The sequence below is a fragment of the Dipodomys ordii genome, unplaced genomic scaffold (assembly GCF_000151885.1).
Source record: "Dipodomys ordii isolate 6190 unplaced genomic scaffold, Dord_2.0 Scaffold106, whole genome shotgun sequence".
In the NCBI taxonomy this organism is placed as follows: Eukaryota; Metazoa; Chordata; class Mammalia; order Rodentia; family Heteromyidae; genus Dipodomys; species Dipodomys ordii.
In genome coordinates, this window is record NW_012267322.1 from 8,316,496 (window position 1) to 8,376,047 (window position 59,552).

At 52.4% G+C, this 59,552-nt stretch overlaps 1 protein-coding gene across 8 annotated transcripts; it reads left to right on the forward strand.

The window, feature by feature from the left end:
• The first annotated feature begins 15,930 nt into the window (after nucleotides 1-15,930).
• LOC105994449 (G-protein coupled receptor 56-like) lies at nucleotides 15,931-58,301 on the forward strand. 8 transcript variants are annotated; one of them, XM_013027952.1, is made up of 15 exons: nucleotides 15,931-16,242; nucleotides 16,633-16,808; nucleotides 48,225-48,312; nucleotides 48,850-49,269; nucleotides 49,588-49,723; nucleotides 49,922-50,069; nucleotides 50,348-50,479; nucleotides 51,096-51,212; nucleotides 51,484-51,529; nucleotides 51,747-51,850; nucleotides 52,861-52,979; nucleotides 53,383-53,651; nucleotides 54,350-54,458; nucleotides 55,092-55,360; nucleotides 56,447-58,298. In XM_013027952.1, exons 2-15 carry the CDS (start codon nucleotides 16,662-16,664, stop codon nucleotides 56,575-56,577), a joined length of 2,235 nt encoding a protein of 744 aa, XP_012883406.1. In that variant the 5' UTR covers nucleotides 15,931-16,242; nucleotides 16,633-16,661; the 3' UTR covers nucleotides 56,578-58,298. The 8 variants fall into 8 exon arrangements, with proteins under 8 accessions (XP_012883406.1, XP_012883405.1, XP_012883408.1 ...); XM_013027951.1 differs by having other exon boundaries at nucleotides 15,931-16,070; nucleotides 53,380-53,651; nucleotides 56,447-58,297; XM_013027954.1 differs by lacking the exon at nucleotides 16,633-16,808 and adding an exon at nucleotides 22,974-23,023 and having other exon boundaries at nucleotides 53,380-53,651; nucleotides 56,447-58,296.
• The last annotated feature ends 1,251 nt before the right edge of the window (nucleotides 58,302-59,552 follow it).

Genomic DNA, 59,552 nt, shown 5'->3' on the forward strand with positions numbered 1-59,552 from the left:
TGGGACCTGAACTTCTTACTGGTAAAATGAGGTTGTCCAAATTATTATTTTGGTGGTGGCCTGGCCGGCTGCCTAGCATAGGAAGCAATGTGTCTTCCCGCAGCTCTCTTCCAACTGGGCTCGACCAACAGAGGCCCCTCCAGGTCTGAATCGATGTCTGGGCAGTGTGTAGCCTGCTGTATGTGCCAGGTCAGAGTCTGCCTGTGTGACCTTTCCAGCCCCCAGCTGGCTGGGCACCTGGGGGCACCAGTTGTGTTGTCATTCCTATAGTGACCACTAGAGGTCAGGGCTGGCCATTTCTACCTTCCTCCCTGGTGTATGGCTTGCAGGGGGCAGCAGGGGGGGAGAAGGGTAAGGGGCATTGTGCCCTTGCCATCCAACTCATGGACATTTACTCCAAGAGCACTTGGAGGTTCTGGCTTGATCTCCTCATTTCTTTCTTTCTTCCTTTTTTTTTGTTGTTGTTGGTCGTGGGGCCTGAACTCTGGTCCTGGGCTAGCGCTCTACCACTTGAGCCACAGCACCACTTCTGGCTTTTTCTGCATATGCAGTGCTGAGGAATCGAACCCGGGGCCTCATGCATGCAAGGCAAGCGCTCTACCACTGAGCCATCTTCCCAGCCCCAACCTCCTCATTTCTGTAAGAGAAAAAAGCTATATGAGTTCTTCCATTATCTTTCATTTGTTAATCTTTTTGTTCATGTGTCCCTTCATACAGCCATTCAGCTGATTGTCCATCATTCACCCACCCAACCACCTACCTATCACCCCTCATTCATCATCCATGCATGCATCCATCCATCATTCATCATCCATGCATCCATCCACCCATCATCCATTCATCACTCATCATCCATGCACCACCTATCCACGCATCCATCCATCCACTATCTGACCAGGCTACATTTTACTAATCCATTTTCTTCCTGATGAGTGTTTGCAGATTGGTGCTATTACGAGTGCTAGGCTGGTACTGCATCTCAGGTGTGCCAGGCTCTGAGCTGCACCCCAGCCCCTAGGCTGCCTGCTCTCAGGTGAGGAGCAGTTGTATCAGTTTGTATTTTTTCGGGCTATGTATCTGGCAGTGGAAATTTCTGGGTCACAGGTCACATGTCACGTCATCTTTGTTAGCTAGTGTCAGTTTTCTGAAGTGGTTGAAGAAGTCACAGGTCCCCCAGCTGTGCCCCAGACTTCCTACTGCACGGTGTACTGCTAATTTCCACAATTGGGTGGCACATGGCAGAACTTGGTTGCTATGTGCCAGGCTGTGTTCTCACAACGGGTTGGTGATTGTAGCACCTCCTGGGTTTGGAAGGACCTGCTCAGCCCTTCTGCCTGCTTGCTGACAGGTGTTTGGGGCAGCAGAGGTGGCTGATTGCAGCCGCATCATGGGCAAATGTCCCGTGGCCAAAGCCAGTGCCACTCGGTGGGATTTTAGGGGCACAGCCAAGGGCTCTCTCTCCACCACCTACCGTAGCAACTAGGACAGGCTCCTGGTAGGGGCTTTATAACTTTTTCTTCTTGCTTTATTAATTGGTTCTTTTGTGACTGATGTGTGCTAGGATCAGACTCTATCCTTTCCTGTCCCCAACTGTTCTAGCTCTCTTTATTGTGCCAGTTCTGGGGCTTAAACTCAGGGCTTAGGTGCTCTTAGCTTTTTCACTCGAGGCTAGTGTTCTACTTAAGCCACAGATTCACTTGTGACTTTTTGGTGGTTCATTGGAGATGAGAGTTTCATGGGCTTTTCTGCCCGGGCTGGCTTCAAATCCTAATCCTCAGATCTCAGCCTCCTCAGTAGCTGTGATTATAGACATGAGCCACCGGCACCCAGGCAAACAGAAATCCCAGCTCTCTCAAGGACCAGGTGACCATGTTAGTGCTCTGCACATCTCACACTACCTCCCAATTAAATGTGAGGATCTTAGCATTTGGGGTTGGAGTGATTTCTTGGCAGTTGATACATTTTGAAGTATTACCAACCTACAATGGACGATGAGGTCATAAAGACTGAGAAAAACAAATTGTAATAAACTTCCCAACTCAGAGATGATGTCCCTCAACCCTGCAGGCGGTAGCTGGGGCAGGGAATCTTCAGGCCATCTTACTAAGCTATCAGAACTCCCCAGGCTAAGACTGTCCCCACCCTAGTGAAAGTGTATTTGTAACAAGTTCTTAAGCCCTTTTGTTGTTATTGTTATTGTTGTTGTTGTTGTTGTTTTGTGCCTGCCCTGAGGCTTGAACTCAAGGCCTACGCACTGTCCCTGAAATCCTTTTTCTCAAGGCTAGCTCTCTACCACAATGAGCCACAGCCCCACTACTGGCTTTTTTGGAGTAGTTTACAGAGATAAGAGTCTCATAGACTTTCCTGCTCTGGCTGCCTTTGAACCTCAATGCTCAGCATAGCTAGGTTACAGACATAAGCCACCAGCATCTGGTGTTAAGCCAGTTTTTTTTTTTTTCTCTTTTAACAGCCTCAAATTAACTAAAAGCAGGAGAAAAGCCTTCTTCCATTTGGTGTTCTTGTTTGAGCCATTCTTTCTCCAGTCACTCGGCAATCACCCTGTGTTCTAGGAAAGACAGGATTGACCAGAATCATCTTCATGACACAGGAACAGCCATGCAGGACAAAACATCCCCAAATGAGGGCAATTACCTGGCATGACCGGGCTGCACCCTGAAGCTGGAGGCATCCACCCAGGAAACCAAACTGCTCTCCCCAAGTGATGATGGATGCTTACATAACGTCCAGCCAGGCCATACCTGTAGCCAGAACTCATGGCCCAGCCCCTGATTCTTCCTCTACTTAAACCCAATGCTCAGATCAAATCACATAGTCTCTTTCTCTGCCTTATTTTATTCCTAATTAACTTCCCAATCCCTTGGACCATGTTTGGATCTTGCCTGAGTTCTCACCCGGGACGCAGGGGTCAAGGTTGATAAGCACCCTCACTTTCCTGCAATATTATTGTACAGTTTGGGGAGTGAGGGCCAGGTGTGGCTTGCTGCATGCCCTTGGCTCAAGGTCACTTGAAGTTTTGGGGGAAGCTCCTGGCCTGGGTAGGAGGTGTTGTTTGAAGGAAGGCATTGTATCCACACAGCTGGATTCTTCCCAAAGAGAGAGAGAGAGAGAGAGAGAGAGAGAGAGAGAGAGAGAGATTGAGAATACACCAGATGAAAGCTGCAAGCCCACGGCCTAGCCAAGGCCCCAAAGCATACTCCAAGATACCTGTCATACTCTGGTTATTAAAAGTGACTCACTAAATCCAGCCAAGACTCTGGGACAGAGAGTATTGCATGATGAATGACTTGTTTGTTTATTTGTTTGTTTTATCTCTTTTTCAGACAGGGTCTTGCTATGTAGTCCAGACTGGCAGGCTGGCTGGGAACTCTTGATCCTCTTGCCTCAGTCTCCCAAGGGCTGGGGTTACAGGTGTGTAGCATCATACCTGTCTCATCAGGATATTTGAATATTGATTTTGATATTTACTAACTTTGATAAGGTCTCTTACCCATAATAGTTTCTGTGTAGATTCTTTTTAACTAGTTTTCTTTTTGTTGGTCATGGAGCTTGAACTCAGAGCCTGAGCGCTGTCCCTGATCTCTTTTGCTCAAGGCTAGCGCCCTACCACTGAGAACCATAGCTCCACTTCCATTTTTCTGGTGGTTAATTGGGAGATAGAGTCCCACCAGTTTTCTTGCTCATGCTGGCTTTGAACTGTTATTCTCAGATTCTCAGCCTCCTGAGTAGCTAGGATTACAGGTGTGAGCCACTGGCGCCTGGCTCTTTTCATCTTAAGAGACTATTCCAGATACTTTATTCTGCTCTATCACCCAAGCATAGTTCTCAGCTTTGGGAAAAAATGATTTTGGTGACTTCTCCAGTGCCAAGAATGGGTGTGGTCCCTGTAGCCTGAGTTGGGATGCTTCTAGATAGGCATGTTTATTTCAGATGGAGGCCACAGTTTGATGGCCATTGTCCACTCTGGGTATTGATCTGGGGTGGTAGTGTGCTGTGGGGTGAGGGCGGGGGGCGGGGAGGATCTCAGCATGGATGTCTTCCTCATCCTTTGATTCTGCTTTTCTGGGCAGGTTTCAGTGCTGGCTTGCCCTTCCTCCATGTGAAGGCCTGCTTTAAGTTCTCTCCTTTCTGGCCTTGAAGATAGCCTGCCACGGGTGGCCTGGGTGTTTTTCAGTGTTTGCTTTGATCTCTGGGCTCTGGTCTTTCCCTCCTACCTCCTGCTGGCTGTCCATGCTCTTCCAGGCTCTTTACAGCTAAAGGTGGGGCTCTGTTTCTCTGTCCCATGGGAAAAGCAAGTCCCCATCCCTAGGAAGGTTAGCTCGACCCCAGTTTTAGATGCCCTGGGCTCAACATCAAGTGCTCACTTTGGGTGATAACACGGGTCTCGACCCGTGGCCAGCCTACAATGTGACACCACACTTCTAGGTCCCCTGGTCATGACCCAGGTGACACAGGCAGAAATGAGTTGAGATGGTGAGACACAGTGAAGCCTGTCTCCCAGTGACCTCTCACTGGTCTGCTGGTCCTGTGGAGAGCTGCCCTGGGGCCCTCAGAGACACACAGAGAGCTTGAACTCTGAGGTCAGGCTGGCCAGAGGGGAATGGCAGCTGCCTGGTGGTGTCACCTGGGATTGTAGCTCTGCAGCGTGAGGATGATCGTAGGAGGGACAGGCTCCAAGAGCTGACAGGAGAACTCTGTCCTTGGCAAGCGAGCATTGGACCACGGGGCTGCATCCAGCCAATTAAACACAAGCCAGAGGAGTAATGTTTAATTTGTATATCGTGAATAGCTCTTCATTAATTATGACAGGCACCCTGGGTTTTTTATGCAACCGTATGGGTATTTTCTTTTATTTAAATAATTATTATTGTTATTTAAGGTGGGGATCAGGACCTGACACTTATTAGACAGGCACTCTACCACTTGGGCCACGCCCCCAGTACCTTTTGCTTTAGTTTATTTTGCAGATAGAATCTAAACTTTTTTTTTTTTCCAGTCTGGGGTCATCTTCAGATCAAAATTCTGCTAACTATACCTCTCACATAGTTGGAATTATAGGCATGTATCACCATGCCCTGTTTTTTGAGATAGGGTCTTGATAATTTTTTGTTTTCCGGGGCTGGTCTACCTCCCACGTAGCTGGGTTTACAGAGTTATGTTTTCTTTGACAGGCAATTATTTTGAATTAAGTGGAGAAATAATAATTAACTGAGGAGAAAACAAGAGGTAACTATTTGGAAATTTTGATTTCTAGACGTACAAACAGTAAGAATAAGACTTGAGTGCCTAAAGTTGGGGAGATGTGGGCTGGGTTCTGGGGGACTTTTAGGGAGGTGTTTTGTCTTGTTCGTCCCCTCAGGGGAAGTAGGCCTTCCTCTCCCAACGGCTTGGCTCAGGGCAGCTGAGTTGTTTGTTTCCCTGAGAATGTTATCGCTGGTGACATATCTCCTGTTCAAAATAGTCCCCAGGGTGGGGGGTGAGGCTGACCACAAGGGGCTCAGCGGGGCTCTCTGAATTGGGTTGCAAGTTATAGGAAGGTATGCATTGCCAAAGCACCCGTCATTCACTGCTCATACCTGCACAAACTAGGAATTTGTTTGTTCTTTCTTATTTATTTATTTAGTGCTGATACTGGGGCTTGAACTCAAGGCCTAGCCTGGCACTCATCCTTAACTTATTTGCTCAAGGCTAGTGCTGTACCATTTGAGCTATAGCTCAGCTTCTAGCTTTTTGGTGGTTAATTGGAGATAAGAGTCTTACAGACTTTCCTGCCTGGGTTGTATTTGAACCATGAGCCTTAGATCTGAGCTTCCTAAGCAGGTAGAATTGATTACAGGCATGAACCACCAGTGCTTAGTGATTTCATGGTTTTTGGCAATACTGTGGTTTGAACTCAGGACCTCATACTTGCTAGGCAGATGCTTTACTGCTCAGCCATGCCTTCAGTCCTTTTTGCACTGTTTGTTTTGGCAGTACTGGGGTTTGAAACCAGGGCCTTGAGCTTGCTTGCTTGCTCGCAGCTGATACTCTACTACTTGAGCCATGCCTCCAGCCCTGTTTTTGGTTGGTTATTTTGGAGATGGAGTCTTGAGGACTTTTCTGCGTTGGCTGGCATTGAATCTGAGTCCTCTGGGTCTCCTTATCCCACTCAGTAGTGAGGATTATAGGCAAACGCCACTGGCATCTGGTTTTGTACTGGTTATTTTTATTTGTTATTCTTTTGCTGGTCCTGGGGGCTTGAACTCAGGGCCTCGGCGCTGACTTTGGGCCTCTTTGTGCTCAAGGCTAGCACTCTAATTGAGTCATAATGTCACTTCCAGCTTTTTTTGAGTAGGTTTTTTTTTGAGATAAGAGTCTCATGGGTACTTTTCTGCCCAGGCTGGCTTCACGCCACGATCCTCAGATCTCAGCTTCCTGAGTAGCTAGGATTATAGGCGTGAGCCACTGGCATCTGGCTTTGTACTGGTAATTTTTGAGATAGGGTCCCACTTCTTGGCTGGACTGTGATCCTCCCCTTTTTGTTTCCTGTGGGAGCTGGGTAGACAGGCATTCACCACCATGCCAACTTTCTCCCACTAAATCACAGACTTTGCTTTTGCCCAGGCTCGCCTGGAATAGCAGTCCTCCCAATATCACTTCTGTATACCTAGGATTTTACTAGCTCTCTACAAAGTCTACTTGTACAAAATCTGTGACCTAGAATTCTCTTTTAGTACCCTAACCACCAGAAATAGTCATATGTGTATCCAAAATATATGTCAATTATTGCAAAGTATGTTATGCTTAAAATGGAAAATGCCCTAGTTTCCTAAATAATTTCATATCATGTATAGTGGGATTCTTGCACCGATTAAAATGAATGAAATAGAGAAAGAAAAGCAAGATGAAAAAAAACTGATTTGTGTATCTGTTCTGTTTTGTAAACCAATCGTGCACACGAGCTGTAAGGGTATATAACAGTCAGGTGTCATAGTTTGCAAGTCAATCATACACACCAGGAGCATGTGCAGGTGGGGAAATGGAAGCACAGAGTGGCTAAGCAATTTGCCCAAAGCAGCACAGATAATAAATTACAGAGCAAGGCTCTGACCCCTGACAGCCTGACTCCACAACTCTAGCACTTAATCTCATGTTATGCATCCTGGTGACCTTCAAATCAAGCCACTTTTAATCTAAACCAGGCAACAATGGCTCAGGCCTTGAATCTTAGCTAAGATTGCAGGCCAAAGCCAGACAGGGATTCTTGTCTCCAATTAAACAGAAAAAAAAAAAAAAGCCAGAAGTGGAGCTGTGGGTCTCCAGGTAGAGCACCAGCCTCGAGCAAAAAAAAAGTAAGTGAAAGTGAGTTCAAGCCCCAGTACTGGCACAAAAAAGAAGAGAAAAGAAAAAAAAGAAAGGAAGGAAGGAAGGAAGGAAGGGAGGGAGGAAGGAAGGGAGGAAGAAAAGGAGCAACTTCTAATTAAAAAAAAAACCCACAGATTAATAAAATAGGATTTAGGATGAAAAGCCCAGAGTCCTGCAGACCCCTCCCCACGGGCAGCGCCTCTAACAGTTTTAGTTTTCATGGTGGTTCCTGAAAAACAACGAATAGCATGCTTATCCTACTATTTCTTGATTTATTAGCTTTGGGCCTGTCTATGGATGTCTGTAATCACTCAAAAAAAAAGAGAGAGAGAGAGAGAGAGCATATCAGGTTTTCTTGTTCTGTTTTCCTTCCTGTTATGGGGCTTCTCAACCAGAAACCGTTGGCTGCCTGGGGTCACCCGGGCTCACTGGGCTGCTCAGAGAGAACTCACCCAGGTCAAGGGCTTTGGTCCTGAAGGGGTTGGTGTGGAGCGAGGGTCTGTTTGTGAGGCTCCAAGGCCAGGCCACACTGGAGCTCAAAGCAGGTGTGCTGGTTGGAACAGGGGGCGCTCCCTCAGCCTGGCTGGCACAGTGCCCTGGCGGCTGGGCCTCTGGCTGCTTGCAGGCAGGGGTAGCTGTGCTGGCAGTGCAGCAGGTGAAGCCTCAGGTAGTTGGCCAGCCTGGGATTTTATTCCCCCTTGCAGATGGCCTTCTGTCTTGGCCTTCAGCAACTGGGTTTCATGACTACCATGGCCCTCTGTCTCCTCGCAAGGTTGGGGGTCAAACCAGGGGCTCTTCAGGACCCTGGTAGTATGGCGGGGGTGGGTAGGAAGGTCTTGCCATCACACAGTGACTCCTGGGAGACTCTGCCCCTGGCCTGTGTACCCCTAGATAGTGAAGTCCTCACGGCATTGTTGAGTCTACCCTGTTTTGCCGTGTCTGTATTCAGTGAGGCTTTCACCCAAGGAGATGGACAGTTTTACTCTCTAACCAACCTCAATCTTCCCAGCTATAAATTTTATAGCTGGGTGTGTGGGTGAGAGGAACGGGGCTGTGGGGAGTTGAGGATCCTGGTTTTAAACTTGTGGTGGCTCAATGGTGGAGTGCTTGCCTCGCATGCGCAAGGTGCTGAGTTGCATCCCTGGTACCACAGTCAACCAACCAACCAACCAATCAATCATGAACCCTGTAGAAGATTCCTTACCCAGGGTCCTGAGTTCAAGCCTGGATACAAACACACACACACACACACACACACACACACACACACACACACACACACACACCAGGAAAGTAAAACTGCGAGTGGGCTGACCAGCCGGCTAGATGGGGTGAATGAGGCAGGATGGATGTTTCCTGCACAGTGACACCTGTTCAAATCATTTCAGGGACAGCGTGACAGGTAAGGAGGTGGGTCAGTCCACCGTATACCTGTGTGGCGATGTTACAGTGTAATCAACTCATGTTCCCTGCAGTCACCGTTCCCTGGGCCTGGCAGAGCCCCGCAACAGGGGGCTATCTCCCCCACTTCCTACTGCACCCTTCCCCTCCTGGTTCATCTGTAGTCACTGCAGCCTGTAACCTGGGCTCCATTATGGCAGGGAAGGACACTGAGGTCAGGAGAAGGGAGGCTGCAGGAGGTGGCCAGCTGCCTGTCCCCTTGGAGGCCAAGGGACCAGCAGGGTTTAGATTGGAGTCCGGGGTGCAGCGGCGGCGGGGCGGGGGGCAGGGGTAGAGAAGACAGTCTGCCATGTGAAGGATATCCGCTTTCTGAGCCCCTTCTTGTTTTTCAACTTTGGGAGAAGATGGAGAGCAATCGGATCTCCAAGTTCTACATGCGAGGGCCGTGGGCACTGGGCAGCGAGCCCCGGCTGCAGTTCTGTGCTCGGTCCCCCTGCCCAGCTGGCCCCTCAGGACCACAGACTTTGTTCCCACGCAATAGGGAGGGGCTGCGGCTACCCCTTCTGTACAATGAGACAGTTTTTCCTCTGGGGGCTGTGGCACCCCAAGGCGCTGAGGCCGCACTGCACTCTGTGGCTCAGAGGTGCTAGGTTACCCTGCAAGCACAGACACCTTTGCTGAGCTGGGAACTATGCCCAGCAGCCTCCTCTCTCCCTGGGCCTTGGAGCTGCCTGCCAGGGGTTCAGTGCTCCGTGGCTGGGCAGAGCCACCTCGCTGGCCAGCTGTTGGAAGAATGCACCTCCAGAAATGGCATGCGTTGGGGGCCCATGTTTGGAGGCCCTGCCAGATACAACCCTCACCAGACTGCTACCACAACCTCACATATTGGGTTTCAGTCTCTGTTTACAGTGTCTATGTACCGAGAAGCGCATGGTTTTTGTTCTGAGTGTGTGAACATTAAAGGAGCAACAGTAGAAATAATTCTCAAGCTGGGGGAGGGGAGGATCCACAATCTTCACCACTGGCTCAGCCTCCTGAAGGCATTGCTTAGTGCTTGTGACAAGCTGGGGCCTGGCACATCAACCTCACTGAAGCTGGCTTTCCCCATTCTTGGGGTCACCACTGAGTGTCCCATATCCCTGTCATCTTCCGCTTGACCCCGAAACACAGGCTCCACCCTGACCATGGCTGGCTCTGTGTGGTGGCCATGTGCCACCTCTGTCTTGGGAGACAGATCCCCGAGACCAGAGCCTCTTCATGGTCTGCTATTTTCACAGAATTTTCTTTTCTAGTAGTCTTGATTGAACTTGGGGCCTCCCACCTAAGCCCCAGCCCCTGTTCTTTCCCTTGTAGTTTTTCTAAGGAGGTCTTGTGCTTTTGCCCCGGGTGGCTTCCAATCCACGGTGACCCTCCTACCTTAGTCTTCCTTCCGTGTAGCATAGCTAAGATTCCAGGCCTAGTAAACAAAACAAATGAGACTGTGAGGTGGAGGCCCTGATTTTCCTAAGACTGCAGTGGGTTTCCAGGACTTTTAGTGAAGAACTTCCCAGGCTAAAGTTGAGACAATCCAGGTAAAATGAAGCAAAAATGTGCCAGGGTCAGAGCTGGGCTGTGGTTTTTGAGATTTTTCCTAATCTGTCGTTACTCTAAGCCTGCAGCAAGCAGGCTGGGGACCCTGCGCAGAGTTTGGGGTGGGGTGAGGGGCAATAGTGTGTTAGAACCTGCTTGCAGTGGCTTCAAAGAACTCAAGTGTAGCCATTTTGTGAGTGGGTTGTTAAAACACACATTATTACAAATGCAAATTTAAATTGCATTTTACAAGGTAACAGAAAACCCAAAGGTGCCACTTCCCGATCACTTTTGGCTAGAGTCTTGTTACCAGTTGAATTGTGTCTCCCCTTACCCCCAAACCGTAGGCTCCAGTCTGAATGGTCTCGGCTTTGCTCTCCGGGCATCTTTGGAGGGGAGCTCATTGGAGACACTGGTAATCAAGGTAACGGGATGTTCTGAGGTTGGCCTGAGGATGGAGCAGAGATAGAATGATGCTTCTACATGCCAAAGATGCAAAGATGGCGGCTACCTGATGTAGGCACAGAGGATATTCTGCTGATATCCTGATCTTGGACTTCTGGCTTCCAGAATGCTAAGACAGTTCCTTTCTGTTGTTTAAGCCACCCAGTATGTGGTACTTTGTTATAGTCCATGGTACTTTTTGTTACAGCAGCCTTAGCTGACTAATTATACCTACACTCTGGGGGGTGACTGGCATTTATTGCCTTGGTATAAAATGCAATGCAATGCTGAGCCACTGAGCATCTTTCTCTGATTCTGTATTTATTGTTTGGTATTGTGTGTGTGCCCAGGTACTGGGGTTTGAACTTAGGGCCTGAGTACTATCCCTTAGCTGTTTTCAATCAAGGCTGTGCTCTACTGCTTGAGCCACAGCTCTACATCCATTTTTGTTTTGTTGTTGTTGTTGTTGCTGGTTAGAGACAAAGGGCTCACAGACTTTCCTGTTCAGGCTGTCTTTAACTCTTGATCCTCGGATCTCAGCCTTTGAATAGCTAGGATTACAAATGTGAATTACCAGTGCCCAGCAATGTTTGATATTTTGAAATTGACTGTAGTGTGAATATTTGCATCACAGAAATCTGCAAGTGATATCAATCAGACTTCATTTTCTTGATTGTTTGGAAGTGATATGATACTAATTAGCACATGTGTCAATTCTGTAGTCATTGCATCATACATAAGAAGACTGTAGGGCTGGAAAGGTAGCTCAGTGGTAGAGTGCTTGCCTAGCATGCATGAAGCCCTGAGTTGGATTCCTCAGTACCTCATAAACAGAAAAAGCCAGAAGTGGCACTGTGGCTCAAGTGTTAGAGTATGCTCACTTTGAGCTGAAAAGCTCAGGGACAATTCCTAGGCCCAGGGTTCAAGCCCCACAATTGACAAAAAGAAAAAAGAGGATTGTGGAAAATGATGATTCGATTCAGCAAGGGTTCTGGGACTTTGAGCTCTGTTCTCCAGTTGAGCAAACTCCTTGTTGCAGCCCTGGAACACTACAAGCTCCATACATACCCTCTTTGTTTTGTGACCCTCCTATTTATTTACTTATTTATTTATTTTGTCATTCGTGGGGCCTAAACTCTGGGCCTGGGCGCTGTCTCTCAGCTCTTCAGCTCAAGGCTAGCGCTCTACCACTTGAACCACAGCACCACTTCCAGCTTTTTCTGCTTATTTGGTGCTGAGGAATTGAACCCAGGGCCTCATGCATGCAAGGCAAGAACTCTACCACTGAGCCACATTCCTAGCCTGTGTCCCTCTTATTTAAAGTGCGTGAAAACATGAGTATTCACATCAGGACAACACTCAGAGTGACTGTTTAGCATTTGTTAACACGCTGCTGTTGAGGGGCAGGAATGGTGAGCTCCAAGCTGCTCCGGACCTCTGGGATCAAACCTGCAGAAGCCTGTGAACTGATGCTTGCCTTCTTGCTGCTCTGGCTGGACTAAAGTCAATATCTTCCTCTATGCTCTTGCTACATGCACCAGGGGCAGGTTCTCCACACTTGGAGCCCCTCCCTCCATCCCCACCCCCACTTTTAGCCCTGCACAAGCTGTTCCCCTTGCTTCAAGGCTAGGCTCTCCAGCCTCTGTCCTTGGGACTGGCTCTTTCTAACTCATCAGGGCCCAGTAAGAAACCCTCCCAGATTCAAGAAGCCCTCTCAGATTACTCATGGCTCTTACATCATGTGTTTATTGTCTTCCTATTTATGGGATTACTGGATTGTTTCATTGATTTTTTTTTTAAGTTCAGCATCTCACAAGCTATCCGCAGCACGGAGGCAGGGATAGTGTCTGCCTCGTGGTCACGGAGACAATCCTCAGGCCTGCCTGGCACTTGGAAGAGGTTTGTAGAATGACTGAAATGCTTTGGTTGGGAAGCTGCATGGAGACTTGTGACTCAGCAGTGATGCTGATTCAAATTCTGCCACTGGCACTGATTGGTAATTAGCTCTGGGACCTCTTTCTGCCTTTCTGTGGGCCCCTCCCCATCCACTGGCCCCTTTGCAATCTCCTTCATGGGGTTGTTATGAGGATTAACTATGTCATACCATGCCATGTTCGGAACTCCCTGGCAGCCAGAGAGATGTGACACTCCAGGGTGAAGGTGTCATGCACCAGTGTCTCACAGTGCAGCCCGGGCTGTTGGGATTACAGGTGTGCATCCCCATATCTAGTCAGCAGGTGACCACCCTTGTAGGAAAAGTGATGCAGGCTTTTAGGGCTCTGGGGTTCAGAGGCTGACTTCCACAGGGGGGCAAGGGAGCTCCAAGAGGGCTGTGTGGAAGAGGGGGCACTGGGGACCGGATGCCATAAAGTGGGGCAGGCAGCCCTGGGGTTTCTCCCAGCCCGTCAGGCAGCAGGTGGGTGTCCTGAAGCCTTGACATGGGTTGCCACCTGTTTCCTGTGTTTCGTGTACTCAAAGGGCATTGCCTCCAGGCCTGGGGAACACGGCTGAAAATGCCCCAGCAAACGGTGATTCAGTCACCCTGACATTGACCCCCAAAGGAGGATATAAATTTGAGATGGGATGGGGCAGATTGTGAGAATCTTCCCCGCCCCCCCCACCGCCCACGAATACATCATTAAGCTCTGAGGAGGTGGAGGATGTGGCTTTGTGCATCACTTCTGGTGGCCCTGCTCCTTCCCGTCCCAAAATGGGACAGACACAGCTCACTGCTGCTGGAAAAGCCCAGCTCACTTTCTCCAGGGTTCCCTGTTCCAGCCCCTGTGGAGAGTTACTGAAGTCCCTGCAGGACAGGTGGTCCTAGTACCCCCATTTTAGCCATGAAGGAGGCTGAGCTCAGAGAAGGCCCTGATTGCTCAGCGCCATAGTGCTGTGTGGCAGACCCAGGCCAGGCAGCACATCTCCTCGTGCCTGCCCGAGCAGCCATGGGCCACTACATGTTATCAGAACCCAGTGGCTCACACCTGTAATCCTAGCTACTCAGGAGGCTAAGATCTGAGGGTCATGGTTTGAAGCCAGCCCAGGTAGGAAAATCCATGAGACTCCTTTTTTTTTTTTGGTCCATTGTGGGGCTTGAACTCAGGGCCTGGGTTCTGGCCCTGAGCTCTTTCACCTAAGGCTAGTGCGCCACCACTTTGAGCCACCGTGCCACTTCTGGTTTTCTGGTAGTTAGTTGGAGATAAGAGTCTAACAGACTTTCCTGTCTAGGATGGCTGTGAACTGTGATCCTCAGATCTCAGCCTCCTGAGTAGCTAGGACTACAGATGTGAGCCACAGGAGCTCGGCTATGAGCCTCTTATCTCCAATTAACCACCAAGAAGCCAGAAATGGTGTTGTAGGTCAAAATAGTAGAGTACAACAGCTCAGAGACAGGGTCCAGGCCCGGGTTCAAGCCCTAGGACCTGCACAAGGAAAAACAAACCAAAAAAACAAAACAAAACAAAATCCCCAGGAAGGCAGCTGGAACTGGAGGAAGGGGGTAGGTAGAAGTCACCATGAGCAAGTGTCTCAAGGCAGACAGTAAGCAGGCTCTCATCTCCCCAAGTCTCTCCTGCTACACAGTCCCGAGGAACCCCACTTAGCCACAGCAGCCAGAAGGGAGAAAGGCTTCTGTCCTGTGGCGGGGTGGAAAAGGAACACCTAACATGGGAAGGGCTTCCAAAGGCCCCATCCCTGCACACGTCACCCTGTGCCAGCCATGGCTGGGAGCTTTAGCATTCTGCCACCGAATCTTCACTTTGCATAGTCAGTTTGCATATGTGGATCCAGGGCCTTCTGGGAGTCTGCCATTGTCCAAGGCACCCAGTACTTGCGGAGCAAATATTAACTTAGTGGATGAACTCAGGAAGGAGGGAAAGTGTTGCCAAGGCAACGAAGCAGGAATGTGAGCTTCCCTCAGCCACTGGCACTCACACCTGGGCCAGGCCTCAGAGGGGCACAGGAGCAGAGCCCAGGGGCACAGAGCTAGGTAGTCCCGCATCCCCGTGTGTCTAGCCAGGGAGGGGGGGTCTGTTTTCCCTGCACCCCTACAAAGCAGGGTGGGGTAAATGGTGAAGGCTGGCCTGACCCAGGATTCTGGGGTGAATGTTGGAGTTCACAATGGGACCTCATTCTGCTCCCTGGTCCTGCTGGGCCTCAACTGCTTAACCCACAGAGCCAAGGGGCAGCCACCTTGCTCAGCCATCATGGGGCTTGAACTCAGGGCCCCAGCACTGTCCCTGAGCTTTCTTTCTTTCTTTCTTTTTTCTGCTTATGTGGTGCTGAGGAATCGAACCCAGGGCCTCATGCATGAAAGGCAAGCGCTCTACTACTGAGCCATCTTCCCAGCCCCTGTCCCTGAGCTTTCTTGCTCAAGTCTGGAGCTCTGCCACTTGGAGCCACAGTGCTGCTTCTGGTTTTCTGGTGGTGAGTCTAGCAGACTTCCCTGTCCTGCTGGCCTTGAACTGTAGTCCTCAGATCTCAGCCTTCTGAGTAGCTAGGATTACAGGTGTGAGCCACTGGTGTCCGACTCTCCTTGCTTTATTTGTCCCATGTGTCTTATTGTGGTTCTGGATAGATTTCACGTTCATTGCTTATTAATTTGTCTGTCTCCCTACCCCTCTAAGCAGGTTAAGATGTTTGTGTTTGGCTTTCAGCTGTCTCCCCGGTGCTTAGTATGTACCTGGCTCACAGTAGGCCCTCAAGGAGGCCAGTGGCGTCTGCCCGTGCATGCTTCTGTCCATCCTTCATTCCTTCTTTCCCCACTCAGCACTCTTCCAGACCAGGCCCTGCTTGGTGGTTTGGGTTTGGTGATCTGGCGGAGGCATGGGGATGAAGGGGGATGGAATATGGGAAAGGAAATAATCGAGGCACTGAGGAACTGGTCCCAGGGGCGGTGTGGGAGTGAAAATGCCCAGGTGTCCGTCTGTACACACAGCACCTCTGCCAGCTGCGCCGGTGCAGGCCAGCAGCAGCGCTAATGTCCCGCCCCTCGGCGGCAGGGCGGAGCCTGCCTGGACCCCGCCCCTCCAACGCGGTGTGGAGTCTGCTGGGACCCCGCCACTTGGAAGTGGGCGGAGCTTCCAAGCCCCCCCCTCTTCCAAGACACCTGGGGCCCCCGCAGCCACCCCTCCCCCACCCCCACTCAACCTGGCATTAGCTGACTCTCCCGCCTTTGGCCAGCTGCGAGAGTGACTGGTTTTTAATGTGAGCAGGTGGGCCTGACCCCGGCTGCAGCAGGGGCCCCAGCTCAGGGAGGTGGCGGGGAGAAAAGCAGAAGAGCTGGCAGATTGCAGGTGGGTGCAGCACAGCTCCTAACAGCCTCTGACCAAGACTCTTGGGTGATCACAAGCAGGCGGAGCCTCACCTGGGCTGAGGCTCACCTGTCCCAACAAGCTGGCCTGGGAGGAGGAAGGAAGGCAGGCGGGCGGCAGGCAGCAGGCTGCAGGGCTCTTGCCAGCCTTGGAGGTAAGAAACTGCTGTTTACCGTGGGAGGGACAAGGGTGAAGGGCGGTGGGGTGGTCTGCCTGGCCCACTTGACCTTGGCGGTCCGTGTGATCTAGCTCCATGTCTGTGTGTGCCTGGCTCTCCCTCTGTTTGATCAAGGTTCTGGGTGTCACCAAGGGGAGTTAGAGGCCCTCCCTGTTCTGGGCTCACCCCAGGCTGCTGGGGGGGGGGTGGCGGCTTGCTTATCTCATAGTCTATGGTACTGGGCCCCTGGCAGGTTGTGGGGCGTGTTCCCTTGCTTGGAGGAGATTACAGACTATAGACAGTGAAGGCCAGGCTGAACAGGGATGGGGGGGGGGCAGGTAGGCGTGGACCCCACTCACCCCGAGTTCTCACACCTGTTTCTCCCAGTGCCTCAGGCCTATTTCCCCCAGCTTCCTATGAGGAACCGGTTCAGGAGCAGGTTGGCCCTGGGTGTTTGGCTTCTGACAAGGAAAAGGCAGTCTGTCCTGGAGGAGACTGGAGGAAGGACACTTGCCTCTCCCCAGCCCAGTTCCCTGGCAACGTGGCCCCCTGGCTGCAACAAGGTAGGAGCTGAAGGCCAAGTAAGCCCCCACCCTGAGCCCTCCAGACACACCTGGACAGGCAAGAAAAGGCCAGGACTGTCGGGTGCTGGTGGCTCACGCCCGTAATCCTCGCTACTCAGGAGGCTGAGATCTGAGGATCACGGTTCAAAGCCAGACCGGGGAAGGAAAAGCTGTGAGAATCTTATCTCCAATAAGCCACTCAGAAAACCAGAAGTGGTGCTGTGGCTCAAGTGGCAGAGTGCTAGCCTTGAGCCTTGAGCTGAAGGACAGTGCCCAGGCCCAGAGTTCAAAAAAAAAAAAAAAAGCCAGGACTGCTACAGGCTTTCCTTCTCTCTGGGCCCATTTCCCATCATGCCTTGAGAGAAGGGGTGGAGAAGGGGTTCTAAAGCACACTTTGAGGCTGGAGCGTTACCCAGGCCTTCCCACCCCTGAGTCTCTTGGCCCACACCCAGCCAGACGGAGGTGGGTGGTGTCAGTCAGAAGGCCTAGTGCCTGCCTTCTCCTGTCTAGCAACCTGCCCCCCTGGGGCATGTGGGCAGTGGAATGGGGACCCCCCATGCTCTCTGTGTGAATGAGGTGATCCCAGCTAATGAGTGGCTGTCATCACCACTCCATTATGCCTCCTGAGCCATCTGTGCCCCTGCTCTTAAGGGTAGATGGTGGGAGGGGGCTGCTGCGCAGAGGCTCATTAGCAGATTTGGAGGAGGGGTCTCTTGAGCCTGGGGGTGGGGGGGGATTTCCACACAGTAATTACAATTCCTAATCTTCATTTTTGCCAGAATAGAAGTGGGTAGCTGGGTTTCCAGGGGGAGCAATCAAAGGTGCCTCCCGGGACTGCTTCCCAAGTGAGTCTCTCACAGCCAACACCTTCACAACATGCCCAAGCTGGGCACCAGTCCTAGCTGGGTGGGTGGAGGTGGGCCCATGGGGAAATCAGAGCCAAGATTCTAACCTGGCAGTGAGTGAGATGGCACACCGCCCCCCCCCCACACACACACACAATGCATCAAGCCTTCCTATCTTTGCATACTGCTGTGCTGCCTTGCACATAGTCACTACATCTATCTGGGCCTCCTGGACCTCCCTTGGCACAAATGTGATAATCCTTTGTGGCTTGATCAGAGGCAGCTGGCCCTCATCTGTCATCTGAGCAGCTGTCACTCAAACCTCACCAGCCAGTGCCTAGGGAGGGGCACTACTGTGGAGACCTCAGCAGCAGCTGGGATGGCCTTAGTCGGGTGGATGCTGCTGACCCCAGGCCAGGTCAGCCAAAGAGGAGACGCTCTACAGAGAACTCAGAAGTGTCTTGGGTCCCATGCACTGAGGCCAAGTTCTCCCTTGGCCGTCTTGCTCAAGGCTGGCACTCTACCACCGGAGCCACACCTCTATATCTTGCTTTTGGATGGTTTATTGCAGGTAAGAGTCTTGCAGGGTTTTCTGCCCTGGCTGGTTTTGAATCTTGATCTTCTGATCTGAGCCTCCTGAGTAGCTAGGATTATGGTCTGGGACATTCTTATTTAAAAAGAAAACATAGTAGGGAGGAAGATTGCAGACAGGACACTGACTATTGTTGGCCTTTCCAGAGGTCCTGGATGCAGGCAGCTCTCCCCATTTCACTCTTGAGAAATGGAAGCACAGAAAGGTCAAACTAGGGCAGTTTGATGCCAGGTTCTGTGACCAGCTACAGGAGGGCTTTGGGACAACACTAGGAGGTTCTCAGATGGGTGAGGAATGGTTTGGATCCCCCTCCATGTCCAGCCCCCTTCCTGGGGCTTCTGTGGCCCAGGCTGCTTCAGAGCAGGGTGCTGGACAGGGTCACAGCCCCAGGAGTGGATGTACTTACTGTTGGCTCCAGAGACAAAACAGGAAGATCCCCTGTGGGAGGCACTGAGGCCTCTGGACGCCCAGTTCTGCACACCAAAGTGGGGCCCGGGCTGGCAGGCAGGTGGCCTGGGTGAAGACAGCCTGTTGAGGTGGCTTCGTCCTGGGCTTAGAGGCAGGGTGAGGCCAAATGACCTTAAAGGCCCAGTTCTGGCTGGTTCCAGTCCTCTGGCCAAGTGGAGGGTGCTGGACTGGGGGGTCAGACATTCCGTCACGCCATGACTCCCTTCTGTCTTGGGAAGCTGGGCACCCAGGCGTGCCTACCTCCAGGGAAGGTCCGTGGGGTGGCACTCAGAGGCTAGCCAGCCCGCATTCCTCTAAGGAACAACATTTAGGAGCAGCCCCTACTCTGCAAGCAGGAACAAGGTCTCTGCCTGCACCAGCCCAAAGCTACTTCTTGTTGGCATGTGGTCAAGACATGGTTGGCACCAGGAAGAGGAGACTGGAAGAAGCAAAGATTCTGGGAAGTGGAGCTGTGGCTCAAGTGGTAGAATACCGGCCTTGAATGTAAAAGCTAAGGGAGAGCTCACATCCCTGAGTTCAAGCCCCAGGATTGGCATGCATGTGCATGCACATGTACACACATTTGCATACACACAGATCCTGCCTCTAATACTGTGTGACACTTGGCTGGTCTTTCCACCTCTCTAGAGAATGGACAAAGTCTCCTTACTAGAGTTGTGGGACGGAAGTGGTGCTGTAGCTCAAGTGGTAGAGCGCTCGCCTTGAGCTGAAGAGCTGAGGGACAGCGCCCAGGCCCAGAGTTCAAGCCCCACGGCCGACCAAAAAAAAAAAAAAATAGAGTTGTGGGAGAAAACCAAGTCCCTTTCCTGGCATGGGATGGGTGTGCAATAGGGAAGCTCTGGCGGAGCGTGGACACAGGGACTTGGCTAGCACTTTTGAAACCTGATACAGTATATGGGCGGAGCAGCTGTCAGACCCTGCCCCGTGGAGGCTGGCCTTGAAGTTCCAAATAAGGTCTCAGGACCCCAGCTTGGTGGACCTGGACTGTCTGCCTCTCCTGTTTGCCAGGCTTTCCTTTCCACGGCATGAGCTGGCATCAGTTTCTTCAGCCCCCGAGTCCAGGCTTGAATCCCCACAAGACTCAGCCCGTTGTAAGGACTAAGAGCCATTCCTGGTTCTCCCTGGCATGTCAGGTGGCTGAGGGTAGGGGAGGCGGGCCCCAGGGTGCTGGGGCACACAGCTGCCTTTGTGAGCCAGCTGAGTCACATGGCGCCACCATCCTGCTGGGCCCTGGGGGGATGTGACTGGAGATGGTGTTATCATGGGGCTGGGCCACCCCCACACTTCAGCCAGGAGGCTTTCCCACGGGAATAGGCAGAGAGGTGACTGGGGGCACCGAGCACAGGTCTGGGTAGCTGGTGGCTAAGACAGTGGGATCTTGGGCCTCAGTTTCTGGCTCTGTCCAAGGGGGACTATCATCTCTGGCTGGGAAGGGATTCTACAAACTGGGTGTGTGTGGGGGTGCTGGTCTTTTGGGCCCTGTGCAAAAATGGTGATTGGTGACATTGCTGATGCGTACTGTGTGCTGGTCAGTACGTTCGAGGGTTTACAGTCTCTCAGCTTGTAAGAAGAGAAGCCTGGATTTGAAAATTCTTATCCAATAAAAACTCACTCATAGAACTGGGCACTGGTGGCTCACACCTGTAATCCTAGCTACTTAAGAGGCTGAGATCTGAGGATTGTGGTTCAAAGTCAGCCTGGATAAGAGAAAGTCTGTGAGACTCTTATCTGCAATAAACTACTCAGGAAAAGATGGAAGTGGCGTTGTGGCCCCGAGTGGTCGAGAGCTAGCCTTGAATAAAACGAAGCTCAAGGATAGTACCCAGGCCCCGAGTTCAAGCCACAGGATCAGCACACACAAACAGTGAACAACAACCAAAGCAAACAACAACAACAACAACAAACACTTTCACTCATGGCTGGGCGCTGTGGTTTATGCCCACATCCTAGATGCTTGAAAGGCTAATATCTGAGGATCTTCGTTCAAAACCAGCCCAGACAGAAAAGTTCATGAGCCTCTTAACTCCAGTTAACCAGCAAAAAGTTGGCAGTGGAGGTATGGATCAAGTGGTAGAACACTAGCCTTGAGCAAAAAAAAGCTCAGTGAGAACACTCAGGCTCTGAGTTCAAGCCCCAGGACTGGCACCAAAAAGAGAAAAATAAAAAGCCAAATGAGAGCACTGAGGCTCTGAGTTGAAACCCCAGTGTAATTGCACTCACACACACACAAATCAAACTAACAACACACACACAGAACTACCCATGGTTTCTCAAGCCCTAACCCACCATCTAGGCTGGTTCATAAACACTGTAGCTCTGACCAGCAGGTTAGAGAAGGGCAAGGATCTGAGGGCCCCTCAGCCCCACCATGCCCTCTGCGCTCAGGCTTCACCCCAGGCCTCAGTCATTGTGGCAGCAGGAGTTGCCACCCCTGTCCTGAGGTCCAAGTGTTAGAGATGATCTACCCTTCCCTCCCCTCGCCCCCGTGGCAGCCCAGTCCTGTGGCTTTGCGGGTAGCTCTGAATCATCCTGTCACAGACAGGACAACAGGTGCCCCTTCTGTGCCAGGCCTGGGCTGTGAGTGTCACCCGTGCCGTCTCTCATTCATCGGCCTCACTTGGCAGTGAGGATGGATGGGTGGGCAGAGAGACTCAGGCAGGTGGCCTGCTGGCAGAGCTGGGGTGAAAGCCAGTTGGCCTGGGCTCTCAGAGATGTCCCTTAGAATGAAAGGACTTCAGCTCTCTCTGCTTCCCTCCCTGTCTCTGCCTCTATCATTTTTTTCTGGAACCCAGCCTTTCACTGCCAAGCCCTGGCAAGGTCTCTCCTGAATCTTTTGGAAGCAGGGTGGGGTAGGGGACACATGGGTCCCCCATATGCCTCAGGATTGGTCCCCTACCACTGTACACAGAGCTCCCTTATTCCTGCCTGCCAGATCTGCTCCCCTATACTTCAGTGATGTTTCTAGCCCACTACTGTCCTGGGTGAGATTTGTGGGGAGGGGGTCAGGACCAAGGCTCAGCCCTGGAAATGAACTATTGAACCAGAGCCTTCTCAGACTTCTCTGTCTCCATTTTTAAAGCTCCACCTGGACCCCCGATAGCTAGCTGTCTCCCTCCTCTACCCCATGCTGACTCATCCCACCCCGCCCCACCCCACAGGGTTGTTCAGATTTATAGAATTGGGCACGCCCAGGGCTCCCTATGTCTTTCCATGTTACCAGAGCCATCCGGGCATCTGAAGCTCCAGGTTTGATTGGGTAGGCCTAAGCCACACCCAGGATCTGGATTCCCAATCAGTTCTCCATCCGTGCTGTCTTCCCGTACCCAAATACCTGCTGTGACTCCCAGTTCCTTTGATTAACCCCAGACTCCATGCTTTCCAAATCTTCCAGAACCTGGGGCTGGGAAGGTGGCTCAGTGGTAGAGTGCTTGCCTTGCATGCATGAGGCCCTGGGTTCGATTCCTCAGCACCACATACGCAAAAAGAAAAAAGCCGGAAGTGGGGCTGTGGCTCAAGTGGTAGAGCGCTAGCCTTGAGCTGAAGAGCTGAGGGACAGTGCCCAGGCCCAGAGTTCAGGCCCCACAACCGACCAAAAAAAAAAAAAATCTTCCAGAACCTGCCCCCCCACCCCACAACACAGATCTCACTTCCTTCCCCAAACAACTCCTTTCTCACCTTTTCTCCTGGTGGAGCTGTCTGGCTACCTGGAATGCCCTTCCCCGTCTGTGCCCTCAGGAGGCTGAGATTTGAGGATCTTTGGTCAAAGCCAGCCCAGGTAGAAAAGTTTGTGGGACTTTTATTTCCAATTCACCAACAAAGCTGAGAGTGGAGGTGTGGCTCAAGAGCAGTAGCCTTGCATCAAAAAGCTAAGTGGGAGCTGAGTCCTGAGTTCAAGCCTTAGTACCAACACCCTCCCCCCCCCCACACACACTGACACACAGGCCTATCTCTGGGTCCAATATACTTGGCCACACTAAAGGGCGTAGGCAAATTCCTCACCTTCTCCATGCTCAGGGCCTATAAAATGAGCATGATGGAGATACGCTACCCAGAAGGACCTTATCCACTCATCCAGAGGCTCAGTCACATCCCAGCTAAGTGGCCTTGTTTGTCTCTGACTGTCTCACCTCGCTGGTGGCCACCTGCCTGAGTTGCTGTGGTGGCATGGGCCTTGTACACACAAAGCAGAGCAGCCTCTACAAGTCACCTGTCCTCCTGGTGCAGAAGCCAACAACAGGTGGTTGTGTGCTCTCCTTCTAGGCATCCAGTGGTGGTGATGACCCACCCCAGATGCCACAGATGAGAACTAGGTGTGCCTACCCCCAGTGCCCAGCACATAATAGTTCTCTGAAACGCTGGGAGATGAGAAGAGCAGCAGGCCTTGGCGAGCTCACTCCTGTCCTGCCCTGACTGCTCTAGCTCAACTTTCCTTCCTTCTTTCCTCCCTCCCTCCCTTCTTCCATCCCTTCCTTCCTCCCTCCCTTCTTCCTTTCATTCCTTGTTTCCCTTTTATTTTAGTCATGCTGGGGTTTGAACTCAGGGATTTGCGTTTGCCAGGCAGGTGCTCTACCACTTGAATCATATTCCCAGCCCTGTACATCTTTGTTATGTTTGAAATGGGATCTCACTTTTTGCTCAGGCTATTCTGGACCGCATTTCTCCTGTTTATGCTAACCACAGAGCTGGGATGAGGTGTATACTACCGACTTTTTATTGGTTGAGTTAGGGAGGGGGTGAACTTTTTGCCCAGCCTGGCCTTGAGCTGCAATCCTCCTGATTGCAGGCTCCAGGGTGAGCCACTGCCTAGCTCCCAAGGTCTTTCTGGTATGGCTAGCTGCAGGCTTGGGTGGTGCTTTGCCTTCTCTATCCAGATCCTGCTGGCTAGCACCCTCAGGGATGGCAGAAGTGACCTCAGCTAGCTGGACCTTGAGGGACCAACCTTGAGGAAACAGAGGCTTTGAGATGCCGAATTGCCCTGGGATAAGGCATGTTGGGGACTTTCCAAACCTTTCCTAGAAAACTCCTGCTCCTTTGCCTACCAGCCCCTCCTACCCTGGCAACAAGGCAGTGTCCACCATGGTCCTGGGCAGGAGCAGCAAGGCTGGCAGGAGGCAGTGCCTACCGTGTGGCACCATGTGGTCATCTGCCCCCAGCCTGACATTGCAGCGAGCACAGCAGGGCGTTCTGAAAGCCATATACCTTGGGGCTGCTTTGCCAATTCTTCCTCAAGCTTAATCTGGGGGTGGACAGGAGAGGTACAGCTCACCTCCAGCAGCCCTGGCCACCTGGTGCGGCCTGCTTTTCAGCCCCCACTTCTAGAATACAGACAACTGCAAGAGAGCGGAGACACCAAGTCCCCAGGCACCCTTGGCCTCTGGTCCTCTGCCCGAAGCCTGGGGAAGGTGGCATTCCCCAGGCCACTGGGTTCCCAACCCCTGAGCAAGTTGGCTCTCTTCTCTGAGCTTTATTTCTCTGCCCTGGGCTCCCTTTCTTCATCACAGCCTCTGTGAGAATACAGAGAAGACCCAGGGCTTGCTAAGGCTGGGTTGTGGAGGGTGTGGTTGCAGTCACGGACAGCAAGGGTGATGGTATTAATGTCGGCACCTCTTGTCCAGAATCGTCCCCACACTTGTCTCTTGGGGATCCTTTATCCACACTTTGTCTATTCAGTCAGGAGTCCTATTCTGCAGGGTGCATGATTCTCAGAAGCCCCCGCCCCCAACTCCACAGGCCTTGTGAGGGACTGTGACCAACACAGTAGCCAGAAGGATGTTGGCCATTTCCAAATCGCTGCCCCTGAGCTGTTGGAATCCTTGGGTAGGACTGTTTGTGCGGGTCTCAGTTTCCCCTTGGCTTGAAGGCTAGACTAAAGGAGGCACTTTCAGGTGCCTGTAGGATTCAGTGCCAGGACTTGGGGCTTGGAATGTTGGAAGTGTGGCACGGGGGAGGGGCGGCCCTCCCCTGTGGCTCCCTTGCCCGGAAGACCAAGGTTTAAGAGGACTGGAGGTCCGAAGTATGTGGCCCCTTGCCAGGCTGCCTGACCGCCCCCCCCCCTTCCTCCTGGCTGCCTTCCGCTCTGCCGGTCAGCGCCAGCCCTTGACTGCCGCCAAGGAGGCTGGATGCAGCTTCAGGAAGGGGCAGTTGGCTTGGTGTGTGGGGGGAGGTGGGGGAGGAGGAGCATCATCTGAGTAGCCCGTTGTTATGGCAACCCTGACCTCTGCAGGAACTCCCAAGGATGGAGGGTAAGGTGGCAGGTACCCGGGCCCACATCCAGCTCTGAAGCCTGGCACCTGTATGCAGTGTTGCTGAGGGCTGAATCCAAGGTCCCCCTCTTTGTCCAGTCTGAGTCATAAGCATCGGCCCCCCCCAGCTCTGTCAGCCCTGCCTCCTCCCAGCCTCCCTCTGAGAAATCCATGAGTCACACCTCCAGAGATCTCGGCCTGGGAGGAGCCCCGCTGGGGCAGGACAGTGTCCCCCCGCAACACAACACAACCAGCCCCACCCCCCGGCTCCGCACTGGCTGCGGCCGGCCGGGCTGTGCGCAGGAGAGGGCCTCCCACGCCCGCTCCCCAGCTGGCTCGTAGCCTGGCAGACAGCTGCGGGACGGGCTCGGGCAGGTGGAGCCTCCGAGGTGGGTCCCGAAAGGGGGTTCAGCGCCTTGTCCTCCACAGGACCCTCTACCTGGTGCCAGGTACGGGACCCGGGGTGTGAGAGGGGGTAGGAGGAGGGATGGGGGGGCGTGTGGCTGTTGAAGGAGGGAGTATAGGCTTAAAAGGGGTGTGTGGGGGGCCCGGGGGTCTTGGATCTCTGCAGACTACCCCAGATAGTAGTGAAGGTGTCTCTGGAGTATGGACTCTATAAAGAGTGAGGGGCCTGGGGAGGAGCTGGGGATCAGAGGATGGGGAACACTTTGAAGTCACTTGTCATTTGGGAGCTGGGGACACACAGGCTCCAAGTGAGCCTTGATCACTGCTGCCCTGTGCCCCAGGGAGGCTGGAGGTTCTGAGAGGGCTGCCGGCTCGCCCCGGGTCACACTGCAACTCCAGGGACTCATCTGGGAGGACAGTGTCCTACAGGGGCTAGTATGGAGACCTGGAGGCAGCTTCTGCCACTGTCCTGACTGAGGCCATGCCTCTGTTTGTCACCCCGCAGGCAGGAGCAGGGATCTTTCCCTGGGGCAGAGAGCGGGGGACACCAGGCTGGGAGCTGACCGCTCAGGCCCCTGCCAGCCCCTCCACCCTGTTAACCACCGGAGTTCAGGGCACCAACTGTGTGGGACTGATAGGACCCTCCTAGCCTGCCTCTTGGGGTAGGAAATGGGGGTTCCTGTCCTCCTTGCTCCCCAGCCAGCCACTGGTGTTGGGTTGGAGTTTCTAGTGGTTCATTTTCCTGAGGGGGGTCATCTTATCTTCCCTTTCCTTCTGGAATAGCTGGGGTCTGGGTAAGTAGAGAGGACAAGCCCTTCAGTGAGCCAAGGAAGTTATTTATAGGGACATTTATTGAGCACCTACTGTGTGCTTTGGGGTCTGTTGGAGCTTATAAGTCCCCTGTGGGCAGAGGGTTGGTGCCTTGGTACAGGGGCAACTTGGGTCAGTGGGGGGTCACAGGCTGCTCCCTAGAACCAGGCTAGAGCTCTTCTGGGGTTTTCCTGCCCTGTCCAGGGAGGTCACTAACTCTGGGGCCCAACCTGACCTCAATTTGCAGCAGGGACCCCAGGGAACTGAGATGTAGTCCTGCCTTGGTCCAGGCACCACTGACCAATTGTCCTGGCCTGTTCTCTTGGTCTCAGTTGCCCCAGCTGCTGAGCAGCTGGTCATCCAGAGGTGATTCCAGCTGTGTTATCATCGGGTCTGGGGCTTGGTTTTCAGAGAGCTGGGTGGGGAAAATTTCCTGTGTGATCTGTGCAGCCCAGCCCACACCGTGGGTGCCCTCGACTGGGCTATCAGCGCGCATGACACCCCCAGGCTGTCAGGGGCACAAATAGGTCTGGTGAGAAGTAGGAGGGAGATGGCAAGGGAGGGAAGTCAGAGGCTGGAGCAGTGGGAGGGGTAGGGGCAGGAGGGAAAGGTTTGAGGAAGGAGGGGGGGCATGGGTGGGCCGGGGCACTGGGGGCTGGCCTGGGCTTCTGAGGACCTGTGGTGGCAGGCAGGCAGGTCCACGGCTGTCCTAGGGGGGCCGCAGGGGTAAGGAGACTGGCAAGTATCAGCAGGGTAGAGAGGATAGGGGCTGTGCCATGAACTTGGGTAAAGATGTGGAGGGGACAGCCCAGCCTTGGTAGGGAGAAAGGTGGCCTTCCTATAGGACCAGGAGTGACAAGGACAGGAGGAGGGTGGGCAGGGGCAGACATGGATATTGACATCACCATGGATATCACTTCTGGGCAAGTGCCATGTGCAATGCCATCTCAGAGATGGCAGGAGGAGGGGCGGGGCTCTGGGAGGCCCTAGAGGAGGAAGCCAAGGAGGGCAGTGATGGGCAGAGACCAAACAAATGTCACGACACCTCCCAAACCCCAGTGCTGCTGTCTCCCCAACCCGAGCTGGGGTCCACACCCCCCCACACCACCCCTGGAGTCAGAGCATCCGGTCCCTGCGGGCCCCGCCTTCTGACTCACAGCAGCTGGGGGCATCACGTGAGCCTAGTCGGCAGCCCGAGGGTGACCAGCCTCCAGGGACCAGGCAGATGGCACGTGGGGGGTGGGGCAGGGCTGGCACAAAGGGGCCTCTCAGCTGGGTAGGCAGGCCCTGGCGCCGGGGTTCCCATCCCTCACGGAGAGCTGGCCCCTGCCCCAGGCTCTGGTCCTCCTGGGTCTCCTGAGGAAACACAACTTTGGGGGCTGCCAAGGGCAGGGGAGAAAAGCTTGGGACAAACTTTCTGTCCAGTGTGGCGCTGCCTGGCATGAGATGGCCGAAACACTTTCCCAGGCTCTTCATGCCCCAAACTCAAGAGGTCCCTGGTGGCTTGGAACAATCCTGAACCTTCTAGGGCCTCACTGCTGGGTGCTGGTGAATGCCTGGCCTTCTTTGCCCACTTAGTGGTTTCCCCCTTGGGGACCCCTGAGTCTTAGGGGCTTTAGGATTCCCATATGCTGTACTCTTCTGCCTTCCTCTTGACCCTCTCCCCCACCCCTGCTGCTGCCATACCCCCCTTACCCTAAGATGTTCGAGCCTAGAGAGAGAGCCAGGCCAGCCTCATTCTCTGGTTGTGCAGACTGAGACACATGCCTCAGTTTCCTTCTCTGTAAGTTGTGGCTGATGACTGTCATGTTCGACCACTGTGGTGAGCATTGTAGGACTGATCTATTATAGGATGGAAACGTTTGGGATTGGCCTATTATGGGATAGAAGTGTAATGGGATTGATCTATTATGGCATAGAAGTGTATGGGATTGACCTATTATGGGCTAGAAGTGTATGAGATTGACCTATTATGGGCTAGAAGTGTATGAGATTGACCTATTATGGGATAGAAGTGTATAAGATTGACCAATTATGAGATAGAAGTGTAGAGGATTGATCTATTATGGGATAGAAGTATATGGGATTAGTCTATTACAAGATTAGAAGTGTTTAGGACAGCCCCTCGCCCGGTGGAAATGTTTGCCTTTGGCATTCTCTCTCCCACTGGGCAGATGGACACCCTGAGACCCGAGACAGCGTATAACAGATGCACATCTTCCCATCCCTACTACCATGGGGAGACTTGGATACTCATGGTACCACCCCCTGTCTGGTAGCCTGGTGGGCTCTGGCAGGCCAGGGTGTTGGACAGCAGGCTCCCGGCCTGTGCCGGCTTACGTGGCGTGCAGTGTGCTCGCTTGGCATTTCCACAGGGCTCAGCCCGGGGAGCTGGCTGAGCTTCCAGGCAGCGCTGCATTAGTGGGAGGTGGCAGTAGCCTGGGGGTAAAGGGCTCACCATCTGGGAACCAGCCAGCTCTGGTCCCCAACGGCTCTGTGGTTCTGTAGCTAATGGCTCCAGCCTGGCTCCCAGGCTCAGGGCCACTTTTTAACTCTAAAACAGGCCACAATGAGAGAGCATACCACTGTGGCTGTTTCTCGGAGCCCTTCCCACTCCCCCAAGCCTCCTCTCCATGACCTGGGCCTGGATTTGCAGGGTTTGGGCTGGGCTGATGGGCACTGGACATTTGCAGCTCACAAACCACAGGCTCCAGCTTCTCTGGGCCTCTGTTTCCCCACCTGTGCATCGAGGTAATGTCCTTCTTCCACTCCATGCAGCATTGTTACTGAAACTTAGGACCATACCTGGCTGCAAAGCATGCTCTTAGCTCGACAGATGGCTTCTAGAGTCTTCTGTGAACCTGCTCAGGGTTTACTCTGCAGGGTCAGGGGGTGGTTGAATTAGAAGGATGTTCAAGTCCTCGAACAGTGAGCTGTGCAAGTGGCTGTAAGCCTCTTAACGTGTGCTGTAAAACAAGGAATATGTCTTCTTTGTTTTGTTTTTAAAGTAGTAATAGTACTGGGGTTTGAACTAAGCTTTGTGCTTATGAGGCAGGTACTCTACCACTGAGCTCTGCTCCAGCCCAAGGAAGATAAAGGTACCTAAATCTCTGATATCTAAAGGAGATATCTGCAGCTAGGGATTAAGGAGACACATGGTGGGGACTGATGAGAAGAGATCCCATCCCAAGCTACCCCAGGACCTTTGCTTCTCCATCTCTCAGTCAGGAAGCCCCCCGTAACAGGCAGCATCAGTAAGTGGTTTTGGGGTGGTGGTGTTCTGTCCCAGCTGCGTGCACTTAGACACATAGGTTAATTTCTCTGAGTCTTGTTATCATAATTTTAAAAAACGAGGATGGGGCGAAAGGGTGCCGGTAGCTTTTACTTGCAATCCTGGCTACTCAGGAGGCTGAGATCTGAGAATCATGGTTCAAAGCCAGCCTGGGCAGACAAATCTGAGAGATTCATATATTCAAATAAGCAGGAAAAAGCAGAAGTGGAGGTTTTGTCTCAAATGGTAGAGCTCCAAACATGAGTGAAGACGCTGAGTGAGATCACAAGATCCTGGGTTAAACTTCAGTACTGGCAAAAAAAAAAGAAAAGAAAAGAGAGGGGGGGGGGACACATGCAGCAAGTGGAAGCAGGAAAAATCACGAGTCTGAGGCTGGCTTGAGCTACATAGTGAGAGCCTGTGTCCACACCAAATAAATAACTAAGACAAATCCAGGGTAGCGCTGGCACCTTGAGAGAGAAAGGATCTATTCAACTTTAGGAGTTTTTAAGCCTGATCGCTGTCCCTGGACCCATCCCATCCCAGGGGTCTTGGTCTGCCAGTCTGAGGAGTTGTCCAACTTGGGGCTCCCTCCTGTTCCCCAAGATCTGAGGCTTTGTTACTGGGCCGAGGTCTGCTGGTCACTGCTTCAAAACCAGTTCTCAGGAGCCAGAGCTGCTGGGAGGAAAGCCAGTTCACTTAAGGCTCAACCCAACAGCCTGAATAGGAGGCACTCTCGGCCTCCAAACTCCACCCAGGGGGCCTCCAACACCTGGAACAGCTTTGACCAGGAGGATCTGAGGGTTCCAGGAGGCTGTGTGCTGAGCAGGGTTTTGTCATTTAGGGTGAGCATTTCTCTATTTTTGTGACTGGACCATGGCCTTTGATCTTGACCTCCAGTCCTGTAGTTCTTTCTTTAGACAGACGTAATTTTCTGCCAGTAAAGGCTCTCTAGCATTTTATACTTTCTGTGTGAGTTGAGAAACAGTTGAAGAATAACAAAAGGGCTGGGCTTACACCTGTAATCCTAGCTACTTGGGAGGCTGAGATCTGAGAATCACAGTTTGAAGCCAGCCTGGGCATGAAAGTCTGTGAGACTCTTATCTCCAATTAACACCAAAAAGCAAGAAGTGGAGCTGTGGTTCAAGTATTAGAGCATCAGCCTTGAGGGAAAAAGCTAAGAGACAATACTTAGGTCCTGAGTGCGCTCTCTGTCTCTCTGTCTCTGTCTCTGTCTGTCTGTCTGTCTGTCTGTCTCTCTCTCTCTCTCTCACACACACACACACAGAATAAGAGGCCAGGTGCCAGTGGCTCATACTTGGAATCCTAGCTACTCAGGAGGGTGAGATCTGAGAATTGCAGTTCAAAACCAGCCAGGCAGGAAAGTGCATGACACTCTTATTTCCAATTAACCACCAGAAAACTGGAAGTGGTGCTGTGGCTCAAAGTGATAGAGTACTAGCCTTGAGCCAGAAAGCTTAGGGACAGTGCCCAGGCCTTGAGTTCAAGCCCCACAACTGACAACAACAACAACAAAGAATAATGGGCAAAGGTGTGTGTGTGTGTGTGTGTGTGTGTGTGTGTTTAGAATTTAGAAACCTGGGCAAAGGAAGAGGATATCACCTTGTAAAGGATGACTCCCAAAGAAGCTGAGCCTGACCTGCTTGGCTCCTGCCCCAGGTCTAGCGGGAAGGCCTGAAGCTGGGCTGGTGGCCCGGGCCACACTGTAGCTCTGTGGCTATTGGGCTGGGCTCCTGTGGCCCTTGGGGGCCAGGCTCACACTTGTGGGTCTCTGGCTGGGACTGGCCGTCAGGGTGTGGCTCTGTGCCTGGCACCGGGGATTTTGGCATCCTGGGGGCAGTGGGGGACCTGCCCAGACCCACCTGCCTTCATGGTGACAAATGTGTGTGGGGGGAGCCTGGCAGGAGCCACTGAGTCATGCTGGCCATGTGTCCTGCTGACTGCCTTCTGCTGTGTGGCTGGGCCTGTGCCAGAGGGTGAGGGCATGGGCCCCGCCTCCCATGTCTCCATGTGGCCTCCCACAGAGACCCTCACTTGGTCCCCTAGGTTTATATCTGTACCCCCATTTCTGAGCTGAGCACACAGACCAACCAGGCTTGTGTACTGCCTTGTCCTCTCACACCTCACCTGGCCAGAGGTGTTCAGGTTTTTCAGGAAAGGGGAGGCTGCAGCTCCCAGCTCCTCCCTGTTATTGTTGGGGGTCCTGGTGGCGTAGGACAATGTTGTAGGCAAGGGGTATTTTCAAACTGAACCTGGGGCGTGCAGGTCACCCTGAGAGCTTCTCTCACGAACGCCCCCCAGTGGTGGCCTCAGGGGCGTGCTTGCACCCCCTCAGAGCTGAGGGGGTGGGACACCAATCTGCTAAGTCCACACAGACTCTTGTTTGTGCTTATCCAATAGATCTAAGCCTGGGCGGGTGATCTGGACCCTAACCCCTCCCCACCACCTGCTAGAGTCCCGGGAAATCAGCTACTTGTCTCCTCCCACCCACACTGTTGGCTGCACCTGCCATGCCTCCGTCAGGCTCTGCCTCAGGCACACACCTGGGGCCCCATGGCAGCCTTCGGATCTCCAGTTCCTCAACTGCTTCGTTTCTGGGTCCCTGAGTTGGGGACCAGGCACAGCACCCATGGCCAGCTGTGGCGGGGGAGGACAGCCCGTGTCACTACAAACAGTTGTCTATCTCTGTCATCCCCCAGTTAGCAGCTACAGGGACGTGGTCCAGGGAGGTCAGCAGTGTTTGCAGGCCACATGCACGTGGGGAGGGTGGTCTGCTCCCATCCCAGGTCTGTGTGACTTTGGGACCTTGGCTCAGCCTCTCTGGGCCTCCACGGTCACCCACCTCCACAGGGAGGCTGGTGTGGGTGACTCTCGGTGCTTGTGAACCGCCTGGGCAGGAGTGAGTGGCACACAGGAAAGGGAGCTGGCACCGGTGGAGGAGGGCGCAGGCTGGATCCACATCCAGTTTTACCAGCTCCCTGGGCCAGTGGCGTCTTGGTTCTGAGTCTCAGATCTGCAGCGGCTGCCTTCCCAGCCCAGCAGGCCCTGGAACCCTTTCCGGCAGGCGGGCGAAGGTCCCCTCTTAGGACAGCAGTTTCTTTCTTCGCTTTCTTTTCCTCTTCCTCCCTCTCAAAATAGTGCCTGAATGAGCCTGAGCTTTCTGGCGGCAGCCAGACAATAGGGGCCTCCTGGCCCTGCTCCATGGGGCAGTCAGGCGGGCGGGCCAGTGGGTGCAAAGCTGGGGGCCCAGGGCTCCCCCGCCACTCAACTCTGGGAAAAGGGCCCTGTGCAGCCCCCATCACGTCCCCATCTGCTCTGGAGTCTGAGGCAGTGGTGGCCCCTTCCTGATTCGTGTCAGTGTCCTGTCTGGAGTGGAGAGTGCCCGGTGGTTTGGTGTCTTCCCTTTGGCTCAGTGGAGGTCAAGGACTTAGAGGCCCAGGGGCTGAGCCCTGCTGGAGAAAGTGAGTGTCCTGCCGCAGAGGCGAACAAAGTTTAGGGGAGGGGGCCTGTCAAGGTCCAATGGACGTTTGGCCTGATGTCTTTCTGGCTCAGGGGAGATCTGTGTTTTCATGCCATACCCTGCCTTTCCCAGCTAGGTGGGCTTGAGCAAGTCTCATCACCCCTCCATACCTCAGTTTCCCCATGGGGCAACAGGACCTCCTTACAGAGGGCTGGAAATAGATCTACAAACGTTCAGCGTAGTGTCAAGCATGCAATGAAGGGTCAGCCGCCAGGCCTCTGTCCCTGTGCTTCCCGAGATGGGAAGACAGGATCCAAACCACTCTCCCTCCTACCTCCAACTACAGCCTCCAGCGCTAGAATTATAGGCATGAGCTACTATGCCTGGCCAAAGATTTGCTTGTAAAGTTGCTGTCAATGAACTGGGGCTCTGCTTCTTTTGAGAACTTGGGCACTGGCTCTCCGAGGTTACCTAAGATAAGCAGGTGCCTCCCTCCCTCCCCGATAATCTTGCTGTTATAACTTCAGCCCCTCCTGGATCCTCTGGGCAGCCTCTGTGAGGAGAGGGCTTGAGCAACGGAGAAGCCAGTGAGCCCGCGCTGTTCTGCTGGTTCGGAGCCCAGTGACGTAGTCCCTGCAGCTGCCAACGGTTGCCAGGGAAACGGTTGCCAGGGGCTTCTGTCACCTGCGCCCCTTCCCCCCTCTGGTGCTGGGGGCCCGGCTTCTCTTTCCTGGCTACCCCCTTTGTTTGAGACTCCTTTGAGCTGGTGGCAGCTGGGGGCTTGGCTTCCATGGGCCCTTGGCCCTTGAGCTGGGAGACCCGTCTCTCACTGGCCTGCTAACGCGGGGAGGCCTGTCCCTTGTGCTGGGGTTCGCTTGCAGGAGGGGTCCAGGTACCGTTTTCTGCTCCCTGTGTCCTCCCCTCTCCTTGCTCCTCCATCCCCTCCTCCTATCTTCCTTTATTCTCTGTAACCCCCTTCCCTCCTTCATCCTCCCCCTCCTCTTCAACAATGTGTGTTTGCAGGGGTGAGGTGGTCAGCGTGGGGGAATCCGAGCAGGTCCTGGAAGGGGATCTCATTGGTCAGCATCCTCTAGAACAGCAAGGATGTGGTGGGGGGGCTCCACACCCTCCCCTCCTCAGAGCCGGACTGGGGCTCATTTCTGACCTCCAGCCCCTGTCCCTGCGGCTTCAGTGTTCAGGGGGAAGTGTCTGAGACGGGGTGGTGGGGGCACGGGAGGGGGGGCTGGAAAGGCCTCCTGGTGCTGGGGCTACCAGCTCCCACAGCCTCCTGGTCTGGACCTTTGTGGGGACAGTGGTCAGCTCAACCCAAGGAAGCATCAATCCCTTTAAAAGAGAAGTCCTTTGTAATAGGGAAGTTCTCAGAAAGAGCCTTAAAGGCAAAAGCTGCAGCTCTTGGAGCTGACAGGCAACTTGATCTTGGGGTGTGGGGAGCTCATTTGTTGTCATTTGTTCAGGGTGTATAATGGTCCTTGTCTCTGGTTAGTTGAGAGGACTAAGTATGCTAATATAGCATGTGGTGGTGCACACCTGTAACCCCAGCACTCAGGGGTCTGAGGCAGGGGGATCGAGAGTTGGAGGCCAGCTTGGGCTACCTAGAAGACCTCGACTCACGACATGAAGAGTGGTACTAGGTATAAAGAGCTTCGCTTCGGGGCTGGGAAGGTGGCTCAGTGGTAGAGTGCTTGCCTTGCATGCATGAGGCCCTGGGTTCGATTCCTCAGCACCACATAAGCAGAAAAAGCTGGAAGTGGCGCTTTGGCTCAAGTGGTAGGGCGCTAGCCTTAAGCTGAAGAGCTGAGGGACAGTGCTCAGGCCCAGAGTTCAGGCCCCATGACCAAAAAAAAAAAAAAAAGCTTCGCTTCATGGGTGCTCACTGAGATATTGCCATTGGTGGGCATCCTATCCTGCCTTTGAGCCTTGCAGGGTGGCTGGGGTCCCGGGGGGCCCGCGGTGCTGTGTGTTTAGTGAGCCGAGAGGGGACTCTGGTCAATGCTGTGTCCCTTCCACCCAGAGCCAGGCCTCCACGACCTGGAGGAGGCAGGGGAAGAGGAGAGAAGGGAGGATTGTTGGCTGACCTTGAGAACAGGAAGATTCTACACAACCCAGATGGGCATTTTGCCTGGCCCAGGCAAGCTGAACTGCAGCCCCCGAAACCCAGAAGGGAGGGCACTGGGCTGGCCTTGCGGCCTGGCCTTGGGCAACACAGGACACAGCTGGGGAAGGGGAACCTCGGCCAGACAGTGGAGGTGGGCTGTGGTTGGCAAGGGAAGAGTCCAGCCAGGGTGAAGGGGGCTCAGCATCCTTTGTCCCGCCTGGCCAGCTCAGAGGTAGGTCCTGCCTGTCACCCCAGAGACTCTGGAGGGGACAGAGAAGGAGGAGACAGAGATGGATGGGGACAGATTATAATCATCCTCTTTGTGCTGTGTGTGTGTGTGTGTGTGTGTGTGTGTGTGTGTGTGTGTGTGCACGCATGCATGCACGCACCTGCCAGTACTGAGGCTTGATCTCAGGGCCTCCTCTCGTTCTTGCATGGCTTCTTTGCTCAAGGCTGATGTTTTACCACTTCAGCCACACCTCCCTTTCCAGCTTTTAGGTGGTTCATTGGAGACAAAAATCTCATAGAGTCTGGGAATGTGGCTTGGTGGTAGAGTGCTTGCCTAGCATGCATAAAGCCCTGGGTTCAGTGTCTCAGTATCACATAAATAGAAAAAGCTGGAAGTGGCACTTTGGCTCTCGAGTGCTAGCCTTGGGTAGAAGAAGTGTAGGGACAGTGCCCAGGCCCTGAGTTCAAGTCATAGGACTGGCAGAAAAAAAAAAAATCTCACGGCCTTTTCTGCCCAGGATGGCTTTCCACCTTGATCCTCAGATCTCAGTCTCCTGAGTAGCTAGGATGATAGGTGTGAAGGGCTGGCTGGCGCTGGGCCGTAAGTCCCTCTTAAGAGAGGAAGCGACCGAAGCCCAGAGAGGGGACTGGTGAGGCCTGCCTGGGTCTCGGGCCAACACCCCACCACCACCACTCTGGGAGGCTGTGTCCTGGGCAGGTGCTGGCTGGCAGGTGCCTAGAAAAAAGCCAGAGACTCAGGTCCTGGAGGCTTGGCTGCAGCTTCCTTCTGAGCGGAGGCTGCCCGAAGCACAGAGCTGACCACGGCTGGCTCTCCTGTGAGGGCTGCTCATAAGAACCCCAGTGGCTGAGGGCAGGTCTGGGGCCTCTGGGCTGAGCGCCTCTCTTCCTGTCTCTCCAGAGCTCTTCCCTTGGCTCCAAAATTCCCACATTCAAAGTCTCAGCGCCTCCAAGTGCTTGTGTGCTCAGTTTCCCCCTAGCCTGCCATTTCCAGCATTCCCTTCCCCCTCTTCCCTCCCACCCCCTCCCCCAGACAGGGCTGGCTCAGGTAGAGCAGCCCACTTGGTGACGGGCCTGGCAGGGCCTCATTCCCATGTCAGGTCCAAGGAGGTGGCTGGGCCTCAATACCCAAGCTCACCAGGAGCCTCTCGCCTACAAGTGTCAAAGATGGCGGGGAAAGGCCCAGGGGACACTGCCACCTCAATGGCTCCTGTGGCCCGTATCAGCTGGCTAGCAGCCTCAGGGACAGCTCAGAGTGGAGAGCAGGCTTCTATCCATTGGTATCTGAGAGGCTGTCTTTTCACGTGGATGCTGGGTGGCTATGCGTTCATTACAGTGGGCTGGGAGACAGCCATCCAAGCTCTGCAGGCCTTTGCAAGAGAAAGTAAGGCCTGAAGTATTACTCTGGAGTAGTGGCACTTCCCTCATGGTAAAGATGGGGAGACTGGCCCCCACAAGGGGAAGGAACTCAGTGGACCACAGTGGCTGGGCTCATAGGCTCTGAGGTAAGGCACCCTTGGGCAGAATCATGGCTAATAGTTGCTGGGCGATCGTGAGCTGCTTTGGGCTGGCTGGGCCATGTGTGGACTGTGCTGTGCTGGACACCGGCTGGCGTTTGCCAAGGTGACTCTTTCTGCGGTGCTGGACAAGTCCCCAGGAGACCCGAAGCTCATTGGTGGCACTGCCAGAACTCAGCCTGGCTCTTCTGGGTGCCAAGTCCTGGGTGGAGGGAGTGAAGGTATGGCTACTATCTCTCCTCCCTTCCTCAGTCTCCCCACAGGCCAGGGCCTGCCTGGGCAGGTGGAGCACATCCTGGGATTTGGCACTGGGACATGAAGCCCGTGCTGGCGGGGTGCCCAGTAGATGGTTAGCATAAGAATGCAGACAGGGGCACCGCCAGCGTCCAGGGAGGGTGCGGGTTTAATTTTTATTATCTATTAGTGTAGAGAAATTCCTGAGCCCTGAGGTCAGTGGTTGGGGGGGGCGAGGAGGGGGCAGAGCATCGTGCTCAGTGGGGGCCGGCTCTCTGGGGTCACCTTGCTTGGGCATTAGTCATCAGTTGTGGGGGGGGGCATCAGGGGGAGAATGAGGCTTGGCATTTGCAAGCCGAGTGCTGTGCTGAGTTGCGGGGGGTGAATGTTGGGCTGGGTGCTGGGTTGTGCCGGAAGAGGTTTGGCCCTGGTCCTGCCTGGTGCGGTGGGCATCTCCTCTGAGCTGTTGGGTATGTGGTGTTTCCAAGAATGGAACACTCTGATAACCACCTCTGGAAACCGCTGGAGGGAGGGTGCTCCTCTCACCCCCTCCTGCAGGAAACACCTGCTGGATCCCACTCCATGCCTGCCTCGCGGCCCCCTTGCCTGGCCCCTGAGCACTAGCCTGCTCCCTTCCTGCGGTTCCCTGCAGGCCCCTGTGTGCCTGGGTCATCTTGAGCGTGTTCACATGCTTTTGGGGTTCCCTTCTCCTCCCTTCCTGGACTCTCTTCCCTCTTTCCTGAGATGACCTCAGTGCCCAGTGAGCAGCCCCCAGAGAGACTGGAGTCCTTGTCCTTCAGTGGGACTGGAGCAGGCCAAGGGGGCAGCTGGGCCTGGCCCAGGCTCCGGCAGTTAGAGCTCTGTGTCCGGGCAGGGCCCCTCTCTTCTCCCCTCTGCAACTGGAGTCTCCCCAGCTGTGAACTCTGCTCCCACAACCTACCCACCAGACTGTGGGTGCTGCTGTGTTCTGGGGGCCCCTGCTGGACTCTCCTGGTGTGGGGGGGTAGACTGGGGGCTTGGAGCTCAGCTCTTCAAGACCTTCAGGGCTGCCTGCCACCACACTGGGTATCGTGCATGTGCGTGTGTGGGGCAGAGCGGGAAGGAACAGGGGAGCAGGTCTGGCTGGACCCAGGAGAGCCCTTCCCCCTCCAGGGAGGGTCACCCAGAGCCCTCCAGGTCCGGGCCAGCCGCTCCCCTTCCACCTCCATCCGCAAGGAAATGGCTTTTCCAGGCTCGCGCTTGCTCCTGAGCCAGCCGTGACTTGGTGGCCGGTGACTGGGGCTCTGTGCAGGATGGCAGAGGAAGTGACTCAGGTCAATGTTGGGGGTGGGGGGACGGCGCAGTGAGCCCAGGCCGGATTCCCTGCCCACCACGCAGAGCCCAGAGCCGAGGCCTTTCCCGGGCCCCAGCTTGGGGTGGGGACAGGGTTGGCTCAGGCCTGGCCGGCCCCTTCCTCCCTCTGCTCCGGCCTATGGAGCCCTTGGGGATCCCCGGCGGGTCCCATTGTATCCGACTGGACAGCCCGTTCTGTTCTTTGCGTGTTTACGGAAGGCCGAGGTCAGGGGTGGCTCTCCCCCGGAAAGGGGGGCTCGGGGGCCGCTGAGGGGCTTGGCCTTGCCCCCCAGCCTGTTCCATGTGCCTATAATTGTCACTGCTCCCCACTTGTCTTTAAAGGGATCCCCCCAAATCAGCATCATGCCCCTTAAGGACCTTTGCCAAGGCCAACCAGGAGGGAGGCAGCATCCCTGCCTCAGTTTCCCCGCCAGTGAAATGGTCTTGCTGGAACCTCTGTAGAAGTGACTGCTGCTGTGATTGTTGGGGTGCTGCTGAGCCCCAACAATCTTCCCAAACAAGTGTCCTGGGTCCAGGTCCGTGAGGCTGTGATGTGGCCCCACGGATGCCTCTCTCCCCCCCCCGCACCCCCCCATCCTGTGCCAGAGGCCAGGGCTCACCTTGAATTCCTGGTTCTAGGGTTCAGTCTCCAGAGCACAGCTCCCTCCTTTGCGCTGGGCCAGGTGGCAGACCCTGGGAGGGGGAGGGGGCTCCATAGGTGACACTGCCCGGCCTGGGGTGCTAAGTGAAAAGTGCTTCCCCCCTTCCCCCCCCCCCCCCGTGTCTCCTGCATGGCGTTCCCTGTCCCCACCTGGGTCCATGGCCACTTGGGGCATCTGAGGAGGGAAGTTTTCTGGGTGGGGTCAACATCTTCCCCAGCTCCGGAAGGTAGGCCTCATGCTCCAGGAATTTCCCCCCCCCCGCCCCAGGGCTGAGCTGGCCACGGCCGCGGGCAGGGCTGTGTGGAAGGGGGACATGGCAGGCAGGCCGAGGCCCCACTGAAGCCCTTTCCTGTCCCCAGATTCCCACAGGGACCTCAGCTGGAGCTGGACTCCATTTCATTCCTCTCTATAGGTGAGGCAAATCAGGCCCAGAGAGGGTGAGCAACTAGCCCAAGGACATACAGCTAGCAAATGGGGAAGTCGGAATTTGAACTTGGGCAGTTTGTCCCCAGACTCCTCATCACTAAGGTTGGGCTGAAGGCTCCTGGTGGCTCCTCGTTACTAATGGGCAGAGTTGCCCTTGGACTGGCTGCTCACACAGCCGGGGGAACAGAATGAGGCCCCTTGTGTGTGCTTGGATTCCTTCCATGGTGCTCCATGGTGGCCTGTGATGAGGATCTCACTCCATACCCTGTTTTGTTTAGGGGTAAACCAGGAGGGTTGGTACAAGGCAGATAGATACCTCAGCCCTATCCTGAGGCCGTGTCTGTCAACCCTAGTGACTCAGTGAAGGTCAGTGGGCGAGGTTGATCCATGGGTTCTAGTCACTTCCTGCTGCTTGCTGTGTGACTTAAGGCGGTCCCTGGCCCTCGCTGGGCCAGTGGGGCAGATTCTCCCAATGACCTCCCAGACAAGTACCCAGACATAGAGCAAGGACGCAGGAGGGGAACTGTCTGGAAGAAGTGACGTCTGGGCTGTGGCGCAGAGGTGGCTAGTGATGGGCTGCGGAAAGAAAACGAAGGGGGGGGGGCTGTGTGAGACACCCCCGTGCCCAATGCTGGGCTTCCTTCCTCTGATCCGAGGTGGCGGGAAGCAGTCTGACAGGGACCCCAACACTGAGAGAGGAGACATAGTGAAACCTTAAAATCACAGCATAGGAAACAGCGTCCTTCCCTAAAACGCCTTCATGTGCTCCTTAGAGGGCCGAGCATGCCACCAGAGCAGGGCCAGGCCCCATCCACCTGTGCGTGGGCCCCAAGGCTCCATTCTTCATGTTGGGATGTGTAGGAGCCAGGTGGGTTGGAGGGAGTCCTGGGCCAGCGAGGTTCTGCTTGGGCCCCCCTTCACTGCCACCCTCAAATACGAAGTTCAGAAGCCACCTCTTCCAGGAAGCCCACCTCGATTTCTTCCACACTTGGATCCTTGTGTGTCCTGGGGTTGCCAGGCTTCCCTTTGCCTGGCTTGTAGCAGATGACTGCATCTGTCTCCACGGCGAGCCCCAGCTGCCCACAAGATGAGGGTGGCTGTTCTAAACTGTCAGCACCCAGCTTGGTTACTGTGGACGCCATGCGAGGGAGGATGGAGACACTGGCATGTCTGTGGAGCACCAAGCGCCACCGGCGAAGTCAGTCCTTTACCAGGCAGGGGCAGCCTGGTAAACACAGGTGCTCCTGATGGCAGAGGGTGAGAACAGAGGTGCCACTTAGCCAGGCAGCAGGGCCAGAGGGGCCTCCCTGGCCTGGCCACGCCTCCCTGGGCCTGGCCACGCCTCCCTGGGCCTGGCCACCCCTCCCAGGCCACGCCCCTCTGGTCCTCATCTGTCAGGCCCTGGCCAATGGCTCCCCCTAGTGGTTGTAATGGGAAGTACACTTCCCTATGGTTCCCATAGAGTGTTGACCTTAGAGGTGGCCAGAAGCTCCCTGGCTGACTTGACAGGACCGGTGGCCAATCCTTGTCTCAGGGATGATGGGGTGTAATCTTAGGGGAGAATTTATTTGTTTGTGTCTCCCCCAGACCTCGCAGGGGTGGGGCCAGGTGGATGCTGGACAAGGTCTCCCACCACTTCTGGCCCTTACACTGAGCAACTGACCCCACCACCTTGCAGTAGAAAAGGGAGAGAGAGCTATAGTTCTTACTCAGTGAACTCTGGACAGCCTTGGTTGCTTGGTTCTTTTCTTTTTGTGCCAGGGCTTGAACTCAGGGCCTGGGTGTTGACACTTAGCTTTGTCACTCTTGGCTGGTACTCTACCACTTGAGTCGTAGCTCCACTTCCAGCTTTTTGGTAGCTAATTGGAAATTAGAGTTTGTACAGACTTTCCTGCCCAGGCTGGCCTCAAACCTTGATCCTCAGATCTCAGCCTCCTGGGTAATTGTTGCTGTTCACATAGCGAGACCTGGGAACACAGTGTCTGGTAGGCAGAGAGTGGACCACACCAGGCAGGTATAGACAAAATTTATTTAAAGCACCACATGCTTATATACAGCATACAGGCAAGGAAAGTAAATCTTCAGGAGACAAAGTTAATTTTAAACAGTCTTACATATGTGCAGACAATGGGAGTTAATCTGTAATCAGTAAACAGGAGAAGTTAATCTTTGTCAACAAATGTGAAGCAGTGTTAAGTGATCAAAGGTTACAAAGAACAAGCAAAGTGCAGGTGAGCTATCAGACACACAAAGGGAGTTTCGAGGCATTGTCTATGGGATTATTCAGCGGAGCGTGGAGATCACGTTCTGCATGCCATCCCTGAGGCTTATGGCTGGGCATCCAGATGTTGCCCAGACTTTGAAGGGTTTTTTTTTTCCTCCCTAAGGCTGTGCATGTCAGCATACACAACCTCACAGCGCGTAAGTCCTCAGATGGGATCATGGGAACTGGTGTCTCTGACATCTCCCCCTTTTTTGTTTTTTTGTTTTGTTAAATGTAGTACAGCAAGCATGAGGTTCTTTTGTGGAAGGGATGCTTTAGCTATTTTGGAATGGAGACAACGGTGTGCAAAGAGCACAAACTTTGTAAGACACAGTACAATCAATCCTGTAAAAGCGCGATGGGTAAAACTCTGCCACCAGGTATGGGGATCTAGTTGACTTAATACAAATACTATTCCTTCAGCTAAGCCTTCGTATCCCACCCCAGGGAGCTGTGCCTAGAAAATCTCGGTGACTTGTTGCAGTGGATATATGACCCAAGACAAATTTCCCCGCAAGTCCTGCAGGTGGTGTCAAAGTCCCTGCCAAGTGAAGTTAGTAGTGTTGAAGTGGGCGGGTGTAACACAGCTTTGTTGAGCTCCAGTTACATTTAAAGGTTCGTTTCTGCAGCTCAATTATCTGGTCTCCCAGCCACTGGACTGCGTGTTGTAAGGTGTTTAAGCGGGATTCAATGTCCTGTTCAGTATCTATCTGGTGAGTCCACAGCTGAGGAGAATCCCGCCGCCACTTCTCTATGAAGTCCTTGGTTTGGACGGTGGTATACAGAGTCACTCCAGCGGTCACAGCGGTCACGGTTATAGCAATCAGTCCAATCACTGCGGCTATAATCATGCCCAGAAACCTCTTAGTTCTTTTCAACAGTCGCTGGAAAACTCCTGTCAGTAAACCTACAGCAGGGCTCTCTGGCCAAGTTTGGGTGAGGTTAACAGGTACCCAGACCCCTAAGGGAGATTGTAATACCAGGACGGATTGAGAAGACATATTGAAAGGAATAGTGTGATTTAAACATGTAAAGAGCTGACCAAACAATCCAAGCTACACAAAGTTTCATTAATTGACACAGTTCCTACGGCTAATACATTAGGAAGTTTAACACAAGCCTGTACAAAAAAAAAAAAAAAAGTGATTCCTATAAAACGGATAGTTTGCCTGGCAGGCTCTAATAAAATGACCAATCCAACTTTGAGTTATTTGAAATGGGGCAGCAAGTTTCCATAAGTGCCACTGTTCAGGGCCCAAACGTCCCTTAAAATTTATACGTGGCCTAGGAGATGCAAGGTCTCCATCATGCCAGGTAAGCAAACCAGTGGGTTCTACATGATTTATCACTCCATTGTATCAACACCATGGAAAGAAGAATTACTAGTACACCGATCATCAACATGTCTTTCAGAACAATTGGCGATGAAACGCCCATGGGGGCCCCAAGCTATAAATGAAATATTATTATTATGCTGTATAATTTTTTCCTCTAGGGCTACAGCACTGAGGCCACTGAATAGGAATGTAAACCCAATTCCAATATTTAATGCCCTGACATACAGGGTTGGCAGGTCATCCAGTGTTATTTGTCTAAGAATGAGGACCAATAAAATCTAAGGAAAGTATACTGAATAGCCCCATATGATCAGTGATCTTATCATCAGGCAAAATGTATACCTATACCTGTCTTTTGATTGTAAACTAGGGAGTACCCCCAAACACAGTGGTAAAGACTCAAATCCTAAGCATATGTTATAGTGTGTTCCTTCCTCAGCTGGATGAGTAAGACCTCCATGGTCCCACAGAAGGGGAAAATACACACTGTCATGAGTATATATCACTGAGCCTTGATCTAGCCAATCCACTAATCTTAACAATGGTGGGTGAGGGACGTAGGCCCGATACACATGTTCACTACAGGTAAGCAGTGCATCTATGGTCAAAAACAGATGTTCAGGTATTCTAGGGCTTTTAGCATTGACCAGAATGGCTTCTCCCTTGTCTGACAATGCCTTAATCTGTTGGTGTGGCAGTGTCTGGCTAGTTTTCTTGTGATAAGGATGATGGCGTGATTGGGTCTTCACGTTTAGGCCTACAAAATGGCATGCGAATTCTTCTTTCTCAGGTTTAGGTTGTACTGTTCTCATCTCTCTGGGGTCAGATGAGCAAAGAGGAACCTATATGTTGTTGGTGAATCCATCTGGAATGCTAGCAGCATACCCTTTCCGACTATGGGTCATTAGTCCTGGTTCCCATTTATCAAATTCTTTAAACCATATGGGAATATGCTATTGAGATGGAGCTGGAGAGGTAAAATGCTTTTCAGCTCTAGTATAGGGATCACCTGGAGGTAAACTTAAAAAGTTTAAATAAGGTTAAGGCAAGAAGTTCCCTTGGGATTCCCCCTTTTTTTGTTTTTTAATCATTGAAGCTTAAGTGTTTTATGGGCTTGTTCCACAATGTCCTGGCCTTGAGGATTATACGGAATGCCAGTGATAGGTTTAATTTGCCATTCCCTGCAAAATGCAGCAAAGCCCTTACTTGTATAAGTGGGACAATTATCTGTTTTTATATCATGACAGGAAAAGTAAGTTTAAATGTGGTAATTGTTGCTTTGGCTGATTCTGAGGACATGGGCACTGCCCATATGAAGGAAGAGAAGGTATCTACAACAACATGTAAATAAGATTGCTTTGGAAATACAGCAGTATGAGTAACATCCATTTGCCACAAAACGTTACTGGAATCTGCTCGTGGGTTTGCACTGGCTGAGTGGGAAGTACAATGTAATGGGCCACAAACATCATAGTCTTGAACAATGGCTTGGGCTTGGTGAAAGGAAATATGGTAATAAGCGTGTAAATGCTTGGCATTAGTATGCAATAAGTCACATTCTTGCTGGGTAGTTTGTAAATTTCTACATAGACTAATTAAAGAAGTTTTATCCAGGGCCTGACTATAGTAAAATCCTCTGGTACTTTCCTGCTTCTATAGGCTGGCATCTCATTGGTTTTTAAGGCTACCTTTTAGGCAGTGGCCCCAATTAATCAGGTAACTTATCAGCTTTTTACTAACCAGATTTCTTTTAAATAAGGCTAGGATTTCCTAGGCAGACATAGAAGTCTTGGGCCTGTAATCCTTTATTCTTACACACTTGTTATCACTATTTCTATGCCTCTTTTTTTTTTTTTATCCTGCCTCATTTTTTTCAAAGAAATGACTCTGGTCCCTTGATCTTAAAAAGGGGCTGATGGCAAAAGTCCATCTTCTGTAACTTCTTCAAACTGACTCAGGGATGCTAGGAACCTATAACCTTAGCTTACTTTATATAACGTTAGCATTTTCCTTTGGTGGGTCACTGGACTTGAACTCAGGACCTGAGCACTGTCCCTCAGCTCTCCAGCTCAAGGCTAGCACTCTGCCACTTTGAGCTCCAAAGAAACTCTACCTGCTTTTTCAGTGCTCTGCTGGCCAATTAGGGATGACAATCTCACAGGGGCCTTTCTCTGCCCAGGTTGGCTTTGAACTGCAGTTTTCAGATCAATGAGTCTTACATAAGCCACTTTACTCCAATTAAAAGCAAGAAAGATGGTCAACATGGAAGTAGTTTTTTTGTTTGTTTTTATGTTTTTGTTTTGTCAGTTATGGGGCTTGAACTCTAGGTCTGGGCACTGTCCTTCAGCTCTTCAGCTCAAGGCTAGTGCTCTACCACTTGAGCCACAGTACCACTTTCGGTTTTCTGGTGGTTTATTGGAGATAAGAGTCTCACAGACTTTCCTGTCCAGGCTGGCTTTGAACTGCAATCCTCAGATCTCAGCCTCCTGAGTAGCTAGGATTACAGGTGAGAACCACTGGTGTCCACTTTGGAAGTAGTTTTTTTAAGCATGTTCTTACCTGGAACTTATTAAGGGCTAAAGTTACATCTGACAAATCTGTAAGATTCCTCTGTTCTTCTCTGTGGGCCTTCTGGAAACTTACCAAAAGTTTATAAGGGCAAAGTAAAATAGCAATTAAACTATCATTTTAATAGTCCTAATGTTTTCTTTTTCCGCTTTGAAACATTTAAGACAATTTTACTTCCAAATTTCATATCCCAGAATCCATTCTTGATTTTTAAAATCCTTTGACTAACCTCTGCTTTAGCACTTTATACTTCAGTTTTCATTTCCATTTAAAGAACCTCTTGAAATCTTGAGGGGCTTAGTAACACCCATTTCTTTTTGACTGCCTGTTTTACAGCAAATATATTTTATTTATTTATTTTTCAATCTAAATTCCCTTTTAGAAAACCTTTGAATTCAGACAACAGTTTTTTTTTCCTTAATGCAAAAATTACAATCACCAGCACGATACCAAAAATCAAGACTCAACACCTTTTTGTCCTTTAAAACACATATCCAATTGCAAAATAGCATTAAAACCAAATTCTATCACACAAATAAACTTTTAACCCTCCTTTTGAAGTTTTTTTTTCCTATTTTTTAATATATCTGAGGGGTGGTTCTAGCAACACCAATCACATCATCACATCACTCACTTTACCACCAGATTTCTAGTGTCCAGCTGCAAGGGAAAGAGACGGGACAAAGATAAGCTACTTGGTCCCTCCTATGGAATGGACTGATACTCATCTGACCCGTTAGCATTAGATGAACTGCCTTTGAGCCAGCTTGCTCCTCTCCCGCCATGGGTGGGATCTCTGAGCTGCACTTCTGCCTGGTCACCCCTCACCAACAGGTTTTCTGTGGGCTTATCTTAAGTTTTCCCTTTCCTTTTCTTTTGGTTCTTAACTGAAATACCCAAGCAGCTTTAGACAATCAGAACAGGTGAAGTCTTTAGCAGTGCTAAGTAAACCTTTACATTTAAATTCTAATACCCCAAATTTTAGCCCAGGGAAAAAAATCCCAAATCTCCAATGCCTCTTTGCTAAGCAAGATAATGTGATTACAGTGTAAAACACCATAGGCATTTTAAAACGCCAGATTTTAAAATACCAGATTTTTCTAATTCTCAAATTTAAAAAATTCCTAGAAAGCCTTTAAAACAATGCAATAATTCTTTAAAACTTGTGGCAGCATCCAAACTTCATAACCTTTGTGAATTTTAAACTTAAATTCACTTAAATATTTATAGCATGCTGACAGTTTTCCATCTTAAATATGCTCACACACATTCAAACACACACACAGCTATTAAAGCGCACAAAAAAGGAAAATCAATTGTACATACACTTTCTGAAATCTTCAGTGACAAGAGACCTTCTTCCTATCTTACTATTCCAGCTGACAAAAAATTAAGGTGATACCTTTTAACAAAGTGCCTTTCCCAGGCCATAATTTTATTTTTTCCAAGGCTTGCTTGTTTTGCCAGGCATTTTACCAACTGGCCTTTTGAATACCTTCAGCTGGTGAAGGCTGGGTGAGGGTCACTTGAAACTAAACTGGCCTGACTCTTTCCAATCTTAAACAAGAGCGCCTTACAACTATTTACAATGCCATGACCAGCCAAATGTCTGAACCAAGTTCACAGCCATCTTACACTCTCCCTTCCTGCAGCATCCACAGGGAGAAAATGCAGCCTGAGGCTGCATTTCTATATGTTCTCCTGGCCTATGAGCTCTTCTTACATTGTTTTTAATTCTCCGTCATATTTCTTCTTCCAAAGTTCCCTTGTTGGGGAGCCATGGTTTATATTTCAGAAGTTGTGTCTTGGACAATTTTGCCCCCCTTTTCTTAAGAAAATGGTGTACTAAATCAACAAAAGGCTGAGCTCGGCTTCCTGACTGTCCCATAATGAAAAAAATTCCCACTTACCTCTTTCTATGGGACACCACATCTTTCTAGTAGAACTGCTCCAAGTCCCTGGTTGTTTACCACTTGTTGCTTTTCACACAGCGAGACTCAGGAATCCAATGTCTGGTAGGCAGAGAGTGGACCACACCATGCAGGTATAGATAAAATTTATTAAAAACACCACATGCTTATATACAGCATACAGGCAAGGAAAGTAAATCTTCAGTCAGGGGACAGAAAGTTAATCTTAAACAGTCTTACATATGTGCAGACAATGGGAGTTAATCTGTAGTCAGTAAACAGGAGAAGTTAATCTTTGTCAACAAATATGAAGCAGTTTTACGTGATCAAAGGTTGCGAAGAACAAGCAAAGTGCAGGTGAGCTATCTTAGACACACAAAGGGAGGCATTGTCTATGGGGTTATTCAGAGGAGCACCAAGAGGCTTATGGTCAGGCATCCAGACTGTTGCCCAGACTTTGAAGGAGTTTTTCTCCTTCTCCCCGAGGCAATGCATGCTGGCATACCCAACCTCACAGCACAGAAGTCCTCAGATGGATCACAGGAGCCAGTGTCTGACAGCATTACAGGCGTGAGCCACCAGTGCTGGCACAACCTCTTGATTTTTAGCCTCTGGCCATTCTTGTCAGCTGCTGGGCTAGCCTAGCCACCCTGCTTTTCCAGGCTCTAGCTAACGCTTAGGTCTCTTCCAGGTGGTGACACCTCTGGGGACAACCATGGCTGTCCAGGTGCTTCAGCAGGCGGCGCTGTTCCTACTGAGTCTGCTCTTCCTGGTGCAAGGTAGCATTTCCTGGGGCCTGGGGCTGTTGTGACTTTCGGCAAACACCCTTATTATCTAGGCAGCTGTTGCCAGCCTTTGGGCAGGCGCAGGGGTGCAGACACAGCTTAGCAGGTGAAGGGAACCATGGAGAAAATTAGAAAGGCACCTACCTCTTCTTGGTGATGGAGAGCTGCTTGGGGTGAGGAACATGAACTGGGTTTCAGCCCAGTTTGCCTTGTGGTAAGCATTCTCTGTCGGTGCACACAGCCTGTGCAACTGTCCGTGGCGGTCCTACCTCATTAAATACTTGATTGCTATTAAAGTATACATTGCCTTTGGAATCATAGCCTTCTTTTTAATTTTTTCTTGACATAGTTTGAATCCAGGATATTTTTTGTTAGCAGGATTTTCACAAATGTTTGTGGAGCTTTTGAATGGGAGGCCATAAGACCATGTCCCAAGCTTTGAGTTCACAGACTCTTAAGCTCAAATTCTGTTCCCTCTCCTGGCCCCTGCCGGTCCCTGCCACAGCCCACTTGCAGCCTCTGCCTCTTCAGGTGCCCATGGTGGCGGTCCCCGGGAAGACTTCCGCTTCTGTGGCCAGCGGAACCAGACCCAGAAGAGCGACCTCCAGTATGAGCAGACGCCGGAGCTGCGGATCACCATCAGTAACTCAGAGGAGGCCCTCACCATCCGGGCCCCCTTTCCCGCTGCTCCTGAGGCCTCCCGGGCCTTCCCAGAGCCCAGGGGCATCTACCACTTCTGCCTGTACTGGAGCCGCCAGTCTGGGAAGTTCCACCTGCGTTATGGCAAGAATGATTTCCTGCTCAGTGACCAGGCCTCCAGCCTCCTCTGCTTCCGGCATCAGGAGAGCCAGGTGCAGGGGCCCCCATTGCTGGCCACCTCCATCAGCTCCTGGAGGAACCCTGAAAACACCAGCCTGCCTGGGGCTTCCAGCTTCACCTTCGCCTTCCATAGTAAGGAGCTTCCCAGGGGGAGGAGCAGGGGCTGGAGGAGGCTGAGGAGGGGAGGCTGAGGCAGGGAGGCTAGAGGCAGATGGCGGGTAGGTTGGGAAGGGCCCTGGGAGGGGCAGATGCTGCTTCAGGGATCCCTCAGGCAGAGCCTTGCCTGGCAGGCCTCGTGGCTCAGTGGCCTGGGAAGTCAGTGTGTCCCCTGGGACCCTCGGTCTCAGGCAAAACGAGGCAGAGCACAGAGTTGCTGCAGATCACGAGGTGGGGGGGGGTGTGGGCCAGGCCCTCGGTCATGATCTCAGCCTGTCTCTGTCCCCTCTGCAGAGCCCCATCACGCCTCCCACAACACATCAGCCTCAGTGGACATGTGCGAGCTGAAGAGTGTCCTCCTACGGCTCAGCCAGCTCCTGCAGCAGCCACACAAGGCCTCCAGGAGGCCCTCGGCCACCCTGGCCAGCAAGTAAGTGTCGCCCCAGGACTGGGGGACCATCACCACCCCACGAGTCCATGCTAAGTCCCAGGGTGTGCCTCGTAGCTGCCTCATCCCGCCCAGGCTGCCCCTTCTCTTATCCCTGCCTTTCCTACCCCTGTACCTGCCTGAGGCCCTGCTTTCTGCCTCACTCTCTCCCCATCATCCACCGTGTTCTCCTCCCACCAGGCAGCTGCAGAGCCTGGAGTCAAAGCTGGCCACTGTGAGCTTCCCGGGGGACAAGGTGTCCTTTGAGGAGGACCGAGTCAACGCCACCATATGGAAGCTGTGGCCTTCCGCCGGCCTCCAGGACCTCCACATCCACTCCCGGCAGGAGGTGGGTTGTTGGTGGGGAAGCAGGGAGGCATGCTCCAGGGTCTCCACTGGGGTCTCCCTGTGGACAGAGCTGGCCCATGAAGCCCTGGGCCATAGGCTACCATATGGGGCCCAGGGCCTGTGTGGCCCAAGCCCAAGGCTCCTCAGCTACAGCAGGTGCCAAAGAAAGGGACAAGGCTGAGCACTGATGTCAGGCTTGGTTTCCTGGAGAAGGAGCTCAGGAAAGGCTGGATCCAGAGTCTGCTCTGGGCTGGGCCCTAACAGAACCTTTGTGCACAGGAGGAGCAGAGTGAGGTCCGAGAGTACTCCGTGCTGCTGCCCCGCGCCCTCTTTCAGCAGACCAAAGGCCGGCGCGGAGAGGCGGCCAAGAGACTGCTCGTGGTGGACTTCAGCAGTCAGGCTCTGTTTCAGGTACTGGGGTGCCTCCCTTGCTGCGTTCCCTGGAGTCAGTTTTTCTCTGGTGAAGAGATGCGGGAAGATCCTGCCGCCCACCTTCCTCTCCTAGCCTGTCCTAGGAAAATCTTGCCAGCAGTTTGGTTGAGATTTGAGGACTGGGGTTTGAAGCCAGCCTGGGTAGAAAATTCTGTTAAGTCTCTTATCTCCAAATAATCACCAAAGAAGCTGGAAGTGGTGCTGTGGCTCAAGTGGTAGAGCACTAGCCTTAAGCAAAATAAAAACTCAGTGACATTGCCCAGGCCCTGTCTGCAAGCCCAGGACCCCAAAACTGGCTCCAGAGGGAGACTCAGGCGCTCAGAGAACTCTGGGAATGACAAGAGTCTAGAGAGACAAGGGAATCTTCTGGACTTTTCTCCACTGGGGTCTCCCTGCAAAGTTCATGGCCCACGACAGAGCTGGCCCATGAAACCCTGGGCTACAGGCCACCATGTGGGGCCCAGGGCCTGTGTGCCCCAAGCCCGAGGCTCCTCAGTCACGGCAGGTGCCAAGGAAAGGAGGGACAAGGCTGAGCACAGATGTCAGGCTGAGCCCTGTCCTTCCCTGCCCTCTTTCCCCAACTCTGCATGTCTAGGACAAGAATTCCAGCCAAGTCTTGGGCGAGAAGGTCTTGGGCATCGTTGTTCAGGACACCAAAGTCTCCAACCTCTCAGAGCCGGTGGTGCTCACCTTCCAGCACCAGCCCCAGCCAGTGAGTGTGGGCAGCAGCCTGGGTACAGGGCGTCCAGACAGAGTCTGGGCCTCTGGTTAGGGGCGGGGCCCTGGAAATGGGCAGGGCTTCCTTCCAAGGGGGCGGGGCCTCAGAACAGGCAGGGCCTCTAATTGTGGGTGGGTCCCTGAGAATGGGGCGGGGCCTCCCATCCCAGCTGACATGTTCTCAGTGTAAGGCTGAGGCTTGAACCCCCGCGTGGGTAGGGGGTGCAGCCACAGGGGCTTATACCCCTTCTCTTTGGTCCCCACAGAACAACATCACCCTCCAGTGCGTTTTCTGGGTTGAAGATGCAGCACGTGAGTCTGGAGGGATCTCTGGGTGGACAAGTGTCTGGAGAACTAGGGTCTTGAGAGGGGGGTGGGGGAGGCGAGGCTCCCCCAGGGGTTTCCTGGAGGGCTGGGCTTGGTGGAGGGAGGGGCAGTGGGCAGATATGCAAAGACCTACCCAATAACTGGGGGACACAGATACCCTGGGAGGTGAGCTGATCAGGGCTCATACCCCCTGTCCCCTCAGCCGGCAGCCCCGGGAGCTGGAGCAGCGATGGGTGTGAGACTGTCAGGGGAGAAACTCAGACGTCCTGTCTCTGCAGCCACCTGACCTACTTCGCAGTGCTGATGGTGGGTCCCTTCCCCCCACCCCCACCCCACCTCACTTCACCTCCCACAGGCTTTGTATCTGCCAGGCCTGTGCTTAGCAACTCAGGCATTAACTTCCTTCTGAATCCATGTTTTCCTCTGAGCTCATCCCCTTGTCCCATTTTATAGTTAAGGAAAGAGCTGGTTTGTAAGGCTGTTGCTCCTTATTCCTAGATTTTTGACATTAAAAATGCAGGCACCTGCTCCTAACTACAAGGGCTGGGGCAGGGAGACTTTAATAGGCCCCTGCCTGGAGGCTGAGGCCCAGCATGGAGGCCCCTCAGGTGGGCTCCATTGTTTCTGGGAGCTCTGAAACTCCTGCTCTAACTTCATGTTCCCAGAGTCCTCTGGGCATGGGAAGCTCATTCTGTCACAGAAAACCAATCTTCATGCTGGGTGTCATAGAAACATACAGACACCGCTCCACTCATAATGGGGTTGCATTCTGGTGAACCTATTGTGAATTGAACATCCATTTTAAGTGCATCATCCAGGTATGATGGTGTATGCCTGTAATCCCAGCATTTTAGAGGCTGAGGCAAGAGGATTGCAAATTCCAGACCAATACACACACACACACACACACACACAAGCCAATAAAAAGTGGGGGCAGTGTCAGTGACGTTTGTAGGTGGAACACAGTTGTGGCTCACTGCCCAGCACCTCAAGCGAGTACAGTGAGACATTATTAGCTAAGAGAAGCCAAGTTCAAGTTCCAAATATGGTCTCTGTCTCTTGCCTATGGCCCTTGTACCAATATGGTCTTGGAAACTCCTAAGTGGAACCAGTGTCAAGGGGAACACCTGTAATTCAGGCTGAGCAGTGGTCTTTTGGTGAAATGGGGAGGATATGTGTAGGTCACACTTGGGCCCCAGATCCTTCCAGAAGAATGCATGTGGTGGGAGGGCCCCTCACCCAAGAGGGCACAAAGGCCCCTCTCCAGGGAGACCCCCATGGAGGTGGGACACTGAGACGCCCCTGTCCCTGCCCAGGTGTCCTCAGTGGAGGTGGACGCCACCCACAAGCACAACCTCACGCTCCTCTCCTACGTGGGCTGCGTCATCTCTGCCCTGGCCTGCGTCTTCACCATTGCTGCCTACCTGTGCTCCAGGTAGGCCTGCTGGGCCTCGGGCAGGTCCTGAAATGAAGAAGGGGAAAGGAAAAAAAAAGATGGAGAAAGAAGAAGAGGGAGGAGGAAAAGAGAGGGAGAAGAGGAAGGAGAAAGGAGAGAGGAGGAGGAGAAGGAGGAGGAGGAAGAAGAGGAGAGGAGGAGAAGGAGAAGGAGGAGGAGGAGGAGAAGGAGGAGGAGGAAGAAGAGGAGAGGAGGAGAAGGAGAAGGAGGAGGAGGAGAGGAGGAGGAGGAAGAGGAGGAGGAAGCAATGACGAGTAAGGAGGAGGAGGGATGGAGAGGAAGTGGAGTAGGAGAATGAGGAATGAGGAGAAAGAGGAGAAGGGGGATGAGGAGGTGGAGTTGACCCCACCCCTGATCTTCCTTACCCCCCCCCCCCCAGCAGGAGGAAACCTAGAGACTACACCATCAAGGTGCACATGAACCTGCTCCTGGCTGTCTTCCTGCTGGACGTGAGCTTCCTGCTTAGTGAGCCGGTGGCGCTGTCAGGCTCCCAGGCTGCCTGCCGAGCCAGCGCCATCTTCCTGCACTTCTCTCTGCTGGCCTGCCTGGCCTGGATGGGCTTGGAGGGCTACAACCTCTACCGCCTCGTCATCGAGGTCTTCGGCACCTACGTCCCTGGCTACCTGCTCAAGCTGAGCGCCGTGGGCTGGGGTGAGTGAGGGGAGGAGGCTCCCCTGAGAACTTCCTCTGCCGCCTTGCTTCCTTCATCCACCGGTCCCCAGGGGTCCCTACACCTGGGCTGGGCCAGGCCTGGCCCCAAGACACACTTTCAAGTACTACCACTGCTGCCTCTTTGAGAAGGGCTCTGCAGATGGGGTGGCTGGGCACCGCTGTACAGGTTGTACACCCCTCAAGAGCACCCAGCTGGGGTTGAGCCATGATGTCCAGGCACTCACACTTGAGCCATTTGGGACATAGCATAGACTCTGACTTCCCCCAGCTCACCCCCCTTCAGGTCCTGGGAGCTCTTTCATTGGCTGGGCCTGGCCCAAGGTGGGAGGTGGGGCCCCTTCAGGGAGCCTCCCCTCTCCCCTCCTGATAGACCAGGTCTGACCCCAGACAGCTCCTTATTCAGAACTCTTGTTGTCCTCCTCTATTTCCCCGCTTCTCCCCCGCCCCCCAACTGTCCTGTCTGCCTCCCCCCTCAGCAGGGATCTCAGGCCCTTTGTCTTGGGCCTCTAGGATGGAGGTGGGAACACAGTTAGGGGAGGACCTCCCTTTATGGGACAGCCACACTGGAATGGGGAAGGTGGTTCAACCTTCAACTTGGAGCCCTGGCCCTGGAGGGTCCTCCCTGCCTCCCCTGACCTACCTGAGGGGAGGGTATGATGAGCCTCTGCTACCCTCAGGCTTTCCCGTCTTCCTGGTGACGCTGGTGGCTCTGGTGGACGTGAACAACTACGGCCCCATCATCCTGGCAGTGCACAGGACTCCAGAGCGGGTCAGCTACCCTTCCATGTGAGTGTGGGGAAGGGATGGGGTGACAGGGGCCGGGGTCGGTCCTATTCCTGAGCCTCCGTTTCCTTGTGGGAGGCGGATCTGGACTGCAGCATGCTGGCTCCCATGGATATGGGAAACCGGAAGCTGGAAGCCTGGAGAGCCACACGCCTGGTCATGCTCACTGCGCCCATGGTCACCATGTTATTATTTATACTTCAGTTTGAACTCAGGACCTCACACTTAGGCAAATGTTCTGCCACTTGAGCTATGTCTCCAGCTTGATAGCATTTAAAATTTTTATTCTTTGACTGTACTAGGTTTTGAACTCAGGACCTCCAGCTTGCTTGCTTGGTGTTCTACCACTTGAACCATGCCTTCACCCTGGCTTTTTCCTACAGACTTTTCTTCCCAGGGCTGGCTTTGAACCATGATCCTCTGGATCTCAGCCTTCTGAGTAGCTAGGACTACAGGTGTGAACTGCCAACATCTCCCTTGATATCATATTTATGTAGTACTTTAAATTATCTGACTTGTTAATTGAATGCATTTTACAAAGAAATGGCACCAACCCTACTTTCCATAAACTGAGAATTCAATGGGGGACATGCTCTTCCACCCAGCCGTGTGTTGACTCCTCCTTTCCCCCACCAGGTGCTGGATCCGTGACTCCCTGGTCAGCTACATCACCAACCTGGGCCTCTTCAGCCTGGTGTTCCTGTTCAACATGGCCATGCTGATCACCATGGTGGTACAGATCCTGCGGCTGCGGCCACACAACCAGAAGTGGCCCCACGTGCTGACCCTGCTGGGCCTCAGCCTGGTCCTTGGCCTGCCCTGGGCCTTGGTCTTCTTCTCCTTTGCTTCTGGCACCTTCCAACTTGTGGTTCTCTATCTCTTCAGCATCATCACCTCCTTCCAAGGTAAGCATGGGAAGAGCCGCCCCTGGCGATGGTGTAGGAAAGCCTGGGGTTTCCCTTCTCTGGGCTCAGTCTTCCTAATCCAGACCTGGGGGCACCCTCCAGGCCTCAGTTCTATGGAGCACCTACATTGTAGGTCCTGTGCTGTCCCTGGGGTTACAGTCCTGAGCTCATGGGGGGGGAAGAGACTAATCATGCACAAAGCCAGCTCACAGCCACCAGGCAATCTCAGTATAGGGATGTCAGGGTGGGCCCTACAGAGAAGGCAAGAGCAGAGGCTCTGAGGTCAGAATGATTTATGTGTTGGGAGAATGGTTAGGAAGGCTACAGGGTAGCCAGTGTGAGGCAGGGCAGAGGGAAGGATCTTGGTTTGAGGCCCAAAGGATCATACGTGTATCCCCACATTCAGTACACGTATGTTTCTGTCTGGGCTGTGCAGATTTGTAGGCTTGTTGTGTGGCCAGGCCAGGAGTTTACATAGGGTCTCAGCTTTCTACATAGGATCGCTGTTTTTGTTTTTTTTTGCCAGGCTTGGGACTTGAATTCAGGGCCTGGGCACTGTCCTTGAACTTTTCATTTTTTGTCTTGTTTACCCTGAGCTTTTTATAACTCATGGCTAATGCACTACTACTTGAGCCACAGCTCTACTTCCAACTTTTTGGTGGTTAATTGGAGATAATCACACACTTTCTTGAAAGCTTTGAACCACGCTCCTCAGAGTAGCTAGGATTAGAGACATGAGCCACCTGCGCCCAGCTCAAATTTAAAGTCTTAATCTTCTAAAGCTGAGGATCTTAAGTGATGCACACACACACACACTCTCTCTCTCTCTCTCTTCTCTCTCTCTCTCTCTGAACATAATAAAACAGCAGCACTAGGGCATGACTCAAGTAGTAGAGCATCTGCCTAGCAAGTACAAGGTTCGGGTTCAAACCCCATTATATCAAAAAAATAAATCCCAGCAGCACTGTCTAGTGCCTGAGCCAGAAGTATGTTGGGCCTGTGGTGGGTGAGGTGACTGGGAGTTGGAGTGGGGAGGGCCGGTGGCTGCACGCCTGTTCACTCCTGCCTCTGTCTCCCTGCTTGCAGGCTTCCTCATCTTCCTCTGGTACTGGTCCATGCGGCTGCAGGCCCGGGGAGGTCCTTCTCCTCTGAAGAACAGCTCAGACAGCGCCCGGCTCCCCATCAGCTCTGGTAGCACCTCATCCAGCCGCGCCTAAACACCCCAGCGTCCACTCTGTGTGAGGGCAGAGACATGGCTCCCCCATTGTCTACAGCCACCGCTGGCCTCAGCCTACCACTGGGCAGTGGCAGACTGGAGAAGGCCCTGTTCCCTGGATGGATGAATGAATGGATGGATGGATGGAACAGTTGCCATGGTAACCAGATGCCCACCTGGCCTTGAGGACCACTCTCAGCTCCCAGTTCCAACTCCCAAGGATTCCGGACTATGCTGCCATGCTGGTGGGAAGGATGTCCCCACGACTGATCAAACCTAGGACTCAGGCCTTGTTTCTCCTGACTTCTCTGAGCTCAGCTGACTCCACAGCATCAGGGCCAGGCTTGGATGTTAGATGCCCAGACACAGCTACCCAGGCTGTTACGACTCTGAACCAGTCACTACACAGCATTCTGCAGCCCTGGTCCTTTTAATTTGGGCAGCAGCAAGGACAAGTAGAGCTGGACAGAGAGTTGGGCTGGAGTCCTGCAGGTGGTGAGGCCCTCCTTCAAAGGCTACCTCAGAGCCCAGAGCCTCTCCCTCCACCAGATTCCCAGAGCCCCTTTTTTCCCTGCTCCCCTCCTGAGCTTTCCCTACCCTCTGCCCACAGCCTGGGGCCTCCAGTTCCAATGCTGTTACTTTGGGAAGCGATTCCCACCCAGCCTCCTGGTGCCTGCTGTAAACTACCGTGGCTTCACGGGCCTTGGATGTCTCTCGTATGGACACCTGGGCGGGGCCATGTGGCCTGTGTGTCAGTGCTGTCCTTGATCACCCCTCAGAGGGACCCTCCTGTGGCAAGAACTATGGGACAGTCCTGGCACTCTAGAAGACTGGGACATTCCTTCTGCTGACCCTAGTTTGAGCCAGACTTCTCACCTATAAGGTGGTCTTCAAATCCCTGCAGATGGCTGCCTGTCATGGGGGACTCTGCCCAACACTCATTCACCACTCACCAGCCTGTGTTAGGGTGGCAGGGACACAGATAGACAGATCTGGTGGGCTCTTCCTGCAAACTCAGCTTAGAATACAAGGCCCTGGGGCTATAGGTACAAGGTAGGAGCCAATACTCTTTGATGGGCATGTAGGAAATCTTCTGGAAGAGGCAGCATTTTATCTTGACCTCAGCCTTCAAGATGAAGACTGTGTTCTTTTTAAGTGTCAGTTTGTTCATCCTATTTTGATGTTTGTTTTTTTTGGTGGGGGGAGAGGGGAAACAGAGCTATAGAGCCTCAGCTGATCCCTCTTGCCTCTGCCTTCTGAGAGCTGGGATTATAGGTGTTGACCACCATGCTCAGCACTCATTTGTCTTTTGATATTAAAAAGGAGGATGTGTTTATTGTAGAGAATCTGGAAACTGTAGAAGATTGTCAAGAGGGAAAATAAAAATCAGTTTTCTTTGCCTAACAAACGTTTGGAGCATTTCCTCCAGAGATGTTTCTTGTGTTATTGAAAACATCAAGATGCCAGTGTCTCAGGAAAGAGAAGAGGACACTGGGTGAGGGAAAATGCCAACAGCTGATGCCAGACAACTGAGAAGACAAATGGCAAGCTGGCATTCATGTTGGAGATGTAATGAGAAGTGAGGTCTGTGGCAAAGTGAGAATTAAAACCCCATGCTGAGTGACAGCTCTAGCTTCAGGTCTAGGATGCAGGAAAACAACCCATGTAGAAACCCAGGTTGGCATGAAGAATCCATGGTTTAAAACTATTGGTAGGGACTGGGAAGGTGGCTCGGTGGTAGAGTGCTTGCCTCACATGTATGAGGCCCTGGATTCAAGTCCTCGACACCACATAAGCAGAAAAAGCCAGAAGTGGCACTATGGCTCAAGTGGTAGAGTGCTGGCCTTGAGCTGAAGAGCTCAAGAGTTCAGGCCCCACAACTGACCAAAAAACAAACAACAACCACAAAAAACTATTGGTAAACTCAAAATATTCTTTAACAATGATTCAACATTTCCCCCTACTTCTCCCTGATCTTTTGGTTTTACTTTTAAGTCCTGCTAGAATGCTGGATAAATGCCTTGAAGTTTGCAGGATGTATTTTTTTTTTTAGCAAATATAATTTGCATTTCTTGCCAGAAGTTAAGCAGCCTCTGTGGGGTGTTGGAGAAATCTTTCCTTTCCTTTTTTTTGGGGGGTGGTAGGGGCGGGCATTCAAGTTCTACAATTCTGGAATAGTTGATGGATGTATAGTTAACTAGCTTTGGTTACATGTTAAACTTTGGTAACAACTGAAGAATATATTGAGTACCATTTAAAGAACAGTTGCAGAACAAGCAATTAGCTTAGATATGGAAAAAGTACTCCTGTGCCCATATTTTAATGTAATTGTGTAACTGGGAGCAAAAATATATTCTGCTTTTCAATTGTAGGTGCTCCAGACTTGCTCTCTGTCTCTAACACTAAATGAGCAGTTTCTTGTTTTTCATTAACCATCTAAGAAATTTGTGTACATTTCTTTACATTATCTTTAAATCTAAAAGGAGAGGAAAAGAGCCCAGGAAAACTTCTCATGTTTTTAGCCAGTAAGGAGGTAATAAACCCTGCTTATAGAAGCTGTTTCCATGCAAATTATACTTCTAAGCTTATTAGCTTTGAATTATATCTTAATAAATGTATTTTATTATTAGAGCAAAATGGGTTTTTAAGGAAAATAGTGTGAAATTTTGGAAATTTTCTTTTGGGCAGAGAAGAGTTATTAGCCCTGTCTTATCATTGCCATCCTGTTGAACTGCAGCTTGTGTATAGCATGCTAAAAATAAATTGTGTGTGTGTGTGTGTGTGACGAAAAACTAAGGGTCCGATTTTAAGATTGGGTGATGTTGGTGATATAATAAGTTTTCTGGCCTGACATAGCATCACATCACACACATACATGCAGTGAAATTAGTATATCCATGTATGTCAAATACAGGTAGAATAGCAGGGTATTTATATAAAGAGAGTTGTAGTCTTCTAATAAAAATAGACTGGATC

Excerpts from the sequence above, each read along its gene's own strand:
- LOC105994449 (XM_013027951.1), top strand. The coding sequence starts at position 16,662 with ATGAGGAACCGGTTCAGGAGCAGGTTGGCCCTGGGTGTTTGGCTTCTG. Across the intron at positions 50,480-51,095 it reads GCAGTCAGGCTCTGTTTCAG|GACAAGAATTCCAGCCAAGT; the intron begins GTACTGGGGTGC and ends CTGCATGTCTAG. Across the intron at positions 51,213-51,483 it reads TCCAGCACCAGCCCCAGCCA|AACAACATCACCCTCCAGTG; the intron begins GTGAGTGTGGGC and ends TGGTCCCCACAG.